This window comes from Entelurus aequoreus, linkage group LG05 (assembly GCF_033978785.1).
Source record: "Entelurus aequoreus isolate RoL-2023_Sb linkage group LG05, RoL_Eaeq_v1.1, whole genome shotgun sequence".
NCBI classification, from domain to species: Eukaryota; Metazoa; Chordata; class Actinopteri; order Syngnathiformes; family Syngnathidae; genus Entelurus; species Entelurus aequoreus.
Genome location: NC_084735.1, coordinates 1,137,967 through 1,209,537, shown reverse-complemented (window position 1 = coordinate 1,209,537; position 71,571 = coordinate 1,137,967). Strand labels below are relative to the sequence as shown.

General features: G+C 38.1%; 1 protein-coding gene across 1 annotated transcript; it reads right to left on the bottom strand.

The window, feature by feature from the left end:
• Nucleotides 1-12,067: 12,067 nt before the first annotated feature.
• On the bottom strand, nt 12,068-38,454 carry ufm1 (ubiquitin-fold modifier 1). The gene is made up of 6 exons (XM_062046730.1): nt 38,348-38,454; nt 38,188-38,244; nt 33,914-33,971; nt 21,558-21,597; nt 18,603-18,635; nt 12,068-12,337 (listed from the first exon to the last, which is right to left on the bottom strand). Coding segments are annotated over exons 1-6 (294 nt in total). The 5' UTR covers nt 38,350-38,454; the 3' UTR covers nt 12,068-12,233.
• Between the last annotated feature and the right edge of the window lie 33,117 nt (nt 38,455-71,571).

The window sequence follows — 71,571 nt, the reverse complement described above, 5'->3', positions numbered from 1 at the left end:
TGCCCACTATAACACACGTCCGTTACCAAAATATAATTGTGAAAATGCGTTCAAAATGCTAGCCTGCTTATGTTAGCATGCCTCAAAAACCAAAATATGAAAGAGGGGTTTGGACGATGTACTATGCCAACATGTACACAATAACATGCTTACAGTCAGCATTAGTGAAACGCTAACATATTAGACACGGATGTATGCCTGATAAATTAGCTAAAATATCTAGCGTGCTAAAATGCTAACTGTAACACACGTCCGGTACCAAAATATAATAGTGAAAATGCGTTCAAAATGCTAGCCTGCTAATGTTAGCATGCCTCAAGAACCAAAATATGAAGGAGGGTTTCGGACTATGTACTATGCTAACAGTACTATGCTAACATGCTTACAGTTAGCATTAGTGAAATTCTAACATATATGACACAGGTGTACGCCTGATAAATTAGCTAAAATATCTAGCGTGCTAAAATGCTAACTGTAACACATGTCCTGTACCAAAATATAATACTGAAAATGTGTTCAAAATGCTAGCCTGCTAATGTTAGCATGCCTCAAGAACCAAAATATGAAAGAAGGGGTTAGGATTTTTACCATTTTGAATGGTGAGCGTCATTGTTAAAAAATAAATAAATATATAAATTAGCATGCCAACGGGTATCCTTTGTAAAGTAACAAAATATTTGGTGCTGAAGTGTCTACCTATAAATATAGCAAAAAAAAGCTAGCAAGCTAATATTAGAATGCTAACTCTGGACACCATGTTCTAAACCAGGGGTGTCAAACGTACGGCCCGAGGGCCGACTCAGGCCTGTGAACAGGTTTTATCCGGCCCGAGTTGAGTTGACTAAGTATAAAAATTTGCTAACATTTTGGAATGAAAGAAACTGCTGTTCTAAATGTGTCCACTAGATGTCACAATAGCAACTATTTGTATCTTTGTAGCTGATGCTACATATGCCACCCCGAACGGGACAAGCGGTAGAAAATGGATGGATGGATGTAAAAAAAACATCAAATAAAGCACATGATGTTAGTGCACCAGTCCAGGAAAACGAGCAAACTACATAAATAACATCCTGTCATTTGATTTTGATATTATTATTTTTATCGTGATAGATTGAAATAAATGAAGATAGAATACTATTAACCGCAACATGTAAGTGTAAAAAACCCAACAACATTACCATTTGTACATATTCAGAATGTGCTTCTTCTATTTTTAAACAAAGAAAACAATCTGAAGTTGTCTTTATTTTGAAGTTATCGACTTGGGAGTAGACTTTTGTATGATGAAAGATTTGTGGATGAGGAACGTTAAAGTGAAGGACTAGAGTGCAGTGCAGGACGTATCTTTTTTCGCTCTGAGCGTAACTTAGGTACAAGCTGGCTCATTGGATTCCACACTCTCTCCTTTTTCTATTGTGGATCACAGATTTGTATTGTAAAGCACCTGGGATACTATATCCTCTTGAAAGCACCTGGGATACTATATCCTCTTGAAAGCACCTGGGATACTATATCCTCTTGAAAGCACCTGGGATACTATATCCTCTTGAAAGCACCTGGGATACTATATCCTCTTGAAAGCACATGGGATACTATATCCTCTTGAAAGCACCTGGGATACTATATCCTCTTGAAAGCACCTGGGATACTATATCCTCTTGAAAGCACCTGGGATACTATATCCTCTTGAAAGCACATGGGATACTATATCCTCTTGAAAGCACATGGGATACTATATCCTCTTGAAAGCACCTGGGATACTATATCCTCTTGAAAGCACATGGGATACTATATCCTCTTGAAAGCACCTGGGATACTATATCCTCTTGAAAAGCACCTGGGATACTATATCCTCTTGAAAGCACCTGGGATACTATATCCTCTTGAAAGCACCTGGGATACTATATCCTCTTGAAAGCACCTGGGATACTATATCCTCTTGAAAGCACCTGGGATACTATATCCTCTTGAAAGCACCTGGGATACTATATCCTCTTGAAAGCACCTGGGATACTATATCCTCTTGAAAGCACCTGGGATACTATATCCTCTTGAAAATGACAGTCCACAACGACAAATGGACATTCACAGTGACTTTTATCTCCACGACAATACATCGGTGAAGCACTTTAGCTACGGAGCTAACATGATAGCATCGTGCTTAACTGCAGATAGAAACAAAATAAATAAACCCCTGACTGGAAGGATAGACAGCAGATCAACAATACTATTAAACCATGGACATGTAACTACACAGTTAATACTTTCCAGCCTGGCGAAGGTTAACAATGCTGTTGCTAACGACGCCATTGAAGCTAACTTAGCTACGGGACCTCACAGAGCTATGCTAAAAACATTAGCTATCCACCTACGCCAGCCAGCCCTCATCTGCTCATCAACACCCGTGCTCACCTGCGTTCCAGCGACCGACGGTCTCGCTTTGCCTGACATTTTTAATTGTAAGAGAGACAAAACTCAAATAGAATTTGAAAATCCAAGACAATATTTGAAAGACTTGGTCTTCACTTGTTTGAATAAATTCATTCATTTTTTTACTTTGCTTCTTATAACTTTCAGAAAGACAATTTTAGAGAAAAAATACAACCTTAAAAATGATTTTAGGATTTTTAAACACATATACCTTTTTACCTTTTAAATTCCTTCCTCTTCTTTCCTGACAACTTAAATCAATGTTCAAGTACATTTATTTATTTTATTGTAAAGAATAATAAATACAATTTAATTCTTCATTTTAGCTTCTGTTTTTTCGACGAAGAATATTTGTGAAATATTTCTTCAAACTTATTATGATTAAAATTCCAAAAAATGATGAATCTAGAAAATCTGTAGAATCAAATTTAAATCTTGTTTTAAAGTCTTTTGAATTTCTTTTAAAATTTTTGTTCTGGAAATATAGCTTGGTCCAATTTGTTATATATTCTAACAAAGTGCAGATGGGATTTTAACCTTTTTAAAACATGTCATCAAAATTCTAAAATTAATCTTAATCAGGAAAAATTACTAATGATGTTCCATAAATTATTTTTTTAATTTTTTCAAAAAGATTCAAATTAGCTAGTTTTACTCTTCCTTTTTTCCGTTGAATTTTGAATTTTAAAGAGTCGAAATTGAAGATAAACTAGTTTCAAAATGTAATTGTCATTTTTTTTTGTGTTTTCTCCTCTTTTATCAAAATGTTAGTGGCTAGCTAGTTAAAATGGGATCTTGTGATTTCACAAGACTGTCTTAGAAGTCATCATTTGAAAATGTTCCATTTGAAAAATGTGCACTTAAAGAAAATATAAAAGTGTTGCATATTGATATTTATCTGTTTCTATATATATTTAGTGTGAGAAATCATTAAGATGATCAGTGTTTCCACAAAGATAAATATCATTCATTATTAATAATAACATAGAGTTAAAGGTAAATTGAGCAAATTGGCTATTTCTGGCAATTTATTGAAGTGTGTATCAAACTGGTAGCCCTTCGCATTAATCACTACCCAAGAAGTAGCTCTTGGTGTCAAAAAGGTTGCTGACCCCTGGTGTAACTGATGAGGAGCCAGTCTGTTATTACAAGTGTGGGACTGCTGCCCTCTAGTGGCGATAAGAGGCAACTGCGCTTTGATATGAGCATGCAATGAGAAGAGTGGCAGACCAACTTGTTGACCCCACTGAGGAGGAGACCCTCTTGTTGACCCCACTGAGGAGGAGACCCTCTTGTTGACCCCACTGAGGAGGAGACCAACTTGTTGACCCCACTGAGGAGGAGACCAACTTGTTGACCCCACTGAGGAGGAGACCAACTTGTCTGCAGGCGTGGGAGCTGCACCTGGGAGGAGGAGAGGGAGGCAGATGTGTAATAATGGTGGGAGTCTCTTAATAACACAGCTGCTTTTCAAGGTTAGCGGCCATACCTTCCAATTAGTGGCTCTTACCTGACAACCACTCCGTGACATTTCTATCAGCGCCTGCAAAACGCTGCGGGCTAAAACCATTTGCCGAGGAACACGTGACCCTCCACGAGGGCGATGATACGGGAAGTTAAGAAAAAGTGGCAGAAACTGGCAGCTTACCCGCCAGAATGTTACTGCAAAAATACAAGTGTTACCGTTTTTCTATTTGTTACCGTAATGCACCGGTTTTTAACCTTGATAATAACACTGCCATCCATTTTCTATCAATCAGTCAATGTTCATTTATATAGCCCTAAATCCTGAGTGTCTCAAAGGGCTGCACAAGCCACAACCACATCCACGGTTCAAATCCCACATAAGGGCAAGGAAAAACTCAACCCAGTGGGACGTCGATGTGAATGACTATGAAAAACCTTGGAGAGGACCGCATATGTGGGTGACCCCCCCACCCCCTCTAGGGGAGACCGGATGCAATGGACGTTGAGTGGGTCTGACATAATATTGTGAGAGTCCAGTCCATAGTGGATCTAACATAATAGTGAGAGTCCAGTCCATAGTGGATCTAACATAATAGTGAGAGTCCAGTCCATAGTGGATCTAACATAATAGTGAGAGTCCAGTCCATAGTGGATCTAACATAATAGTGAGAGTCCAGTCCATAGTGGATCTAACATAATAGTGAGAGTCCAGTCCATAGTGGATCTAACATAAAAGTGAGAGTCCAGTCCATAGTGGATCTAACGTAATAGTGTGAGAGTCCAGTCCATAGTGGATCTAACATAATAGTGTGAGAGTCCAGTCCATAGTGGATCTAACATAATAGTGAGAGTCCAGTCCATAGTGGATCTAACATAATAGTGAGAGTCCAGTCCATAGTGGATCTAACATAATAGTGAGAGTCCAGTCCATAGTGGATCTAACATAATAGTGAGAGTCCAGTCCATAGTGGATCTAACATAATAGTGTGAGAGTCCAGTCCATAGTGGATCTAACATAATAGTGTGAGAGTCCAGTCCATAGTGGATCTAACATAATAGTGAGAGTCCAGTCCATAGTGGATCTAACATAATAGTGTGAGAGTCCAGTCCATAGTGGATCTAACATAATAGTGTGAGAGTCCAGTCCATAGTGGATCTAACATAATAGTGTGAGAGTCCAGTCCATAGTGGATCTAACATAATAGTGTGAGAGTCCAGTCCATAGTGGATCTAACATAATAGTGTGAGAGTCCAGTCCATAGTGGATCTAACATAATAGTGTGAGAGTCCAGTCCATAGTGGATCTAACATAATAGTGTGAGAGTCCAGTCCATAGTGGATCTAACATAATAGTGTGAGAGTCCAGTCCATAGTGGATCTAACATAATAGTGTGAGAGTCCAGTCTATAGTGGATCTAACATAATAGTGAGAGTCCAGTCCATGGTGGATCTAACATAATAGTGAGAGTCCAGTCCATAGTGGATCCAACATAATAGTGAGAGTCCGGTCCATAGTGGATCTAACATAATAGTGTGAGAGTCCAGTCCATAGTGGATCTAACATAATAGTGTGAGAGTCCAGTCCATAGTGGATCTAACATAATAGTGAGAGTCCAGTCCATAGTGGATCTAACATAATAGTGAGAGTCCAGTCCATAGTGGATCTAACATAATAGTGAGAGTCCAGTCCATAGTGGATCTAACATAATAGTGTGAGAGTCCAGTCCATAGTGGATCTAACATAATAGTGTGAGAGTCCAGTCTATAGTGGATCTAACATAATAGTGAGAGTCCAGTCCATAGTGGATCTAACATAGAAGTGTGGAAATTGATGTGTAGGATGGGAAGCGACATTGAAGGTGTTGGTTTCTTTGATCTATTGTAATCCACAGGAAGATTTTGTCTCGACCCGAGATCTACAAAGCGGAGAGGAAGCAGGACTTGACCCCCCCTCCAGGCAACCTTTTCTTTGAACTGTTTTGTAACCAAAGACTACAGCTGTTTACGACCCCTCCTTCCTTTAGAAACAGCTGTTGCCATGCAATCAGGGAAAGTCCAAATAAAAGAGGAGGTGTGCAACCTTTTCGTCTGAGCGTGGTGGAAGACTGTCCAAAGAGTACAGCCCAGACGTTTCTCCTCAATGAACTAAATTGAATTCTGTCTCGGTTTAATTCCTTGCTTCTTGTCTTGTTTAATAGATGTCATCAGTGTTTGAACCTGGCAATATGTTACTGCATAGACTAATTAGGAGTTTTTGTTTGTTTACTTACTGATGACATCTATTAACCAGACAAGAAGCAAGGAATCATGCAGAGACAGAGTTCAATTAGCTCATGTTTCGGGCTGTATTCTAGTTACAGATCCAAACTACGTGCTTCCTCTATTTATTTGGAAGGTCCCTGTTCCATCACTGCAGCTGTCGCTGAGGGAAGGGAGTCATCTCCACAACTCCAGTTAGACACAATATATGATTAGAGAATAAATGAAAATGAGTTGACGCTGGTGATATCGCCTTGTCTCTGCTCTGTCTGTGTCACGGCGGTGTTGGGCCTTGGCAGTCAGCAGGCGGAGTCTGGACACAACACTGATAGAGACGGCTGGCAATCTGTTGGATAACAATCTAACTTGAGCACAATAGCTAATAACTATAGCAACGGACTTTAAGCATACTAAAGTTGTGTGATAACTTTACACATCATTATTCTAACACTTACTACTAAAAGACAAGTTGTCTAGTATGTTCACTATTTTATTTAAGGACTAAATTGTTCTTTGATTGCAATAATAAACATATGTTTCATGTACCTTAAGTTTTTTTGGTTAAAATAAGACCAATAAAGTCATTTTTTGTGGTGCCCCTTTTTTAGAAAAATTACCGAAAAGTATCGAAATAAATTTTGGTACCGGTACTACAAACCCCGTTTCCATACGAGTTGGGAAATGGTGTTAGATGTAAATATAAACAGAATACAATGATTTGCAAATCCTTTTCAAGCCATATTCAGTTGAATATGCTACAAAGACAACATATTTCATGTTCAAACTCATAAACAAATAATAATTAACTTAGAATGTCATGGCTGCAACACGTGCCAAAGTAGTTGTGAAAGGGCATGTTCACCACTGTGTTACATGGCCTTTCCTTTGAACAACACTCAGTTTTGGTTTGGGAAGTGAGGAGACACATTTTTGAAGTGGAATTCTTTCCCATTCTTGCTTGATGTACAGCTTAAGTTGTTCAACAGTCTCCCTTCTCACATTGCAGGTGCCACACATTTTCAATGTCTGGACTACAGGCAGGCCAGTCTAGTACCCGCACTCTTTTACTATGAAGCCACGTTGATGTAACACGTGGCTTGGCATTGTCTTGCTGAAATAAGCAGGGGCGTCCATGATAACGTTGCTTGGATGGCAACATATGTTGCTCCAAAAGCTGTATGTACCTTTCAGCATTAAAGGCCTACTGAAAGCCACTACTACCGACCATGCAGTCTGATAGTTTATATATCAATTATGAAATCTTAACATTATAACACATGCCAATACGGCCGGGTTAACTTATAAAGTGACATTTTAAATTTGCCGCTAAACTTCCGGTTCGAAACGCCTCTGAGGATGACGTATGCGCGTGACGTAGCCCGGGGAACACGGGTATGCCTTCCACATTGAATACAATACGAAAAAGCTCTGTTTTCATTTCATAATTCCACAGTATTCTGGACATCTGTGTTCGTGAATCTGTTGCAATCATGTTTTCATTGCATTATGGAGAAGGAAGCTGAGCAAGCAAAGAAGAAAGTTGTCGGTGCGAAATGGACGTATTTTTCGAACGTAGTCAGCAACAACAGTACACAGCCGGCGCTTCTTTGTTTACATTCCCGAAAGATGCAGTCAAGATGGAAGAACTCGGATAACAGAGACTCTAACCAGGAGGACTTTTGACTTGGATACACAGACGCCTGTAGAGAACTGGGACAACACAGACTCTTACCAGGATTACTTTGATTTGGATGACAAAGACGCAGACGTGCTACTGTGAGTATGCAGCTTTGGCTTCTAAACATTTGATGGCTTGACCGTATGTGCGCAGCTTTTTTTTGCGTATGTACGTAACTTTTTTAAAATATATAAGCTTTATGAACCTTGGGTTAGGTGAACGGTCTTTTGGGTTGAGTGATTGTGTGTGTTGATCAGGTGTTTGAATTGTATTGGCGTGTTCTATGAAGCTAGGAGCTAGCAGAGGAGCTAGGAGCTAGCATAACAAACACGCAGGTGTTTTTATGCAGGATTAATTTGTGGCATATTAAATATAAGCCTGGTTGTGTTGTGGCTAATAGAGTATATATATGTCTTGTGTTTATTTACTGTTTTAGTCATTCCCAGCTGAATATCAGGTCACCCCCGCCTCTCACAGCATCTTCCCTATCTGAATAGCTTCAACTCCCCACTAGTCCTTCACTTGCACTTTCCTCATCCACAAATCTTTCATCCTCGCTCAAATGAATGGGGAAATTGTCGCTTTCTCGGTCCAAATCTCTCTCACTTCATGCGGCCATCATTGTAAACAATAGGGAACTTTGCGTATATGTTCAACTGACTAAGTCACGCTACTTCCGGTAGGGGCAAGCCTTTTTTTTATCAGATACCAAAAGTTGCGATCTTTATCGTTGTTGTTCTATACTAAATCCTTTCAGCAAAAATATGGCAATATCGCGAAATGATCAAGTATGACACATAGAATAGATCTGCTATCCCCGTTTAAATGAAAAAAAATAATTTCAGTAGGCCTTTAATGGTGCCTTCACAGATGTGTAAGTTACCCATGTCTTGGCCACTAATACACCCCCATACCATCACACATGCTGCCTTTTACACTTTCACCCTAGAACAATCCGGATGGTTCTTTTCCTCTTTGGTCCGGAGGACACGACGTCCACAGTTTCCAAAGACAATTTGAAATGGGGACTCGTCGGACCACAGAACACTTTTCCACTTTGTATCAGTCCATCTTAGATGAGCTCAGGCCCAGCCAAGCCGTTGGCGTTTCTGGGTGTTGTTGATAAACGGTTTTCGCCTTGCATAGCAGAGTTTTAACTTGCACTTACAGATGTAGCGACCAACTGTAGTTACTGACAGTGGGTTTCTGAAGTGTTCCATGTGGTGATATCCTTTACACACCGACGTGGCTTGTTGATGCAGTACAGCCTGAGGGATGGAAGGTCACGGGCTTAGCTGCTTACGTGCAGTGATTTCTCCACATTCTCTTTGATGATATTACGGAGCGTAGATGGTGAAATCCCTCAATTCTAAGGTTGTTCTTAAACTGTTCAACAATTTGCTCAGGCATTTGTTGACAAAGTGGTGACCCTCGCCCCATCCTTGTTTGTGAATGACTGAGCATTTCATGGAATCTACTTTTATAGCCAATCATGGCACCCACCTGTTCCCAATGAGCCTGCACACCTGTGGGATGTTCCAAATAAGTGTTTGATGAGCATTCCTCAACTTGATCAGTATTTATTGCCACCTTTCACAACTTCTTTGTCACGTGTTGCTGCCATCAAATTATAAACTTAATGATTATTTGCAAAATCATTTTTTTTAATGAGTTTAAACATGAAATATGTTGTCTTTGTAGCATATTCAACTGAATATGGCTTGAAAAGGATTTGCAAATGATTGTATTCCGTTTATATTTACATCTAACACCATTTACCAACTCATATGGAAACGCGGTTTGTAAAATATTGTTATCGGGACAACCCTACAACACAATATTGCAGCCAAGCAAAGTATCTTCCTAATCTGTCATGTTGATACATCTGCAGGTCTTTTTTTTTTTTTAATGAAGTGTTGACTAATCACTGTTGATTTATTGGCTTTATTATGATGCATGGAGATAATTAGCAGGGACTCCATTGCTGTGCAGCTGTATTCATTTACTGCAGCAGGGGGCAGCACAGTGTCATCAACCTGATTCAATCATGTCAACGTGGAAAATGAATAGTCTTTTTGCCATGTGTGTGTGTGTGTGTGTGTGTGTGTGTGTGTGTGTGTGTGTGTGTGTGTGTGCGACGACTTACATATTCCTTGCTTTTTCTCCTGCTTCCTTCCCGGTGGTCACAATGGAGATTTTTTTTTTTTATCTTCTCCGAGGCTGCTGGAGGGTCACCTGATCTCATTTTAGATTAAAGCACCTCCACAGGCCAGAAGTGCCACTGGGGCGCTTTGCTCAAGGGCGCCAGGATGATTTGGAGGCACGAGGTGGCGGCGTGGGGTGTTTACTCAGCGTGACTTTCGGAAAAGAAGCAGAGTTGAGAAGAATGAGGCAGCGTGAAGATTTACACGTTTTGTTGAAAGACGGCTTACACACTTCCTGGAAGGCAAGGGTGATTTAAAAAAAACAAAAAAGCAGAGTATGCACACTTCAACGGGTATACCTCACGAGCTTCTTGCCGGTTGGTGAAAAATGAAACCTGCAACACCTGCTTTGTTTGAGCGTGCATGTTTCTTTATTTCACAGCCCAGCCGAGCGCAACAGGACCAATGAACCATGAAATGAGTTTTTCCTCACTTTGAATATGAAGAAAAAAAAGAAGAGCTGGTTAATAATTTGTGATATCAGCATGTTAAGACATCAGTGAAAGTGAAAGTGAAAGTGTCAGATGATCATTGGATAAGACCCTCTTGGTCACATCACTGTCAAAAGCACCACAAAAAAACACATTTCAATATTAAATGACAGATGTGTTGTTATTTCAAAAGCGGGGACAAGCATGGAGGAAACAAAAAGCTATTCATGTGTATCCTGACAGGGGGCAGCAGAGAGCCACACAATAATGATACAATATTTACAACTCCAGATACACCTAATTATTTTAGATGTAGTTACATATTATTTGATCATGATTACACTTCTTTGATGATTGACAGGGAAACATCACATGTGCAGCTAAAACATCTCTGTAAAATTAAGTAATTTATTTCATTAAAATGTAACAATACTTTGTCATTTAATATAAAATAAACAATACACATAAACATCGTTTTAATTAAATTGTATTACATTCATACATATTTGTGATTATCAAAGGTACATCTCTTAAAAAAACTGTTTTGTATGTGTGTATACTATACATCCACCCTGTACTATAGTTAGATTTGAAAACACAATCTTAAATATTACTATACAATAAAATAAAATAAGTATTTAATTAATATGGATTAAGTAATATTTTAAGTAATGTAAAAACAACAATTAATAAACATAAGTATTGGTTTTAATTAATTTTTTAAGATAGTATTATATTCATAAAAAAATTAAATTTTCAAAATTACTTATCTTAAAAAAAAAGTATTATTTTCATAAATAATTACTTGTTTCTTTAAAATAAATAACTTTTTTTGTATAATGTGTGTATATTATATGTCCTCCTTGTACTGTAGTTTGATTTGAGAGCACATAATCTTAAACATTACTATACAATAAAATAAACATTTAATTACAATTGAATATTTTTAATTTTATATAAAATAATCAAAATACATATTCTCCTTTAATTACATTTTTTAAATATTATATTCATAAAAAGTTTTAATTTTCAAACTTATTTATCTTTTTAAAAAAACAACACTTTTTTGTATTTGTGTATACTATACATCCACCCTGTACTATAGTTTGATAGAGCACATAATCTTAATAATTACTATACAATAAAATAAACATGTCATTAATTACAACTATATAAATATTTTGTAATTTGATACAAAATAAACAAGATACATATTCTCCTTAAATTACATTTTCAAATAGTTTTTATGTTCATAAAAAGTTGTAATTTTCAAACTCGTTATCTAAAAAAAACAACACTTTTTGGTATAATGTGTGTATACTATACGCCTACCCTGTACTGTAGTTTGATATGAAAGCACATAATCTTAAACACAATAAAATACAATTAAAATGCATTTAATTAAAATTACACATTATGTAATTTAGTATAAAATAAAAAAGATACATATTCTCTTTTAATTATATTTTTTAAATATTATATATGGATAATGTGTGTGTACTATACATCCTCCCTGTACTGTAGTTTGATTTAGGAGCACATCATCTCAAACATTACTATACAATGTGTGTACAAAGTGAGTCGTTTTAAAAGTGTTGCGTGCCATGAGTGTTGTTTTTATTGTCATTTACAAAGATTAAAAAACAAAAAGACATATTTGTTACTTCCACTTACAGACTGAAGCATGCAGCGAGCCATGTTAGCGTACGTCTGCGCGCTCACTGTGCACGGCCGAGTACATAAATAGGACGCGGGGCTGAGTCATTGTCTTCTCGCCGCAGACCGGCGGCGTCCGTCTCCTCGTCCTCCCACTCGGTCTCTGGGAATGAGGCGCAGCTCTGAGCCGTGTTTGAGGAACACGTTCCCTGCAACACGAGACAAAACCTCCATGAGTCAGTGTGTTAAAAAAAAAGCCAATTAGCGTAAAACTACATTAGTGGGAAAAGTCTTACTTGTGTTTATTTAAGGCTGTAACATGTTATGTTACAGCCTTATAATGGAATAAATGCATTGTAGTCCTCACAATTCTACAAACAATTCCCCTTAATGACGATGTGAAAAGGTTTATTTTCAATATTTTTGCAAATGTATTTAAAAAAAAGACAAAAATCAGCATGTACAGAGAAATCTTGATGGAAACCAACACTTCCCATCCAACCTGATTAAGCTAAAAAGGTGCTGCAAAGACGAATGGGCGAAAAATATATGAGGTTGTAACTGCTGCCAAAGGTGCATCAACAAAGTATTGAGCAAAGGCTGTGGATACTTATGTACATGTTAGCTTCTTTTTAGTTTGAATACATTTGCAAATTCTACAACAAAAAAAACATTTTCACATTGTCATTATGGGGTGTTGTGTGTAGAATTTTGAGGGAAAACAATTCCATTATGAAGTAAGGCTGTGACATGAGAGAATGTGGAACAAGTGGAGCGTTGACAATTAGGGATGATACTCGAAACCGGTTTTCCCGGTTGTTTGATAAGAAAAGAACCGAGTCCCCGGACTCAAATCCCTTTTTGAGAACCGGTACCCGTTATCGAGACCACTATAGTAAAGGAAAAGAGTTGATTCTTTATTCGAATCCCGTCCCGACCAGAAATGCTCCGTGGGACATCACAAGAAATGACGTCACGTAGCTCAGTCATTAGGCGCAGATAGCGAAAGCAGGAAAACAATGGACGGGAAAAAGCGCTCCAAGGTGTAATAAAGTTCAAAACAAAAGCTATCGTCCATCGAATAACTTTACTGAGAGATTTGAGCAGACTACAAACACATGACCAACACTTTTACCACCAACCGGAAACATAGCAACCAGGCTAGCAACGCACCTCCTTTACGGCAGCTGTCGCAACCTTCTTAAAACAACCGCAGCACATACATATATATACAACACTGCAGCACATACATATATATACAACATATACAACACCGCAGCACATACATATATATACAACACTGCAGCACATACATATATATACAACATATACAACACCGCAGCACATACATATATATACAACACTGCAGCACATACATATATATACAACATATACAACACCGCAGCACATACATATATATACAACACTGCAGCACATACATTTATATACAACATATACAACAGCGCAGCACATACATATATATACACAACACCGCAGCACATACATATATATACAACATATCTCCCTTTTTGAACTTTTGTTTTTCTTTCCTTGTAAACGTTACAAAATCACACTGTAGATGTGTTGTCTGTCTAATTATAAATAATGCAGACGAGGCGTGTTGGCTGAGTTCTTGACGTTTACTTTCACAGCGTGGCAACATGCAACACTTTTCGGGGCTACCGCGCATGCTCGTCACTCCCGTTGCATGCTGGGTAGTGTAGTTGTTGTATTCTCTAGCTCATAACATTTTTCCCCCATAAAGAAATAATGTTAACTCAATAAAGTGTATTTCTTTTTTTAGCTTTAACTTTTCATTTTTTAGCATTGTAACCACATTTGCAAACAACTTTTCTCTTCATAGAATTTTCTTTCAATAAAGAAATAAAGTGCAAAAATGTCAAAGCATCATAACAAACAGTTATGTTCCAATAGCAGCAGAAGTGCACTTTTTGGAGAGCTGTATTATTTTCACTTTTGTGCCCAAGGGACTGATTTTATTTAACACTATATTATTATTTATACACCTATAGTGATCACAGAGACAGCTTGTTTTTGTGTTACTGTATATATTTGTTTCTCTGAAAAATCCCACTTAATATACTTTGGGTAACAACAGTCAATATTTATTTATTTTATTTTATTTTTTTAGGTGGGTAACAGTCAATATTTATTTATTTATTAGATTTTATTTTTTTCTTATATAATAAAAGTGAGCTTTTGTTAAACCAAATATTGTGTGTTTTTTTCCATATACAACAACCTATCTGGACTCCATAAGAGAATCCATAAGGAATCGGTTCGAAAAGAGGATTCGATAATAGGCTCAAACTCGATCATTTCTTATCAAACATCATCCCTATTGAGAATACTGTACGCAGCAGATCTGGAAGGACTGCCGCTGGCCGTGGTGCTGAAGTAGCACTTTCTGCCTTCCAGAACTAAACCACAAGCTGACACCACGTCTTCTGATAGAAACTCTGATCTCGGATAGTCGAAAGCTTTCAGACTTGCTAGAACAAAGTGCGTCATTGAAAAAGTTTTGGACATTTCAAAAGGCGAAGACAAGAGGCCAGGGTTGACTATGGTAACATATTTGCGTGCGTATTGGTCAGACATTGATTATTTATTTCAAGTTTCATTCATTCAGACATTTTTTTTTATACAAATAGTCTGAAATGGAAGAGGCAGAAGCTGAAGTTTATTACACCTATCACAACTACTCATGTCTTCTGCATGCCGTTGTGCATTTTTTTGTAAAGTTTTCCGTACATCACCAAGAAACTCATGAAAAAGCTCCATCATGTTCATTTGACATCCATTGTGAATATATTTTTTTACAATTGATTTCTTCAAAATTATTTTAAATTGAATTAAAGCTCTTATTCCATAAATCAATCCCAACACAATGCTTGTTCTCGCGTATGTCTTTTTTTTAAACATTTCTTTATTTGGGGAATTATAGTCTGTATTTATCTGATATAAGTGCATGACGTCAGCCTCGTAATAAAACAATCAAAAAGGTATACATGCTTTGTTTATTGTCTTACTCAGGCCTAATAATGCAGGGGCCGTACTTATCAAGCTTCTTAGAATGACTCCTAAGACGTCTGCTAAGAGTTGACTTAAGAGTAAATAAATTCTTGGCTGAAAGCTGCACTTAAAAGTTAGTTATCAAGCGTCTTACTCACACTTTCAGCCAAGTGTAGGACTGAATCTTAAGTGTCACACTCAGAGCTGAATTATGACATTACTATGTGCCGTAAACGCAGTTTTAGGTGACGTCATTTCTGTGTCCATAGAAATGACCAATCACGGAAGGGAATCCCTTGTCTAAGAATAAAGAAATATCTTGGAAATATTGAAGTGGACAATGGGAGTGTATATTTTGACAATAAACTACAAAATAATACAAAACAAACTAGTCCCCGCCGGCACTCACGCTACCGCTCCCTCTCTTCTCTCGCCCACACACTCACTGACGTCACTCACCTCACGGCCACACACATACGCTACTGTCATAACATTTTCTTTCCAATTCATTAATTAGGCAACTAATTTGAAAGTGGTGTGGGTGACTCTATATATACTAGCCCACTGCAGACACATGCAGAAATCAACAAGGAATCGAAAAGTATTAAATCTGTGACAAAAATAATACCCGCTCTGTCTAAACCAGGGGTGGGCAATTAATTTTTACCGGGGGCCGCATGAGCAACCCGAGCACTGCTGGAGGGCCACATCGACAATATTTCAATTAAATTTTGCTCAATATTATTTTTGATATATACCGTAAGATAAATAATAATAATAATAATAATAATTAATAATAATAGTAATACTTCAACATAGTGTGTGTAACAGCATTCCATGACTAATATAAATAAATTAACATTAATAATAAATGACAGTAAAATAAGCACACGTATGACTGAGGAGTCATAGTGTAACTTTGTGTGGTGTTTGAGTTGTCCGACTTTTTGTGTGGCCTTAAACGCAGCAGTGGTTTAGTGCTATGCGTGTTGGTGACAGATGACAAGTTGCTTTTGGCCTGGTTTGTACGGCAGAAAATGACTAGTTTTTCGAGATAGAATTGTTTTACTCATATTTTTGGTGTGGTTATGTCCGAATATAAACAGTTTTGCTCAATAAAGTGATCGGTATAATTCCTGTCCTCGAAGCATCTCGATAGACGTTACAATAATTGAACGGTGTTCAATTGAACGGTGTTGACGAACACCGTTAGGGCCGCTTGTTGTCACTGTCACTCAAAGTTGCATTGCAAAATTACATAGAATAAATATGTTTATTTTGTTTAGAATTCAGATGGGATTTGATTTGGTGCGCGGCATATATTTGCTGTGCGCAGCGGACGCCTGAGCAGTGCGCAATTGCGCAGGCGCGCACCTTAGAGGGAACGTTGCATGGCAGTCCATGTCTTGTTGAAAACACGCTATTCTTCATCAACTTTTCTCTTTTTAGCGTCTCGGGTGTAAAGCGTGCATCACTTGTCGCTGCATGTGCACCTTCACTCGCAGGTTACACACGGACACACGCCCATAAATAATACTTTTCAAAATAAAAGCAGCACAGTTGTATTGCGCGCACGACATAGATGTTTTTTCAACTTTATTTTGTAATTAATGATTGCAGCTGTTCACATTCACTCACAATCACGCACACGCATACGTCCACACGGAAGTAATACAAATAACGATTTTCAAAACAAAAGCAGCACCGTTGTATTGCACACTCGACATAGATACTTTTTTAAATGTATTTTGTAATTTATAATTGGCCTCACGCGGGCCGGACAGGGACGCACAAAGGGCCGGATGCGGCCCGTGGGCCGCAGAATGCCCAGGTCTGGTCTAAACGATACCGTTTGATCAGCTGCTCGTCATCAAACAAATCCAGGACATCGTTCCGCTCCCTGAACGTTGGCGCACGTCTCTCTCGCCTCAGTGCCATCCCCCGCTGGCAACTCCTAACCACTTAAGACACCTCTGAAGGTCTCTTAAATATGGTGGAGAGTAGGAGTGATTCTTAGACTTAAGAACGTTGATAAAAAGCTTTTATTCTTAAGTTTGAGAGTAGGACTAAATTTCGCAAATTCTCAGGACTTAAGTGTAAAATGGCACTCTAAGAAGCTTGATAAGTACGGCCCCTGGTCTTTAATAATGATTAGTAAAATAAAGCACAATTCTGAAAAGTATGTGAATCTTGATCTTGTTGGTCAGAACTGAGATTCTCTGGGAGAACATTTGAGCTCATATGTTCAATAAATTATTATAATATTTTTTTTGGAATGTAGTTGGACTCCTCCCGGCCTCGTTGTGCTTGAAAAGGAACGTCCAATGGTCTTTTTCTGTCCTGGAATGACCTTCATTCTTCTAATAATTATGTCTCACAATCAATGTTATGAATTATTGACCTGTTTAAGGCTCCAATATTTCCCTTTTGAATTTTTTAATTTTTTTTGGGGGGTGGGGGTGGCATATCTTTTCTTGACAAAAAGGGTATAAAATAGAGATGTCCGATAATATCAGACTGCCGATATTATCGGCCGATAAATGCTTTAAAATGTAATATCGGAAAGTAAAATGTATGACTTTTTAAAAGGCCGCTGTACGGAGTGTTACACGGACGTAGAGCAGTTGCTCTCCCAGTCATACTTGCCAACCCTCCCGACTTTCCCGGTACACTCCCCAATTTCAGTGCCCCTCCCGAAAATCTCCCGGGGCAACCATTCTCCTGAACTTCTCCCCATTTCCACACAGACAACAATATTGGGGGCGTGCCTTAAAAGCAAATCACATAAAATGGACGGCTTTTCACACACACAAGTGAATGCCATGCATACTTGGTCAACAGCCATACAGGTCACACTGAGAGTGGGCGTATAAACAAGTTTAACACTGTTACAAATATGTGTGAACCCACACCAAACAAGAATGACAAACACATTTCGGGAGAACATCCGCACCGTAACACAACATAAACACAACACAACAAATACCCAGAACCCCTTGCAGCACTAACTCTTCCGGGACGCTACAATATACACCCCCCGCTAGCCCCTACCCCCCCAACCCCGCCCACCTCAACCTCCTCATGCTCTCTCAGGGAGAGCATGTCCCAAATTCCAAGCTGCTGTTTTGAGGCATGTTCAAAACAATAATGCACTTTGTGACTTCAATAATAAATATGGCAGTGCCATGTTGGCATTTTTTTTCCATAACTTGAGTTGATTCATTTTGTAAAACCTTGTTACGTTGTTTAATGCATCCAGCGCGGCATCACAACAAAATGAGGCACAATAATGTGTTCATTCCACCACTATATATATTGGTATCGCTTGATATCGGAATCGGTAATTAAGAGTTGGACAATATGGGAATATCGGCCATCTCTATAAGTCCCCATGTTGCTTGTGTTGTGTTGTGTAGTGCAGGCTGAAAGCAGAACACTCACCTGCAGTTTGTGCGGGGTTGATTCCTATACCGTCTGCAAGGAAAGAACGCCAGTCAAACGTGCGCACAAACGACAAACATCATTGCTATGTAACGAGAAGCAAACATAAAGGAGACATCGGTGACACAACCACACACCTGCCTTGGATTTACCTTGTGGTGCACACTGGCGGGCCACAGCATTAGGCACACCTTTCAGTCCAATGAGATTAGACTTGGACAAACTTTATGGATCCTCAAGGGACATTGTTCCACACAGTAGCTCAGTTACAAATGACGGAAAGGACAATGCAGATATAAAATGAGATGCCGAAGATCACTCATTTATATTGTATTTGTCTTTTGGTCAAAAGGTTACTCTCTAAATTGTTTTTTTTGTGTGATTGATACTGTATTACTGCCTCACCCAATATTTAACACAAAAAAATAGAAAAAAAACAGGCCACTTCTCACCAACCCCTCTACTCTCTTCTTACATTCCCAAGGCGGATACAAAGATCAGGGGCCGTACTTATCAAGCTTCTTAGAATGACTCCTAAGAAGTCTGCTAAGAGTTGACTTAAGAGTAAATAAATTATTGGCTGAAAGCTGCACTTAAAAGTTAGTTATCAAGCGTCTTACTCACACTTTCAGCGAAGTGTAGGACTGAATCTTAAGTGTCACACTCAGAGCTGAATTACGACATTACTATGTGCCGTAAACGCAATTTTAGGTGACGTCATTTCTGTGTCCATAGAAATGACCAATCACGGAAGGGAATCCGTTGTCTAAGAATAAAGAAATATCTTGGAAATATTGAAGTGGACAATGGGAGTGTATATTTTGACAATAAACTACAAAATAATACAAAACAAACTAGTCCCCGCCGGCACTCACGCTACCGCTCCCTCTCTTCTCTCGCCCACACACTCACTGACGTCACTCACCTCACGGCCACACACATACGCTACTGTCATAACATTTTCTTTCCAATTCATTAATTAGGCAACTAATTTGAAACTGGTGTGGGTGGCTCTATATATACTAGCCCACTGCAGACACATGCAGAAATCAACAAGGAATCGAAAAGTATTAAATCTGTGACAAAAATAATACCTGCTCTGTCTAAACGATACCGTTTGATCAGCTGCTCGTCATCAAAAAAAAAAAAACATTGTTCCGTTCCCTGAACATTTGCGCACGTCTCTCTCGCCTCAGTGCCATCCCCTGCTGGCAACTCCTAACCACTTAAGACACCTCTGAAGGTCTCTTAAATATCGTGGAGAGTAGGAGTGATTCTTAGACTTAAGAACGTTGATAAAAAGCTTTTATTCTTAAGTTTGAGAGTAGGACTAAATTTCGCAAATTCTCAGGACTTAAGTGTAAAATGGCACTCTAAGAAGCTTGATAAGTACGGCCCCTGGAAGTTTCTTTGTCTTGCTCTTTTTTCCCCCCCTTCCTCTAAGCAGCGTAGACTTGTTTCTCTGCAAACTGATGTTATTTTAGATTAGGGCTGCAACCAACCCTTATTTTCAAAGTCGATTAGTCAACGACTATCTTAACGATTAGTCTACTAATCAGATAATAAAGTGTACGTGTATTTAATGGCTCAAATTTTTCCATCCACCTTTAAAACCTCTAAAGGCTTAGTGGCCACATCCGTGGACATCACCTTTTAGCTCTTATTTCCAAAATTGTTTACACTACTGAATTGGGGTCTTATGGCCACTTATGTGGACACTTATACTGCCATCTGGTGGTGTCAGAAGAGTATACCATACAATGGAATTTGGGGGGGGAAAAAGTGTAAAAATAAGATTTAGCATGTCATTAAACATGAAGTACACGTTTGTGTACTTATGGACTAAGTACATTATATCAAAAGATGATTCTTAGTTTTTATTTTAATTAGGGTCTAATAAGCCCAAATAGCAAAGATAAATAAAATAAAAAAGCATGTAGACAAACAGCTTGAGCCTTAAGAGGTTAAATGCAGCTGAAGTTATTTTAGACTTGTGCTTACGAACAACAAAGATGACTAATTCATTCAATTCAATTCAAATATTTATTTATACTGCTCATTCAGCTGTTACAATGATTATTAAATTGTTTCCATTAAAAAGAAAGTGAAGGCAAAGTGCTAAAAAATTATTTTTTTTTACCTTGTTTATTAGACTTCGACTTCCTTTTTATTGTCATTCAAATTTGAACTTTGCAGTACAGATAAGAACAACATTTGGTTGCATTAGCTCATGGTAGTGCGGGATAAAAAATCAATAAGGTGCAGATATAAATAAATAGATTACTGTACAGATAAATATATGGCACTTTTGCATATGCATCCACGTTTATGGATGTATGTTATATTGTCTTTATATGCCAGCCAGTTTATACATTTTTGGGGGGAATTGAGGGGATTATTTATGTATTATGTATTAAAAACTGTTAAAATAGCAGCAATGAAAACAAACAACAAAATCTAACTTCCTCTAAAAGAGAAGCATTGTGTGATGTTTCAAAAGCTGCACACTGATATATTGACTATTGATTAACTATTGGCAATTGACGCTGCTTTGAAACGCACTTAAAATTGATGTAGACAAAGTCTAGCTGGCTGATTTAAGCTAAAAAGAGAGTTATTTTTCACACACCGAGGTTGAGAGGCGTCTTCCCTCCAGATGTCCGACATCCTACTTTTGCATTAAATGCTTGTGTAAAACACATGTACTGCCATAAAAAACAAGGTCTGCTTTGCAAAATGAGCAAGAGATTAATGTTTTTAGCATGAATAGGAAGAAATGTTAATGTTATCACTGGGGTGGACCCACCTCTTGCCTGGAAAAACGAGTGACTATTGTCAAATCAAATTGGGCGGCAAATGTTATTGTCGACTAATCGTTGCACCCCAAATACTTAAAAGGCCATAGCTTCCTCTGGACATGTCTTTATTGAATAGGAAACATTCCAAAACACTCACCATTGGTGATGATGGCGCTGGTGGCTGGGGGCACTTTGAACTGCGGGGAAGTCAAGCAGAGAATGAACGCAAAATACGAATATATTTGAAATTGATCTCGAAATGTTAGCGTTCAAAGTATATGACAAAAAATAATAATAATAATTACTTGAAACACTTTTGAGTGGGACCCTTGAGGGTCGAAGGGATGTTATTAACAATGTGGATTGTTAATAAAAATGGACAATGCTAAAAAATGATTAAGAATGAAAATAAATGTTATGAATTATTGACCTTTTTAAAGCTCAAATAACTTCACATCAAATACTTGACTTTTGAATTTTTTGGGAAGGAATATTGCATATTTTTTTGGACAAAAAGGCCAAAATTGGTATACAACATTTAAAAAAAAAATAATAATAATAAAAATAAATAATTAAATTCAACAAATATATTTTAAATTGATCTAGAAATTTTTTACTTCAATGTATATATATATATATATATATATATATATATATATATATATATATATATATATATATATATATATATATATATATATATAATTTATGAATTAAATACTTTTGAGTGGGACCCTTGAGGGTGGAATGGACCTACAATGTGGATTTTTAATAAAAACAGTCAATGCTCAAAAAATAGTTAAGAATTAAAATCAATGTTATGAACTATTGACCTGTTTAAGGTTCAAATAACTTCACATTAAATATTTGACAAATTAATTTTTGGGGGAGGAATATTGCATATTTTTTTGACAAAAAGGACAAAATTGCTATAAAAATACAAATAAAAAAAAAACCTACTTAAAATCAACAAATATATTTAAAATTGATCTAGAAATTTTTGAGTTCAATGCCATCCATCCATCCATTTTCTACCGCTTATTCCCTAAGGGGTCGCGGGGGGCGCTGGAGCCTATCTCAGGTACAATCGGGCGGAAGGCGGGGTACACCCTGGACAAGTCGCCACCTCATCGCAGGGCCAACACAGATAGACAGACAACATTCACACACTAGGGACCATTTAGTGTTGCCAATCAACCTATCCCCAGGTGCATGTCTTTGGAGGTGGGAGGGGCCTATCCCCAGGTGCATGTCTTTGGAGGTGGGAGGGGCCTATCCCCAGGTGCATGTCTTTGAAGGTGGGAGGAAGCCGGAGTAGAACCCACGCAGTCACGGGGAGGACATGTAAACTCCACACAGAAAGATCCCGAGCCGGGATTGAACTCACGACTACTCAGGACCTTCATATTGTGAGGCAGACGCACTAACCCCTCTGTCACCGTGCTGCCCTTCAATGTATATAAAAGAATATATATATATGAATTAAACACTTTTGAGTGGGACCCTTGAGGGTGGAATGGACCTATAATGTGGATTCTTAATAAAAACAGTTAATGCTCAAAAAATAATTAAGAATTAAAATCAATGTTATGAATTATTGACCTGTCTAAGGCTCAAATAACGTCACATTAAATATTTGACAAATTAATTTTTGGGGGAGGAATATTGCATATTTTTTTGACAAAAAGGACAAAATTGCTATACAACATTCAAAAAACAAAACAAAAAAAAACCTACTTAAAATCAACAAATATATTTAAAAATTATCTAGCAATGTTAGAGTTAAATGTATAAATATATATATATGAATTAAATACTTTTGAGTGGGACCCTTGAGGGTGGAATGGACCTGTAATGGGGATTATTTTATTCTTTTTTAAAACAGTCAATGCTCAAAAAATCATAAAGAATTTAAATCAAACGATTAACTATTGACCTGTTTAGGGTTCAAATAACTTCACATCGAATATTTGACTAATTATTTTTTTGGGGAGGAATATTGCATAATGTTTGACAAAATTGGTATACAACATTGAAAAAAAAAAAAAACAACTTAAAATCAACAAATATATTTACAATTCATTTACAAATGTTAAAAAAAATAGTTATATAAAAATAGTCAATGCTCAAAAATAATTAAGAATTAAAATCAATGTTGTTATGAATTATTGACCTGTTTAAGGCTCAGATAACTTCACATCAAATATTGAATAATTTAACTTTTGGGGAGGAATATTGCATATTTTTTGGACAAAAAGGCCAAAGTTGCTGTACAACATTCACTTTTTTTTTTTTAAATTACTTAAAATCAACAAATATATATATATATATATATGTATGTATGTATGTATGTATGTATGTATGTATGTATGTATACTGTGGATAATGCATATGTTTAAGAGCTATTTCTTTATTCATAATCATGTTTGAATCAGCTCATATTTTTTTCCTTAATTTTACTCTGTATACTAGTTTCTCTTTGTCTTCAGATTGCCTGGTTAGACAGGGTCGTAAACCATCAGGAATGTGAACACAACCCCCAAGTCTCTCTTCTTATCAGTGTTGAGGGGGGGGGGGAAATGGGGGCTTTCTTTGTGTGAAAAGAGTTGCTTTTGGCCTGTGGAATGCCAGATCAACTTGGGCTGCGCATTTGTATGTGTTGTTCGAGGCTGGTCTCATTATTGCCAAAGCTTTGACAATAAAATTACAAAATACCTATTCTGTGCTTGGTGGTACGTTTGAGTTCAGTTGATATGTCATTAAGGAACTTGGGACTGACCAGCGTTTTACATCCCACTTGGAGGAACATCTGGTCAAACGCAACAATTTGGGGGCTTCGTCCGAGATGACACGCTGACAATTGGACCTTCTCTTGCAATCTTCTGGACAGACTCACATGGCCAAAACATAATTCAAGGTAAGCAGAACCTTTCTTTTTAGATAAAATCTGCATTAGGAGTCTGCCCAGAAGTCTGTAAGTTAAACACTGCTTTGTACCCCAGACACAGAATGGTGATTTTGATAGATTGATTGCATTTTTGCCGAGCCTGCCATTGCATTAAAATTGTAAATAAGTGGTCAACTCACGTCATTGTGTCTCGATTACCGTGACGGGCAGTTTCATTGACGAGTGAACTAATAGTTGGGTGTGGCTCACCCTGGGTAGTTGGTCGCCGCCTAAAAGAGTAACGGGTTGGATGCCCATCATATGGTACAGTAAATACTCCCCGGTTGTGAGATCCCTGTTGACATTTTTATGTGCACACAAATTAAGGATGGGTCGGAGGCCATTTGTAAAATACAATAAATACTCCCTGGTTGCGAGTTCCCTACGGCATTAACGTGTGCGTTAAAATTAAGAAACGTACGGGAGGAGGCCCTTCTGTACCATATGATAAATTCCACGGCTGGAGGCCATTTGTAATAAATACAATAAAGATTCCCCGGTTGTGAGGTCCCGGCGACACTTTAGTGTGCGCTAAAATTAAGGAAAAATAGACACAATGGCCAAGGAGTGTGACAGAAAAGAATGTGATGACGGCTGGGGAAAATGTGATGAATCATTACTGTTTAATAATCCATTGAATGCACTGTTGTCGACAATGGAATTAGCAGGTAAAGTTTAAAAAGAAAAAAAAAAAAGAAAAAAAAAAAAAGAAAAGAGAACGTTCCTTGAAAGGGTTAAGAGGGAGTTTACAATACTCGAAAAGTTGTGAACTCAAACGTCTGGTAAAATAAAAAATAAAATAAAAAAGTAACTGGAAGTTTTATGGTAAAGTGAAACGCAGAGAGAGTGCTTACGTGTGCGTGGGTGTGTGTGCGTAGGGCTGTAGGCACTTGCTTGTGTGTGCGTGAGTGCTTACACGTGCATGTGTGTGTGTGCGCGCGCTGGTGAAAATGGTCAAGAGAAAAAAAGAGCAGGGTTGGTGCTCGAGAATTTAAGAGTTTAGCGTATGATAAAAGTAAACGGGGATTACGTGGAAAAACGAAATGCAGCAAAAGAACCGATGATTAATGAGACAAATAGGACAGACTAGACTGATTGGTGTTTTGCCTGCCGCGCATGCGCAAGACAATTCAAACGACCCGCCCAGACTCTGACTAGGCCACCGCCCCCTACTCCAGTGAGAAGGAGAGAGAGAGAAAAAGAGAGCAGGTGAAGGAAGATTGAGGGAGAAGAGGATGGTTTGAGAAAATATGGGAAAAGGATGTTTATAACCTTACGTTATGTGAATGGTTTCTAGGAGAACAGAAAATAGAAACATTGTGTGAAGTGTAAGGAAGAGATGGATACAGGATGTTGTTTGTAAAGGAAAACGAAAGTGAAGAAAAGATGAGAAAGTGACAAATGAAGGTATTCGTAAATGGTATGCTGTTGATTGTGGTTAGCTGCAAGTTTGTTTATTTGTTTGTTTGTTTAGTTGTTTGAGTGAAATGGGAAGAAATCAATAGGAGACTTTAGAAGCATTTTGTATCGTTGTGTTTCCACACAAGATGGCAAAAATACAGAACAACAAGTAGGATTAATGGCTGAATCTTCGACCTCACCGATAACACCATACGTTACAAACATAGCTACTGCTATGCGCAGTCTCTTTCCTCAAGATGAGGATGATAAGGCTAATGACAGAGCAGCAAGGAAGCAACTCCTTAATTTACAGATCGCTGAAAATAAAAGGTTAAAAGAACCAAAAGGTCAAAGATCAGCTAGGATATATTCAGCAGTGGGTGACCTTGCTTTTGAGTTCCAACAGGTGGAGGAAAGAATCCTCAACAGACGTGCGACCAGACGGTTGGACTCGGGTGGTGGACAACACGATGCTTCAAAGCCAGTCCGGGGTGGAAACTGTTTCGGCTGTGACCAGCCTGGTCACTGGAGTCGTGAACATTTTCGAACGGGAAAGGTTCCGTAGTGCCAACAAACGAACACAAAAGCGTGGCAAAGGACGCCCACCGCAGGAGCCCCAGCAGGAGATACAGACTGGCCCCCTGCTGGACATGAGTGTCAACGACAATGTTATCAGTTCGTGATTGACACTGGCGCCACCCATTCGATTCTGAATGCAGAGGTACCAAAGAAACTGTGTGCTTCCTCTTTAAAGGTCGAAGGCTTCGCTGGGGTCACAAGGTTACCTGTCACCAAACCACTTCCGGTTCAGATTGCTGGACCTCCTTTACAGACTGTACCCTGACATTCAAATCGCACAGAAGGAACATTCCTGGTGTTACCTGACGGCTCAACCACCAAGCTGCGACACCACTACCAAGGCTCCTACCACAGCCTGAAACAACAGGAATGGCTGACATCCAACTGCTCTAACAGTGAAAACCCTGACTGGCTGAGATGCTTCCGTGTGTTCTGCCACCCGACTCGCCATATGTTATGATCACCAGTTAGACACTCATACCAGGAGACCTTTGACTCCTTTGTATATTTATATATGTTGGAACTCAAGGTGTGGTTACTCATGTTGACCTATCTTTGAAACAACTAGCATGGTATAAGATGGACACAATTGTGTCCCACATTGTTCACTTGCTGTCTGTCTGGCCTACAAAACCAAAGAACTTAGGTGCAATGATAAGACACGGCGTAGCTGCCAAACATTACACCGACACCCAAATACCACATTTTCAATTGTTTAGGTTTAGCACATAGTTGTGTTAAACACATAACTATGGGCTGCACTTTAGACACCTGTAGGCTACGAGGAGCTAGCAGCTACACAACAGCTGAGCTAAAACGACACATTACACATTTAAGCATATCAAATAATTATAGTTGCTCATTACATACACAAAGTTGCCATGGCAGAAGTCTGATAGAAAGTATTCAGTAACAAACGTGTCTGCATCATTCAACTTTCTACAACATGAGCTTGACTTAATGAATTATTGGGGCCACCAGGTGTGGTAAAATTTCAAAATACTATTGATAAAGCATCCGCCATACGGGTAGTATTTTTCTAGTATTTGTGACAATATAAAATATAAGCATATTTAGTGGAGTTTGAGTTATTTGTGATATTGCTAAGGGGTCCCCTACCCTAACAACACCCCCCAGTGGACCACAGAGGCTAAAGAGACTATCATTGACCTCAAACATGACTTGTCCTCCGCTACTTGGCTATTAGTTGACCTTTTTCTTAGATGTTTCTGAAAGTGATAGTATGACTAACACAGTCCTTTTTCAGAAACAGAAGGGGGTGAGTGAGGGTGGATACAGACTCCTTGGAACAAAATCGACAATCATCCGACTCTGACACATTCCATAGTTTTAACGTTTTTACCGTGGGTAAGAAGTTATAACTAATTTTAATTTGAAAATAACGATTTTACACATCGATAGTACTTTAGTAAATCAAATTTAGAATATGGAGGAGGTCAGGGTGAATCATGTATAGTCTTTGATTTCACTGATATGATCAATACGGTACAAGGGAAAAGGTACGTACTGACTTGTGTTGACAATCACAGTGGTTGGCCGGAAGCAACAACAGCCTCAAAAGAGGATGCAACATCAGTAATTAAATGACTTGTGAATGAACTAGTACCCCGACATGGTTTCCCCAAAAAGATTAGGTCAGACAACGGCAACCATTTAAAAAAAACAAAAAAACAACCTCACTTAGCCTTGGTCGAAAAGGCTTTCGGACTAGAACACAGGTTTGGGGTACCATCCTGAGTCCCAAGGTAAGGTTGAAAGGATGGACCAGAACATTAAAAACTAATTGGCTAAAATCTGTGCACAGACCAAATTTAATTGGATTGACATGTTGCAATTAGCGTTAATGATCATTCGAAGGTCCGTGAATAAAACTGTTTTACCGCCCTTTGAGTTTTTTCACCCTATGAGCTGCATACAGGTCAGCCCAGGACCAGCAGCCGCCATGGAAGGAGGACTCAGCGTAAAACCAAAATGGTATTTTACACAAAAAATGCAGAATTTGTGTGCCAGTTCTTCTGTACAGATACGAGGATGACAGCCCGCCACTCCAGATTCCCTTCCGGCCGCTGAGAGGGTCAAGATCAAGGTCATCAAACGCAAGTGGACGGAGCCCAGGTGGTCCCTTCAAGGTCGTGGAACGGACGTCTCACGCCCTTCGACTAGCTGGAAAAGGGGACACCTGGTACCACCTCTCCCTCTACACTCCTGCTGAAGAACCTGACAGATTACCAGCGGATGTTATTGCTGACATAGCCACTACATCTGCCCCACTCGACCCCCAGCAGCGCCTTTTGAGCCTGAGGCAGCTGAAGAAGAACGGGAGCAGAAAACGACTCATTTTTAGTGTCATAGAAGAGCGAGGCTTTAATTACACACACATAATCCTACAGCCCAGAAGACGACGCTGAGAGAGAGATTTTCTACCTATATTACTCTTTTTAACTTCTATATTGTATATCCTTATTTGAGACCAGCCTTTATACTCGAAGTTATCCAATTTCTCTTGCTTGTTTTCAGCATAACTATCTGTGTCGTTATATTAAGTGAAAAGTTTGATGTTTATCCCCGTTTCGTTACCTGAATTACTCTGATTTTGATAGACGAAAAGCAGGATGTCACACCCGGTAGTGTTCCCTGACGGACTGGTGCTTGGGCGTGTTCTACTGTCTTTGTGTCTCAGTTCTTCCTTCCTGACGACAGTGACTGACAAGTGTCTAAGAACAAACAGCGGACTTTAAATAGACTGGGTCAAAGAGGATAGCAAGACTTATTTTTTGACCTATGCAGTGTGATTAATTACGGGGGACACAATAGCTATTACCGTGGTAATAACCTCTATATTTGTGACGACTCAACCCTGAACCATCGGTGTCGGATGCAGACAACATACTATGGTAAGTGGTGCCCATCGTCCCTTTTATGTTGTTTTGGGGGTTGACCTGACTGATACAGACTCTAAAGGAATTATTAAAATTAATGTCCTTGAGAGGGCGTTAACTACCTCTACACCCTCTGTAGCACCTAAAGTACCACCCCACCTTGGTGGTGTTTCAAAGGCTCTCACATCTGTGCGTGCTAATGACATCACCACCGAAGGCCTGGTAACTTTGACCTTAGGAGCGGGTACAGGTAAACCTGTGGCTCAGGTGGATGCCAAAACCTGGGTGACTGTGTTGCTTGTTCCGCTGGACGTCCTTTTCCCCACACTTACCCCGCTCCTTTTAAGTTGACTGACATAAATGGCTCAAACTGTCTTATTTCCTTGTTCTCTGAACCCACGCCACCAGGGTGCGATTTGTTGGCTAGTGTGTACCCTTCTGTTGACAATTCCACCCGACTTCTTCCATTTGTGGCCCAAAAGCTGAATTACACGTGTTTTCAATTCAAAGGACCCTCTTCGTCCCCCAACAAATTGGGTGACATTAACCCTTCCTGGTGCACCACACTGATAGATGGCTCAAGGATAGGCCCTTGGGCACGAGCTGACGTATTCTGGTATTGTGGGGAGCACAAATTGTACATTAGAATCCCAACGCTATCCGTAGGGCTTTGTGCTATGGTTAGACTGGTGACCCCACTCACCCTAGTGGGTACCAAATTAACTCCCCTTGTAACTCCTGTCTCAGCGGCCTCTCTAACTTCTTGCCGACGCCGCCATGTTTTATCTCGGAGGAGTGTAAAGGGCTCCTTTGATCTGATGAGAAACCCTGATGGTGTTTACTTTGATGCAATTGGACAACCAAGAGGGGTCCCCTCACAACACAAATTGTGGTGTGAATCCTGTGCAGGTTTCGAGAACCTTCCTATCATTGGTGCTATTTTCCCTGTGACTGCTACTAAAAATGTAGAACGCATTAACTATGTTTTTTATAATCTGTTGAGACTGACCAACCTGACTCGTGACGCCGTTGAGGGACTTGCTGAACAACTTGCCCCGACCTCCCTCATGGCCATCCAGAACCGCATAGCCCTTGACCGCATCCTAGCCAAGGAAGAAGGTGTGTGTGTGCAATGTTTGGTGACCAATGCTGTACCTTCCTTCCTAACAATGCTGCCCCTGTTGGCTCGGTCCAGAGCGCCTTAGAAGGCCTCAGAGCCTAAGAACTTACTGAAGTTTCCGGTGTCTCTGACCCCTTTAAAGATTGGCTTCATAACACCTTTGGCAGGTGGTCTGACCTAATTAAGTCGGCCCTGGTCTCCATTGGAGTTTTCTTGGCCGTCATAACCTCATGCGGATGCTTTATTGCCCCTTGTGCTAGGTCTCTATGCACCCGCATCATTGTTAGAGCTATCAAAGGTCAACCCCACCCTGGTTCTGGGCTTGCTATGTCACTGAAGGGGGTCAAGCATAGTGGTGACTTTCAGGGACCGTTAGTTTCCTTCCCTGACAATGACGACATTGACGTTGACTCCCTCCTTCTCTCTCCCATGTAACTATGGTTTGATTGTTTATCGATAGCTTGCTCGAAAACCAAAACAGCACCTACTTTAATGTAGGGCGTGCTTTAGAGGTGTTGCTCTCGTAGGAGAGATCTTTTGGATAAGATCTGAAGGGGGATTGTGGATAATGCATATGTTTAAGAGCTATTTCTTTATTCATAATCATGTTTGAATCAGCTCATAATTTTTTTCCTTAATTTTACTCTGTATACTAGTTTCTCTTTGTCTTCAGATTGCCTGGTTAGACAGGGTCGTAAACCATCAGGAATGTGAACACAACCCCCAAGTCTCTCTTCTTATCAGTGTTGAGGGGGGGGGGGAAATGGGGGCTTTCTTTGTGTGAAAAGAGTTGCTTTTGGCCTGTGGAATGCCAGATCAACTTGGGCTGCGCATTTGTATGTGTTGTTCGAGGCTGGTCTCATTATTGCCAAAGCTTTGACAATAAAATTACAAAATACCTATTCTGTGCTTGGTGGTACGTTTGAGTTCAGTTGATATGTCATTAAGGAACTTGGGACTGACCAGCGTTTTACATCCCACTTGGAGGAACATCTGGTCAAACGCAACAATACACACACACACACACACACACACACACACACACACACACACACACACACACACACACACACACACACACACACACACACACATATATATATATATATATATATATATATATATATATATATATATATATATATATATATATATATATATATATACACATTAGGGTAGCAACAACTAATCGATTAAATCGATTAAAATCGATTATTAAAATAGTTGCCGATTAATTTAGTCATCGATTCGTTGGATCTATGCTATGCGCATGCGCAGAGGTTTTGTTTTTTTTAATAAAAAAAAAAATATATATATATATTTTTTTTTTACTAAACCTTTATTTATAAACTGCAACATTTACAAACAGCTGAGAAACAATAATCAAAATAAGTATGGTGCCAGTATGCTGTTTTTTTTTCAATAAAATACTGGATAGGATAGAAATGTAGTTTGTCTCTTTTATCCGATTATTAATCGATTAATCGAAGTAATAATCGACATATTAATCGATTATCAAATTAATCGTTAGTTGCAGCCCTAATATATATATATATATATATATATATATATATATATATATATATATATATATACACATTTTATTTTATTTTTTATGTAACCTTTCTCTGATTATATGCCCTCAGCTATCAAGGCAGAAAGGAAATGTCAACACAAGCATGGAAAACAAACAATGTAAACAACATTGAAGACTTAACAATACGATCTTAAAATAGGGAATGTGTAAGAAATGCTTCATAAAGTATAAGAAAATAGTGCAAAGTGTCAAAATGTAAACAGAGAAACCTGAGAAGAACTATTTTCTGCTGATTTAGTGGCAGGAAATAACGTCTGTGTAACATGATTTTGCCGTTATTCTTATTTAACTATGAAAAGGAATTTTTGTTATGCAGTAATTATTTAAATTGTATTGTTATTATATCGGTCAATATCAATTATTATTGATATTTCTTATGACCTATGGAAAATAAGAAGGAGGATAAAATATTTTTATTTGAAATGTAACTTGCTCTGATTATAATGCCCTCAGCTATCAAGGCAGAAAGGAAACACAAACATGGAAAACACTCAATGTCAACAAAATAGTAAAATCCCATTGAAGACTTAACAATAAGCTCTTAAAATAAGGAATATGTAAGAAATGCTTCATAAAGTGTAAGAAAATAGTGCAAAGTGTGAACATGTAAAAATAGAGAAACCTGAGAAGAACTATTTTCTGCTGGTTTAGTGGCAGGAAATAACGACTGTGTAACATGATTTTGCCCTGTTATTTTTATTTAACTATTAAAATTATTTTTTGTTATGCAGTAATTATTTAAATTGTATTATTATATCGGTCAATATCAATAATTATTGATATTTTTTATGACCTATGGAAAATAAGAAGAAGGAGAATAAAATATTCTAGATTTGTATTTAAAATGTAACTTTCCTCTGATTGTAATGCCCTCAGCTATCAAGGCAGAAAGGAAACAAACAATGTCAACAAAATAGTAAAATCACATTGAAGACTTAGCAATAAGATCTTAAAATAAGGAATATGTAAGAAAATATTTATAAAGTGTAAGAAAATAGTGCAAAGTGTGAAAATGTAAGCATAGAGACACCTGAGAAGAACTATTTTCTGCAGGTTTAGTGGCAGGAAGCTACAGTTGTGCTCTAAAGCAGTGGTCCCCAACCACCGGCCCGGGGACCGGTACCGGTCCGTGACGCATTTGCTACCGGGCCGCACAGAAACATTATTATTTTAGAAACTACCGCATTTTCTCCGACTTAAATTTCGCCTGTCCCACTAAACACACCAATAAGTTTGTTAATAGATATATATTACAACTCCTTTGTTATAGTACATTGGACAACGCACATTATTTGACATATAAGATGTTAATGTGCCAGATTGTAACCAAAGGCTCATTTTTTTTGCTGTTTTTATCTGCCACACGTAGAAAGCTGGTCCGTGAAAATAATGCATACATTAAACCGCTCCCTGGTGGAAAAAAGGTTGGGGAACCCTGCTCTACAGGGTGAGCGCGGCTAAGGTAGTGTGGTATCAGCAGGTCTTGCCTTGCATCACGTACAGACCACATTGGTCTGACTACGGTCCCTTTAAAAACTATCCAAAAACCTGTCCGGGTGACTTTTCCTCTTTTATCTACATTTTTTTCATTGTGACTTTCTCTTTTCACTCCATGCAAAGAATCAACCAAACAAACGTGATAGTCGATACTGTCACCTGATTGGCTGTCAGCGTGTCACACTTCACTTCCTGAGAGCCTTTTGTTCATGCAACCAACCTTGCTACCGTCAGACGGAAAATAAAACATGTTTTATTGGTATCGAGCACGTGTCCATCAGGATATATTTTGATATTGTTTTATCGCCCAGCCCTATGTTACATTGCTACACAAGTGCAGTGGGGATGAGATCCAGATGAGCAGTTTGTCATCATCAGTGCATTCAGCCACAATGTATTGTAAGAACCAAGGAATAGACACACACTATATTATCTCACAGTATTATTCATTCATAATTCTTATTATTCTTACCTCCTCAGCAGCAAACTTTAGAACTGCTGTGAATGGTGTGCTGTCAGGGACACTCAGTCTGCAACAAAACAACATTTAAAACATAAATACTCCATCTTTGATGCCATGATGTCCATTAATTGCAACTCTATGGCGTTTACTAGTGTTTTCAAAGTGACATTTCATCTGTCTTTTATTTCATTTACACTCCTGGATAGACACATCAAATCAAAACATGCAGGGGCCATTTTGATATTTTTCATTTTCACAACTAATACAATATATAGATTTTTTTTTTAACCTTTCGGGCTCTCCTCAAGTTCGGTCCCAAGGACCTGGAAGGGTCAAAATCAAGGCCCGGGGGCCAGATGCGGCCACTTCATTTTATTTGGCCTTCAAAACCCTGGAAATAACATGCATCAATAAAGTACTGTAACTTTTCTCACTAAATGTATTCTTGCTTTCTATTTTGGGAGGGGAAAAACAATACATGTACTCCATGTAACCGCAAATGATGTTAACTTAAATATTGTCTAATTATGCAAAAATATATTATCAAACCTTCAAACCATTTTTTTTAAAACGGAAATAAATACTAATAATAATGATTTCAAAGCAAGCTATCCATCTAATTGTGCAATGTAAAAGTAGCAATAGATTTCATGGTAAAATTGTGAAATTTACTTTGGTTTTTACTAAGGCTGCAGCTAACGATTATTTTTCTATCGATTAATCTATAGATTATTTTTTCGATTAATCGGTTAATCTATAGATTATTTTTTCGATTCATCTATAGATTATTTTTCCTTTTACCGATTTTTTTTTTTTTTATTATTTAAAATGAAGATGAAAAAATAAAAGTAGGCCAGTTTTTTCAAAAGGCATGGTTTTTATTTACAAAAAAAAAGTATGGCCACTCAGTCAACATTGACAACAACATGACAAAATATTCTGTAACAATGTAAACATTTAAAACTTTTAACATTTAACAAAATTAAAAGTAGCTTATTTGCTTTTTAATGTGCAAATATAAAAGTAAACATCCAGTGCAAATCTTAATATTCTGCAATAGTATAAGCATTTCAAAAGTAAAAGTATTGCTTATTTTGCTTTAAAATGTGCAAAAATAAAGATAAACATCCAATACAAAAAAGTGCAAAACGAAATATTCTGTAACAACAGTGTAAACATTTCAACAAAAGTGAAAGTATTGCTTATTTGCTAAAATGTGGAAAAATAAAGATAAACATCCAATACAAAAAAGTGCCAATCTAAATATTCTGGAGCACTGTAAACATTAAGTATTGATTTTAAAATGTGCAAAATAAACATCCAGTCCAACACAGTACACAATAACCAATTCTACTCATTCCAGTGAGTGACTAACAGTTGTAATGAAGAAAGGTTAGCATGTCTACTTGCTTTGCTTCTTTTCTTGTTTACAATATTCCCAGCAGCTGAAAATAGGCGCTCAGAAGGGGTCGATGTGGCTGGAACTGAGAGGTAATTAGCCTTCACCTAAACCCAGGACTGCGAGCGAGCTGAGCTGCAGTTTAAGTTTCTAGTAGGTCAACGGGCTCATAGTGATGTTACTAGTAGTTGACTGGGAGGTGTTTATTATCATTTGGGGAGAGTCCGCTGCCTGATGCTCACCTGCTAAACACCTATCTGCTCGACGCTGAAGCGCTGACTACATGCGCTATGAATACGCACTGCTGATTGGCTGATAATGCTTCGTGTGTACCAATCAGATGGTTGTGTGGGTGGGACAATGCTTCGTGTGTACCAATCAGATGGTTGTGTGGGTGGGACAATGCTGCGTGTGTACCAATCAGATGGTTGTATGGGTGGGACAATGCTGCGTGCTGAGACAGAGGCAGACAAGCAAAGCAACTTGTTAAGACTTTAGCAGCTAAAGTTAGCTTTAGCTTAGAAACTCGTTCGGTACACCCCCGTACCGAACCGAAAGCCCTGTACCGAAACGGTTCAATACAAAACACATACCGTTACACCCCTAGCAGATACAAATGACACATTCATGTATTTGTGTAATGATGACAACGTATGCTAACGCGGACGATTGACTAGTTGATGGTTGATGGTTTTCTTTTCAAATGTTCGTTCATAGCCGTTGTGCTGCTATGATATGCCATTTCCGCTCGACACAGTGTGCATACAACAACATTATTAGGCTGTGTATTGAAATACTCCCACACTTTTGACGACTTTTGGCGTGCGTTTTTCCCCTCGCTCGCACAGTCTGCTTTGCGCTCCGCCATGACGGTAGTGTGACGTAATTATGCGACGCGTCGACGCACAAAAACGGCGTCGACGTATTTACGTAACCGATGACGTCGACTACGTCGACGCGTCGTTTCAGCCTTAGTTTTTACAGCATTTTTCTAGCAATGAAAAAAAACTGTACTTTTTTTACTGCAATAAACTGTGGTGCCGTTTTGGCATTTACAGTAATACACCCAAAAAGCTACAGTTATTGATTTGCGGTAAAACAAAAAACAACAACTGGCAGCTCAGGTGCCAAAATATTACTTTAAAATTGCATTTTTTTTAATTTACAGTAAAAAAAAACTCATGTACATTTTTCTGGCAACATAGCTGCCTTTTCTTTATTTATCATAAAACGATAGTACTGTTTTTCCATTTACAGTAATACACTAAATTTTGAGGTGAAACTATTGCAACTTACCCTATTTTTTTTTTTACATATTTACTTTTTTTTTTTAAAACTACTAATAAAATGAATAAAAAATTGGTGTAATAATACTACTCACTGTTAGAAGCGGGCCTCTGGGGCCAAACATAACTGCAATGTGGCCCTCAGTGAAAACATCTTTGACACCTCTGGTCTAAGTCATGGTTTTTTTTCTAAATAAGTCATATATTTTTATTCAAAAAAATATAACTTCAGGTCTATCTGTCTATATAAAGTTGTTTTATTCTTATGTTGTATCCCCTTTTTGTCAAAACCCTATTTTTGTGGTAAAAAAACACAAAATATGCAATATTTCCCACGTATGATACAGTAGGTAAGGTTGTGTTTTTGCCTCATCCTGGTGAGAATCCTGCGTGTGCCTAAAGCATTAAGGAGGGGGACTATATATGCATTCTTTACGCTTTCTTCACTCACGCTTTAAGTGAGAGCTGAGGCTTAAGTGCAACCTTACTTACTTATTTGAAGTAATTGGAGCCTTAAATAGGTCAATAATTCATAACATTGGTTTGAATTAATTATTCTTTTTTGAGCAATGAGTTTTTATGAATAAATCCCACTAATATTATTGGGGATCCTAAAGGGTCCAAGTAATAAAAGTGTTAAAAATAAGGCACACATTTTTTAATTATTTTTACTTTCAACACTTAAATCTCTAGATCACCTTCAGGTCTAAGTTTTTATTATTATTTTTTTAATCTTTTTGTTGTATGCCCTAAATTTGTAAAAAAAATAAATAAATAATAACACACAAATTACGCAATATTTTCACCAAAAAATATTTAAAAGTGGAATATTTGATGTGAAGTAAACAGCATTGAATAGGTCAATATTTCCAAACAATATTGACTTTAAAAAACAAAAACCGCCTGCATAGCAGCTTTGTTATTAGGGTCAACATTGCAACTTTTTCTCGTTATACCTTTTTGCTCTTTTATTCCACTTTTTTATGTTTTGTTTTTTAATAGTATGTGTAGAATGTTAATTAAAAAAAACACTTAAATCTCTAGTTAACTTTCAGGTCTAAGTTTTTGTTAATTGTTCATGTTTTTGCTGTATGCTCTTTTTTGTCAAAGAAAACAAACACACATAATACGCAATATTTTCACCAACAAATATTGCAAAAAAGTGGAATATCTGATGTGAAGTAAACAGCATTGAATAGGTCAATATTTCAAAACAATATTGACTTACATTTTTTTTTTTTAAATTTAAACTGCCTGCATGGCAGCTTTGTTATTTGGGTCAACATTGCAACTTTTTCTCGTTACATTTTACCTTTTTGTTCATTTATTCCACTTTTTTTATGTTTTAAAAAAAATATATATATTTTAATAGTATTTGTAGACTGTGCCGCAAATGGCCCCCGGGCCACGCGTTTGACACACTGATTGAAAGTATCGCGAGAGTTCGCATATGCTAGCACAAAATAATACAAATGTATGGACGAGTTGTTTACATCTAAAACCAGGACGTAAAACAACCTTTTCAGCGTATAATAAAGATGCCAGGAGATTATTAATAAAATAAACATATGTTGCTGGGCTGTCAGTGTAATACTCACACTTTGAACGGGAGCCGGGGGTCCGACGTCAGTGTGATTTTAAACGTAACTTTGGACCTGGACAAGCCGACACAAAGAGCAGGTTTCATTGCGTCTGTTTTAACAACACAATTCTCACATTTCAGAGGAAAAAGTGAACGATTAGAGAGAAGAAACTTACATATTTCAGGCGAGGCGACGCTGGTTTGTGAGCTGTTTACACACACCCGGAAGTCCGAAGGACCCCTTCATACACGTCATCAATTTATTTGTGTTTTTTTATTAATTTTTTTTACACATAATTACACTCATTTGATGTTTTATAAAAACACGAATTTTTGGTGTGATTAAATATATATTCTTTTACAGGAGAAAACACTGAAAGTGCGGTAACGTTTTAAAACAGGCAGTCTTGCCGGTCTACTAACATTACCGTAAATGACAACAGTGAGGCGCACTGACATAATGACGGTGGAAAGTGTTGGACTGGCCTCACATTTGTTTTTATTTTTTCCTTTTTTTTAAAAAAATATTAATGCATTCTGACAGTGAATGTTGAACAATTGTAAACCTAAACACATACATAATTATAACTTTATGAACAGATGTGGCATTACTCTTTTCGAAAAACAGCGCAGATGCAAAATTGCAATAGAAAAATGGGAGCATTAACAAAAAAATTAAAATAAATAAAAATAACAAATAAATTAGATTATATCTAAATAACCAAGAGACAAGAGGAGAACATACTAGAATATAGGTGTATTGCTAAGTACAGGACTGTACAGGTACATTGGAATTTGTGTGAGTTTCTAGCTGAGTCAGCTTCTACCAAAAAACAAAAAAATTAAAAAAAAAATATTAATAAAAAAAAAAGAGATGAATGGCATTGTAAGAGAAAGGGAAATAAAAAGGGGTACAAAAAGTTTAAAGTAAAAAATATAAGTTGCATTAACAACTAAGCAAATAAACTGTAAATGTTTTTATCAATCAATCAATCAATGTTTATTTATATAGCCCTAAATCACAAGTGTCTCAAAGGGCTGTACAAGCCACAACGACATCCTCGGTACAGAGCCCACATACGGGCAAGGAAAAACTCACCCCAGTGGGACGTCGGTGAATGACTATGAGAAACCTTGGAGAGGACCGCATATGTGGGTAACCCCCCCCCCCCCTCTAGGGGGGGGGGGTTTACTGTAATAAACTGTGGTGCCGTTTTTGGCATTTACAGTAATACACCGAAAAATCTACAGTTGTTGATTTGCGGTAAAAAACAAACAAACTGGCAGCTCAGGTGCCAAAATGTTACTGTAAAATTGCAAAAAATTTTATTTACAGTAAAAAAACTAATGAAAATTTTCTGGCAACATAGCTGCCTTTTTTAAATTTATCATAAAAACGATTGTACTATCTTTCCATTTACAGTAATGCAGTACATTTTGAGGTGAAATTATTGCAACTTACCCTATTTTTTATTTTATTTTATTTAAAAAAAAATCGACTATAAAATGCATTAAAAAATGGTGTAATATTAGTATTCACTGTTAGAAGCGGCCCTCTGGGGCCAAACATAACTGCGATGTGGCCCTCAGTGAAAACCTCTTTGACACCTCTGGTCTAAGTTATGTAGAAGTCATATATTTTTATTCCAAAAATCTGTCTATATAAAGTTGTTTTATTCTTATGTTGTATCCCCTTTTTGTCAAAACCCTATTTTGGTGGTAAAAAAAACACAAAATATGCAATATTTCCCACGTATGATACAGTAGGTAAGTTTGTGTTTTTTTTAAATAACCAAGAGACAAGAAGAGAACATACTAGAATATAGATGTATTGCTAAGTACAGGACTGTACAGGTACAATGGAATTTGTGTGCGTTTCTACCTGAGTCAGCTTCTACAAAAACAAAAAAAAAAAAAAAAAAATAGAAGGCATTGTAAGAGAGAGGGGAAAAAAAGGGGTACAAAAAGTTTAAAGTAAAAAAATATAAGTTGCATTAACAACTAAGCAAATAAACTGTACTTTTTTTACTGTAATAAACTGTGGTGCCGTTTTGGCATTTACAGTAATACACCGAAAAATATACAGTTGTTGATTTGCGGTAAAAAGCAAACTGCAACATAGGTGCCAAAATGTTACTATAAAATTGCAATTTTTTTTTGTTTACAGTAAAAAAACTAATGTAAATTTTCTGGCAACATAGCTGCCTTTTTTAATTGATCATAAAAACGATAGTACTATTTTTCCATTTACAATAATGCACTAAATTTTGAGGTGAAATTATTGCAACTTACCCTATTTTTTTTTTTTTTACATTTTAATTTAAAAAAAATCTACTAATAAAATGCATTAAAAAATGGTGTAATAATAGTATTCACTGTTAGAAGTGGCCCTCTGGGCCCAAACATAACTGCGATGTGGCCCTCAGTGAAAACCTCTTTAACACCTCTGGTCTAAGTTATGTAGAAGTCATATATTTTTATTCCAAAAAATATAACTTCATGTCTATCTGTCTATATAAAGTTGTTTTATTCTTATGTTGTATCCCCTTTTTGTCAAAACCCTATTTTGGTGGTAAAAAAAACACAAAATATGCAATATTTCCCACGTATGATACAATAGGTAAGTTTGTGTTTTTTTTAAATAACCAAGAGACAAGAAGAGAACATACTAGAATATAGGTGTATTGCTAAGTACAGAACTGTACAGGTACATTGGAATTTGTGTGAGTTTCTACCTGAGTCCGCTTCTACAAAAACAAATAAAAAATAAAAATAGAATGCATTGTAAGAGAGAGGGGAAAAAAAGGGGTACAAAAAGTTTAAAGTAAAAAATATAAGTTGCATTAAGAACTAAGCAAATAAACTGTACTTTTTTTACTGTAATAAACTGTGGTGCCGTTTTGGCATTTACAGTAATACACCGAAAAATATACAGTTGTTGATTTGCGGTAAAAAAACAAACTGCAACATAGGTGCCAAAATGTTACTGTAAAATTGCCATTTTTTTTAAATTTACAGTAAAAAAAAACTAATGTAAATTTTCTGGCAACATTGCTACCTTTTTTAATTTATCATAAAAACGATAGTAATATTTTTCCATTTACAGTAATACACTAAATTTTGAGGTGAAATTATTACAACTTACCCATGTTTTGTTTTTTTGTCTAAATAAGTCATATATTTTTATTCCAAAAAATATAACTTCATGTCTATCTGTCTATATAAAGTTGTTTTATTCTTATGTTGTATCCCCTTTTTGTCAAAACCCCATTTTGGTGGTAAAAAAACACAAACTATGCAATATTTCCCACGTATGATACAGTAGGTAAGTTTGTGTTTTTTTTAAATAACCAAGAGACAAGAGGAGAACATACTAGAATATAGGTGTATTGCTAAGTACAGGACTGTACAGGTACATTGGAATTTGTGTGAGTTTCTACCTGAGTCAGCTTCTACCAAAAAAAAAAATAAAAATAAAAATAATAATAATAATAAAAAAAAAAATAGAATGGCATTGTAAGAGAAAGGGAAATAAAAAGCGATACAAAAAGTTTAAAGTAAAAAATATAAGTTGCATTAAGAACTAAGCAAATAAACTGTACTTTTTTTACAGTAATAAACTGTGGTGCCGTTTTGGCATTTACAGTAATACACCGAAAAATCTACAGTTGTTGATTTGCGGTAAAAAACAAACTGCAACATAGGTGGCAAAATGTTACTATAAAATTGCAAAATTTTTTTGTTTACAGTAAAAAAACTAATGTAAATTTTCTGGCAACATAGCTACCTTTTTAAATTTATCATAAAAACGATAGTACTATTTTTCCATTTACAATAATGCACTAAATTTTGAGGTGAAATTATTACAACTTACCCATGTTTTGTTTTTTTCTCTAAATAAGTCATATATTTTTATTCCAAAAAATATAACTTAAAGCCTATCTGTCTATATAAAGTTGTTTTATTCTTATGTTGTATCCCCTTTTTGTCAAAACCCTATTTTGGTGGTAAAAAAACTCAAAATATGCAATATTTCCCACGTATGATACAGTAGGTAAGTTTGTGGGTTTTTTTAAATAACCAAGAGACAAGAAGAGAACATACTAGAATATAGATGTATTGCTAAGTACAGGACTGTACAGGTACATTGGAATTTGTGTGAGTTTCTACCTGAGTCAGCTTCTACCAAAAATAAAATAAAATAAAAATAGAATGGCATTGTAAGAGAGAGGGGGAAAAAAAGGTACAAAAAGTTTAAAGTCAAAAATATAAGTTGCATTAACAACTAAGCAAATAAACTGTAATTGTTTTTACTGTAATAAACTGTGGTGCCGTTTTGGCATTTACAGTAATACACCGAAAAATCTACAGTTGTTGATTTGCGGTAAAAAAACAAACTGCAACATAGGTGCCAAAATGTTACTATAAAATTGCAATTTTTTTTTGTTTACAGTAAAAAAACTAATGTAAATTTACTGGCAACATAGCTACCTTTTTAAATTTATCATAAAAACGATAGTACTATTTTTCCACTTACAGCAGGGGTGTCAAACGTACGGCCCGAGGGCCGGATCAGGCCCGCGAACAGGATTTATCCGGCCCGCGGGATGAGTTTGCAAAGTATAAAAATGTACCTGAAATGTTTGAATGAAAGAAACTGCTGTTCTAAATGTGTCCACTAGATGTCACAATAGCAATTATTTGTATCTTTGTAGATGATGCTACATATGTACAAAATAAACCACATTAGTACATCAGTCGAGGAAAGTGATCAAACTACATAAATAACATCCTGTAATTTGGCTTATTAGTGATTCCCAGAGCCAAAAAAAAGTCTGCGGGCTATAGAGCGTTTTCTATTGGGGCTCCAGTACTCTGGAATGCCCTCCCGGTAACAGTTAGAGATGCTACCTCAGTAGAAGCATTTAAGTCCCATCTTAAAACTCGTTTGTATAATCTAGCCTTTAAATAGACCCCCCCTTTTTTAGACCAGTTGATCTGCCGTTTCTTTTCTTCTCTCCTCTTCTCCCCTGTCCCTTGCGAGGGGGAGTTGCATAGGTCCGGTGGCCATGGATGAAGTGCTGGCTGTCCAGAGCCGGGACCCCGGGTGGACCACTAGCCTGTGCATCGGTTGGGGACATCTCTGCGCTGCTGACCCGTCTCCGCTCGGGATGGTTTCCTGTTGGCCCCGCTGTGGACTGGACTCCCGCTGATGTGTTGGATCCACTGTGGACTGGACTTTCACAATGTTATGTCAGACCCACTCGACATCCGTTGCTTTCGGTCTCCCCTAGAGGGGGGGGGGTTACCCACATATGCGGTCCTCTCCAAGGTTTCTCATAGTCATTCACCGACGTCCCACTGGGGTGAGTTTTTCCTTGCCCGTATGTGGGCTCTGTACCGAGGATGTCGTTGTGGCTTGTACAGCCCTTTGAGACACTTGTGATTTAGGGCTATATAAATAAACATTGATTGATTGATTGATTGATTGATTGATTTTGATATACTTATTTTTATCTTGATAGATTGAACATTAACACCAATGATGAACATTATCACATCATTTATTCAGAAAATATAGATAATGACAAATAAATTATTAACCGCAACATGTATGTGTAAAATAAAAACCTAACAACATTATGATTTGTACATTTGTGCTTGTTCTATTTTTAAACAAAGAAAACAACCTGAAGTTGTCTTTATTTTTAAGTTATCGTGCCGTGATTTTACCAGTCCGGCCCACTTGGGAGTAGATTTTTCTCCGTGTGGCCCCCCATCTAAAATGACTTTGACACCCCTGATTTACAGTAATGCACTAAATTTTGAGGTGAAATTATTACAACTTACCCATGTTTTGTTTTTTTCTCTAAATAAGTCATATATTTTTATTCCAAAAAATATAACTTCATGTCTATCTGTCTATATAAAGTTGTTTTATTCTTATGTTGTATCGCCTTTTTGTCAAAACCCTATTTTTGGTGAAATTATTGCAACTTAAGTCTAGTACCCGCACTCTTTTACTATGAAGCCACGTTGATGTAACACCTGGCTTGGCATTGTCTTGCTGAAATAAGCAGGGGCGTCCATGGTAACGTTGCTCGGATGGCAACATATGTTGCTCCAAAAGCTGTATGTACCTTTCAGCATTAATGGTGCCTTCACAGATGTGTAAGTTACCCATGTCTTGGCCACTAATACACCCCCATACCATCACACATGCTGCCTTTTACACTTTCACCCTAGAACAATCCGGATGGTTCTTTTCCTCTTTGGTCCGGAGGACACAACGTCCACAGTTTCCAAAAACAATTTGAAATGTGGACTCGTCGGACCACAGAACACTTTTCCACTTTGCATCAGTCCATCTTAGATGAGCTCAGGCCCAGCCAAGCCGACGGCGTTTCTGGGTTTGTTGATAAATGGTTTTCGCTTTTCATAGTAGAGTTTTAACTTGCACTTACAGATGTAGCGACCAACTGTAGTTACTGACAGTGGCTTTCTGAGGTGTTCCTGAGCCCATGTGGTGATATCCTTTACACACTGATGTGGCTTTTTGATGCAGTACAGCCTGAGGGATGGAAGGTCACGGGCTTAGCTGCTTACCTGCAGTGATTTCTCCACATTCTCTTTGATGATATTACGGAGCGTAGATGGTGAAATCCCTCAATTCCTTGCAATAGCTGCTTGAGAAAGGTTGTTCTTAAACTGTTCAACAATTTGCTCAGGCATTTGTTGACAAAGTGGTGACCCTCGCCCCATCCTTGTTTGTGAATGACTGAGCATTTCATGGAATCTACTTTTATACCCAATCATGGCACCCACCTGTTCCCAATTAGCCTGCACACCTGTGGGATGTTCCAAATAAGTGTTTGATGAGCATTCCTCAACTTTATCACTATTTATTGCCACCTTTCCCAACTTCTTTGTCACGTGTTGCTGCCATCAAATTATAAAGTTCATGATTATTTGCAAAAATAAAAATGTTTATGAGTTTGAACATGAAATATGTTGTCTTTGTAGCATATTCAACTGAATATGGCTTGAAAAGGATTTGCAAATCATTGTATTCCGTTTATATTTACATCTAACACCATTTCCCAACTCATATGGAAACGGGGTTTGTAGCGTTTACACAACGTGACAACTTCACTGCTTTTGGGTTTTGTATGATCAAAGACCAAAATGGTGTTAGGGCCACACAAAATGTTAGGTAACATAGATGGAAGTCTGCTCTTGGCACTGCACTATAAATAGAGATATATGACTCAAGAAGCACTATAAATAGAGATATATGACTCAAGAAGCACTATAAATAGAGATTGGTGACTCAAGAAGTACATTTCTGCAGGGCTTCTGGCCCACAAAAAGCATCCGTGTGAAAGTTGAAGGAACAGGTTTTAAAAAAACAACAACAATAAGGCGTGCATCAATGAAATGCAAGTAAGAAAAGATGAAGCTTCCCTTGTGAGGGTCCAATCAGGGTGCAGAATATGGCGGCCGCACACAATGGATGAAAAGAGCTCATTAACATAGAAAAAGGGTGAAAATCCCCGTCTGTAATCACCAGTAATGCTGCAGCACAAAGCATGAAGTGCATTAGATCTACAACTCATGTGGACATCATTGCTTAGTCACGCCCAGCTGCCAAATAATAACAAACTCATGTGGACATCATTGCTTAGTCACGTCCTTCCCCGAAAGGGCGCAGCTGCCAAATAATAACAAACGAGCGCACTTTGTGTACAACAAGCAGCCGTGCGTCTATATTTACCCCCGCAGTCCTCCTTTTCCATCCCTACGCTCACTTTTCAGTCAGAGGATTTGGGGTTTGTTTTTTTGTGTGTCTCTCCAGGCGACAACTGCATGGGCGCCAATCCGTGGCATCACAGTGAAATATATCCCAGTGCTTCAAACGTCGGCCCTCACGGCCGGGTAATTCATGCTAAACCAGGGAGCTCGTTACCTCGCTGCTGTAGAAGCAGGGGTTGCAGTTCATGCTGGAGTCCAAAGTCCCTGACAGATAAAAGCCGCATCAGCACATAAAAGTGGAAGTCGTTTGACTTGGAAAACAGAGAAATACGAGTAGAAACGTTGTTGTTGTTGTTGTTGTTGTTGTTGTTGTTGTTGTTGTTGCGACGTTATGATAAGAATAGATGACCATGTAATGGTAGTGATGGGTGCCGTTCATGTGATGCACTGAGAGCTGTCACATAATCCTGTTGCGCAATGTCCTACTCGGTCTTTCGTGCTCCCCCTTACAGTTTTTCCTGCTCCTACTATATTGCAAAAAAGTGTCTTCCTGTTGTACTCATGTGATTTCTCTTAACGCAGTGGTGCCCAACCACCGGGCTGCAATTGGTAAGAAATACAAAAATAAAAAAAATTTTAAAAATTATTTTTTATTTTTTTGATTAAATCCACATAGTTAACCCACTTACAATTAGTGCACCAACCCACAAAACCTCCCTCCCCCATTCACACTCATTCGCACAAAAGGGTTGTGCAAATGAGTGTTTGTTAAAGTCAATTTGTTTTTCTCAATAAATTGTTACTTTTTCCTGTAAAATGACAACTTTTTTCCTTGTAAAACTACAACATTTTTCCTGTAAAATTACAACTTTTTTTCTGTAAAATTACTTTTTTTTTCTAAAATTATGATTTATTTTCTTGTAAAATATTAACAGTATTCTGTAAAATAAACATTTTCTCCGAAATATTCCGGTGCTTTTGTATAAAATTGAAACATTTTGTCCTCCAAATTTTTATTTTTTTTCGTCAAAGTGCAACTACTTTTTTTGGAAATTCTCCACTTAACTTATGTCTCATACACTAAGTTCCAACTTTTCTCTCTACTAAAGGATTTTAAAGATCTTTTTTTTTTTTCCTCTTTCATTTTTTTTTTTACCTTTTTCCTCATAATTCAATCCTCGTAAAATGGCAATATTTTGTCATTAAATAATTACTTTTAATTGTAAAATTTAAAAAAAATTATTGTAAAATTACAACTTTTTTCCTGTGAAATTACAACTTTTTTTGTAAAATTACAATTTATTTTCTTTTAAAATATTAATATTATACTGTAAAAGTAAATTTGCCCGAAATATTCCGGTGCTTTTGTATAAAATTTAAACATTTTGTCCTCCAAATTTTTACTTTTCTTTGTCAAAGTGCAACTACTTTTCTTGGAAATTCTCCACTTTCATCTTCTAACTTATGTCCCGTACACTAAGTTCCGACTTCTTTTTCCGCCTTCATTTTTTTTACCTTTTTGTCATAATCTCAATCCTCGTAGAATGGCAATATTTTGTCATTAAATGATTACTTTTTATTGTAAAATTAAAAATTTTTTCTTTTAAAATTACAACTTTTTTCCTGAAAAATTACAACTTTTTTTTGTAAAATTACAATTTATTTTCTTGTAAAATATCAATAGTATACTGTAAAAGTAAATTTTTTCCCGAAATATTCCGGTGCTTTTGTATAAAATTGAAACATTTTGTCCTCCAAAATTTTACTTTTCTTTGTCAAAGTGCAACTACTTTTTTGGGAAATTCTCCACTTTCATCTTCTAACTTATTTCTCTTACACTAAGTTCCAACTTTTCTCTCTACTAAAGGATTTTAAAGATCTTTTTTTTTTTTTCCTCTTTCATTTTTTTTTTTACCTTTTTCCTCATAATTTCAATTCTCGTAGAATGGCAATATTTTGTCATTAAATGATTACTTTTTATTGTAAAATTTAAAAAAAATTCTTGTAAAATTACAACTTTTTTCCTGTAAAATTACAACTTTTTTGTAAAATTAAAATGTATTTTCTTGTAAAATATCAATAGTATACTGTAAAAGTAAATTTGCCCGAACTATTCCGGTGCTTTTTTTGTGTGTCTCCAGGCGACAACTGCATGGGCGCCGATCCGTGGCATCACAGTGAAATATATCCCAGTGCTTCAAACGTCGGCCCTCACGGGTAATTCATGCTAAACCAGGGAGCTCGTTACCTCGCTGCTGTAGAAGCAGGGGTTGCAGTTCATGCTGGAGTCCAAAGTCCCTGACAGATAAAAGCCGCATCAGCACATAAAAGTGGAAGTCGTTTGACTTGGAAAACAGAGAAATACGAGTAGAAACGTTGTTGTTGTTGTTGTTGTTGTTGTTGTTGTTGTTGTTGTTGTTGCGACGTTATGATAAGAATAGATGACCATGTAATGGTAGTGATGGGTGCCGTTCATGTGATGCACTGAGAGCTGTCACATAATTCTGTTGCGCAATGTCCTACTCGGTCTTTCGTGCTCCCCCTTACAGTTTTTCCCGCTCCTACTATATTGCAAAAAAGTGTCTTCCTGTTGTACTCATGTGATTTCTCTTAACGAAGTGGTGCCCAACCACCGGGCTGCGGCCCGGTACCGGTCCGTGGATCGATTGGTAATAAATAAAAAAATACATTTTTTGTAAAAAAGTATTTTTTATTTTTTTGATTAAATCCACATAGTTAACCCACTTACAATTAGTGCACCAACCCACAAAACCTCCCTCCCCATTCACACTCATTCACACAAAAGGGTTGTGCAAATGAGTGTTTGTTAAAGTCAATTTGTTTTCTCAATAAATTGTTACTTTTTCCTGTAAAATGACAACTTTTTTCCTTGTAAAACTACAACATTTTCCCTGTAAAATTACAACCTTTTTTTCTGTAAAATTACTTTTTTTTTCTAAAATTATGATTTATTTTCTTGTAAAATATTAACAGTATTCTGTAAAATAAACATTTTCCCGAAATATTCCGGTGCTTTTGTATAAAACTGAAACATTTTGTCCTCCAAATTTTTCCTCGTAAAATGGCAATATTTTGTCATTAAATTATTACTTTTTATTGTAAAATTACAATTTTTTTCTTGTAAAATTAAAAAAAAATTCCTGTAAAATTACAACTGTTTTTTGTCAAATTAAAATGTATTTTCTATTAAAATATCAATAGTATCCTGTAAAATTAAAATTTTCCCGAAATATTCCGGTGCTTTTGTATGAAATTGAAACATTTTTTCCCCCAAATTTTCACTTTTCTTCGTCAAAGTGCAACTACTTTTCTTGGAAATTCTCCACTTTCATCTTCTAATTTATTTCTCTTACACTAAGTTCCAACTTTTCTCTCTACTAAAGGATTTTAAAGATCTTTTTTCACTTTCATTTTTTTTTTTACCTTTTTCTCATATTCGCAATTCTCGTAGAATGTCAATATTTTGTTAAGTTAAGTAAAGATTTGTATTACTTTACTGTAGATAATCATGTACAAACAGTATACAAAAAGACTAACGCTAGAGCAGACAGAGGCAAAAATCATTCATTAAAGGAAATCACATGAGTACAACAGGAAGAGTTTTTATGCAATATAGTAGGAGCGGGAAGAACTGTAAGGGGGAGCATAAAAGACTGAATAAGGTTGTAAACTGTATGTAGGTTAGATATCATTCTTCAATACCATTAAAAACCAGAGTAAGACTATAAAATATACCGGTACTGAGTATACATCCCTAATCGCTAGCCATGATTCCTGCGACCCAAAGTCTGCATTTGTTCACCACATGAACACTTCCTGTCCATGTAGTACATCAAAGCCCTAGACACAACTTTGTCCAGACTGTTTAGTGCGCGGTTTGTGTAGCGTGAGGCTAAGGACTAAATAAGAACAGTCCGGAGAATTTATGATTAGTTGGCGAGGCGTCGCACATTTAGTTACACCCTCCTCCATCACCCCGCGGCTTCTCTTCAGCATCCCCCGCGCGCACCATTCCTCATCCGGCGTGGCCCTGTCATCCTCTGCCTCCCTCGGAAATGACAATCAAATGCGGCGCGGTGGAGTGCCGCCACTTGCTCCTCTTCTTAGTCATTAAAGGTCAAGAGGCGCAACACTACACACACATTTCAAGTGTGTGTGTGTTCTTGTATTCCTAGCCTTCTGCAGACATGAAGAAGGAAAAGTATCTTCCATATGAGGAGGTGTGAACAAGTGATGACATAAACAATAACATTGCATCTAATAGACAATGTCTCATTTGTGGTGACATCCATCAAAACGAGGGTGCTCCCAAAAAGGAGGGATTTTTCAAATGGACTGTGTGTCGCTTTTAAAAGTGCTCCCCCTCTGGTCAACATATGAAATAACAAGTGTAAGACATTGAAATGCGCCCCCTTTGGTCAAAATGTTTTTTTTTAAAATAAATAATAATGTATAAAGAGACATACTGTAATATCTTGAAGTCAATAATGAAAATTAAAAACCAATTACGAACAAAAGATTCCAAAAAAAAAAGAAAGAACTAAAAGCAGTCTTTTTCTCACAATATGTCGACTTTTTTCTTATAAAATTGGGAACAATTTCTCATATTCTTTCTGTTTCTGTAATGTCGCAATATTTTCTCGTAAAATTTTTCCTTTTTTTGAGGAAAAATTATTCCTTTTTTTTTTAGGAAAAAATATCACTTTTTTTAGGAAAAAATATTTCCTTTTTTTTAGGAAAAATTATTACTTTTTTTAGGAAAAATTATTACTTTTTTAAAGGAAAAATTATTACTTTTTTTTAGGAAAAATTATTAATTTTTTTAGGTAAAATTATTACTTTTTTTAAGGAAAAATTATTACTTTTTTTTAGGAAAAAATATTACTTTTTTTTAGGAAAAAATATTAACATTTTTTAGGAAAAATTATTACTTTTTTAAGGAAAAATTATTACTTTTTTTTAGGAAAAAATATTACTTTTTTTTAGGAAAAATTATTACTTTTTATCAATCAATCAATCAATCAATGTTTATTTATATAGCCCTAAATCACAAGTGTCTCATTTTTTTAATGCAAAATGGCGACATTTGTCATATAAAACTCGGACTTTTATCACAATATTGCCAATTTTTTTGTTGCTCTTGTAAGACGGTGACATTTTTTGAGTAAAATGATGACTTTTGTCATAATTTTGCCAAGTAAAATTCAGATAATTGTTATAACATTGCCAAACATTTGAAAGTTCTCTTGTGAAATTGTGACTTTTGTGGAGTAAAATCACGACTCTTTTCATGAAATCGCAGAAATTTTAAGCTTTTCTTGTAGAATTGCAACTGTTATTGAGTAAAATTCCAATTTGTGTCATAATATTGCACAAATATTCCGTTTTTCTTGTAAAATTTTGACTTGCGTTGAGAAAAATTACAACTTTCATTATAATACTGACAAAATTCAAAGTTTTTCTTGTGAAATTCCGACTAATTTTTCACAACAAGCTTTTTTATATTTGCACAGTATGTATATATTATTAATGTTGTAAATACACTTCTTTATATATCTAGAAAGGCTGGTCCTAAAGAGGGAGGCATTTTTCTCAGCTCTCAAGAAGGTAACAAATACATAAATGTGTGTGTGTTTGTGTGTGTGTGTGTTTTTCTTTTTCTAGCCTTCTTGAGACATGAAGAAGGAAAAGTATCTTCCATATGAGGAGGTGTGAACAAGTGATGACATAAACAATAACATTGCATCTAATAGACAATGTCTCATTTGTGGTGACATCCATCAAAATGAGGGTGCTCCCAAAAAGGAGGGATTTTGTGTGGGTTTTAAAAGTGCTCCCCCTCTGGTCAACATATGAAATAACAAGTGAGTCTAAAAAATTTGAAGTGCTCTCCCTCTGGTCAACATATGAAATGACAAGTGTGTGTGAGAAATTGAAATGCGCCCCCTTTGGTCAAAATATATATATTTTAAATAAATAATAATGTATAAAGAGACATACTGTAATAACTTGAAGTAAATAATGAAAATTAAAAACCAATTACGAACAAAGGATTCCAAAAAAATAAATGAACTAAAAGCAGTCTTTTTTCTCACAATGTGTCGACTTTTTTCTTATAAAATTGGGAACAATTTCTCATATTCTTTCTGTTTCTGTAATGTCGCAATATTTTCTCGTAAAATTATTACTTTTTTTGAGGAAAAATTATTCCTTTTTTTTTAGGAAAAACTATTCCTTTTTTTTTAGGAAAAAATAATACTTTTTTAAAGAAAAATTATTACTTTTTTTAGGAAAAATTACTACGTTTTTTTTCGGAAAAATTATTCCTTTTTTTTTAGGAAAAAATATAACTTTTTTTAGGAAAAAATATTACTTTTTTTTAGGAAAAATTATTACTTTTTTAAAGGAAAAATTATTACTTTTTTTTTAGGAAAAATTATTAATTTTTTTAGATACAATTATTACTTTTTTTAGGAAAAAATATTAATTTTTTTTAGGAAAAATTATTACTTTTTTTTAGGAAAAAATATTACTTTTTTTAGGAAAAATTATTACTTTTTTTAGGAAAAATTATTCCTTTTTTTAAGGAAAAATTATTACTTTTTTTTTAGGAAAAAAATATTTTATTTTTTTAGATACAATTATTACTTTTTTTTAGGAAAAAATATTCCTTTTTTTTTTAGGAAAAATGATTACTTTTTTTTAGGAAAAAATATTACTTTTTTTTAGGAAAAATTATTACTTTTTTTTAGGAAAAACTATTACTTTTTTTAGGAAAAATTATTCCTTTTTTTAGGAAAAAATATTAATTTTTAATGCAAAATGGCGACATTTGTCATATAAAATTCGGACTTTTATCACAATATTGCCAATTTTTTTGTTGTTCTTGTAAAATGGTGAAATGTTTTCAGTAAAATTATGACTTTTTTCATAATTTTGCCAAGGAAAATTCAGATTATTATTACAACGTTGCCAAAATTTGAAAGTTCTCTTATGAAATGGTGACTTTTGTGGAGTAAAATCATGACTCTTTTCATGAAATAGCCAACGTTTTAAGCTTTTCTTGTCAAATTGCGACTGTTATTGAGTAAAACTCCAACTTTTATCATAATATTGCACAAATGTTCCGTTTTTCTTGTAAAATTTTTGACTTGCGTTGACAAAAAATACAACTTTTATTATAATACTGCCAAAATTTGAAGTTTTTCTAGTGAAATTCCGACTAATTTTTACAAGAAGCTTTTTTATATTAGCATAGTATGTATATATTATTAATGTTGTAAATACACTTCTTTATATATCTAGAAAGGCTGGTCCTAAAGAGGGAGGCATTAGTCTCAGCTCTCAAGAAGGTAACAAATATATAAATGTGTGTGTGTGTGTGTTTTTGTATTTCCTGCCTTCCTGAGACATGAAGAAGGAAAAGTATCTTCCATATGAGGAGGTGTGAACCAGTGATGACATAAACAATAACATTGCATCTAATAGAAAATGTCTCATTTGTGGTGACATCCATCAAAATGAGGGTGCTCCCAAAAAGGAGGGATTTTGTGTGGGTTTTAAAAGTGCTCCCCCTCTGGTCAACATATGAAATAACAAGTGTGTCTAAAAAATTTGAAGTACTCCCCCTCTGGTCAACATATGAAATGACAAGTGTGTGTGAGAAATTGAAATGCGCCCCCTTTGGTCAAAATATATATATTTTAAATAAATAATAATGTATAAAGAGACATACTGTAATAACTTGAAGTAAATAATGAAAATTAAAAACCATTTACAAACAAAAGGAACCAAAAAAAAAGAAAAGAACGAAAAGCAGTCTTTTTCTCACAATGTGTCGACTTTTTTCTTATAAAATTGGGAACAATTTCTCATATTCTTTCTGTTTCTGTAATGTCGCAATATTTTCTCGTAAAATTATTACTTTTTTTGAGGAAAAATTATTCCTTTTTTTTTAGGAAAAACTATTACTTTTTTTTTAGGAAAAAATAATATTTTTTAAAGAAAAATTATTACTTTTTTTTAGAAAAAATTACTACGTTTTTTTTAGGAAAAATTATTCCTTTTTTTTTTAGAAAAAAATATCACTTTTTTTAGGAAAAAATATTACTTTTTTTTAGGAAAAATTATTACTTTTTTTAAGGAAAAATTATTACTTTTTTTTTTAGGAAAAATTATTAATTTTTTTAGATACAATTATTATTTTTTTTTAGGAAAAAATATTACTTTTTTTAGGAAAAATTATCACTTTTTTTTAGGAAAAAATATTACTTTTTTTAGGAAAAATTATTACTTTTTTTAGGAAAAATTATTACTTTTTTAAAGGAAAAATTATTACTTTTTTTTTTAGGAAAAATTATTACTTTTTTTTAGGAAAAATTATTACTGTTTTTAGGAAAAATTATTACTTTTTTTAGAAAAATTATTACTTTTTTTAGGAAAAAATATTAATTTTTAATGCAAAATGGCGACATTTGTCACATAAAATTTGGACTTTGATCACAATATTGCCAATTTTTTTGTTGTTCTTGTAAAATGGTGAAAAATTTTTCAGTAAAATTATGACTTTTGTCATAATATTGCACAAATGTTCCGTTTTTCTTGTAAAATTTTTGACTTGCGTTGAGAAAAAATACAACTTTTATTATAATACTGCCAAAATTTGAAGTTTTTCTAGTGAAATTCCAACTAATTTTTCACAACAAGCTTTTTTATATTTGCATAGTATGTATATATTATTAATGTTGTAAATACACTTCTTTATATATCTAGAAAGGCTGGTCCTAAAGAGGGAGGCTTTTTTCTCACGTCTCAAGAAGGTAACAAATACACGAATGTGTGTGTGTGTGTGTGTGTGTGTGTGTGTGTGTGTGTGTGTGTGTGTGTGTGTGTATGTATGTAAGCCGCACAGCAGAGCAGACGAGGCCCACAACAGCAATCAGCTGGCCTGTGACTCCGCTGTCGAGCAGCCGCGTGTTTGCCACATCTGCACGCTCCTGTCTGACGCTCATCTTGACCGCCAACGCCGTCTTCCCCGGCCAGGTGGCGTCCTCAAGAAGGTTCTTGACACCAATGAAAGACGCAGGCTTTTTTCCAAACACCGTCGTCGCGATGCTGGTGTTTTTAGACGGCTGATAATGTTTGATGTGTTGAAGCACGATGGTTTTTTCCCCGCTGCCCGTGAAATGTTTGGGATGGAACGGAACTTTAACGTCGTTGCTGTTAGGAATGCTCTTCTTAGTGGAGGTCGTGACCTCAAAAGGCACACGACATTGATAGAACGTTGATTATACGTACATTCATGCAAGGTTGAAGAAATAGTTGTATTTGTAAATTGACACAACGTTGATGTCCGACGTTGGATCCACGTTGTTGGTTGGGAAGTGACCCAATTTCAAAGGTCAAATCAACGTCAGAACCCAACATTGATTAAACGTTGTCAAAAAGCATGTTGTTTCAACGTTGTATTTGTGTTGTAGAACAGTGGTCCCCAACCACCGGTCCGCACAAGAAATTATTATTATTATTATTTTATTTTTTTAATGAAATCAACATAAAAAACACAATATATACATTATATATCAATATAGATCAATACAGTCTGCAGGGATACAGTCCGTAAGCACACATGATTGTATTTATTAATATTTAAAAAAAAAATAAAAAAAAAATAAAAAAAATTAAATACACCACCCCACAAATTTTCAAGCGTTGATCGGTCCGCAGCTACAAAAAGGTTGGGGACCACTGTTGTAGAATACTGGTCTGGAAATGACCCAATTTCAAAGGTCAAATCAACATCAGAACCCAACATTGATTATAGGTTGTCAAAAAGCATGTTGTTTCAATTTTATGTTTGAGTTGCTCAACATCAGGACATAATTCAACAAGTTTTCAACGTTGTTTCAATGTCTTGTGCCTGCTAGGGGAGAGTTTAATGTCCAAAAATGTAAAACCAAAGGTACACTGTAAAGAAAAATCAAATTTTTATGGTACTACTGTAATTTCTCTATTTTTTTAAAATAGTTTATAAAATTGTAGAATTGAAGACATTATCTGTAAATAAACAATCCGCCTGTTATTTGAAGTAATATGCCAGTAATGACAAACTATGTATATTTCTATTTTTTTTTACAGAAAAATACCAAATTAATTATACATAGCATTTTCTGTTTTCTTAAATTACTTTCAAATTGAAGTGAAGTGAAGTGAATTATATTTATATAGCGCTTTTCTCTAGTGACTCAAAGCGCTTTACATAGTGAAACCCAATATCTAAGTTACATTTAATAATAACTGGGATTTATATAGCGCTTTTCTAAGTACCCAAAGTCGCTTTACATGTTAAAAACCCATCATTCATTCACACCTGGTGGTGGTAAGCTACTTTCGTAGCCACAGCTGCCCTGGGGTAGACTGACGGAAGCGTGGCTGCCAATTTGCGCCTACGGCCCCTCCGACCACCACCTGTCATTCATTCAACATTCATTCACCGGTGTGAGCGGCACCGGGGGCAAGGGTGAAGTGTCCTGCCCAAGGACACAACGGCATGGTAAGAGGCGGGGAGCGAACCTGCAACCCTCAGGTTTCTGACACGGGCGCTCTACCCACTACGCCATGACGCCCCAGTGAATTAAATTCATGTAAAATGACAGTAATTATCTTTCATCAAATATGTAGCTTGTTATATAAAAGTCTATGTCCATACTAACAATCTAGAATAAAGGTATTTTTCTGCAGAACTGTTTGCATCGTCACTTTTTTAAAGATCTTAATAATTTAGTAAAAATCTGTAAAATTACGATATTTTTCCGCAAAATTCATGAACATTTCTGTAAATATAATGTTTTTGATCATTATTTGGTTTACAATGTTTTACTTTAATTTTATGGTTTTTTCGTTTGGCAGCCGCAGCTGCCAGTAGATGACCGTTTTTTTACAGATTTTTTTTTTTACAGTGTAGCGTGCAACAGGGATGAGCACAAAACAATCACAGGGAAACTGTGCATGGGAAAAAAAATTGTAAAAAACAAAGAAATGCAAAAGAAAAAGTCAAAAATGCTAGGAACCGTGAAAGTTCCTCCGACAAATAAAACACTCAACTTTTGCATTTCTTTGTTGTTTGCTATTTTTTCATGCACAGTTTCCTTGTGTTCGTTTTGTGCATATTCATAATAATAATAATAATAGATTGTATTTTTAAAAAGCACTTTGCATTGAGTAAACAACCTCAAAGTGCTACAGTGTATTAAAAAAATAAAAAATAAAATAAAAAAATAAATAAAATAAAATAAAATAAAATAAAATAAAAAATTTAAAGATAATAAAAAATTAATTAAAATAAAAACGAACAGCCAAATAGCTAAAACTAGTATGCATATATCTTAAAAAAGGCTTTTTTTTAATTTTTAAAAGAAGGGTTTTTAAGCCTTTTTTTTTAAAAGCATGCACAGTCTGTGGTGCCCTCAGGTGGTCAGGGAGAGCGTTCCACAGACTGGGAGCGGCGGAGCAGAAAGCCCGGTCTCCCATTGTTCGTAGCTTTGTCCTCCGAGGTTGGAGGAGGTTAGCCTGTCCGGAGTGGAGGTGTCGTGTGGGGGATTGATTGATTGATTGATTGATTGATTGATTGATTGATTAAACTGCAAGCTTCCTGCTGTCTTCTGCCTTTCGAGGTCGCGACCTCCACTGAGAAGAGCATTACTAACAGAATGAGCACGAGTCTGCGCTGTCCAAAGGGAAAGACAAATAAAGCGAGAGAAAAACAAAATAGAACATTCCAGATCTTTACATCAGCCTTGGGAATGTGAGGTGAGAAAGGAGGAAATGGGGCAAAGTGGCTCCTTTTTCGGGATGGGTGGGGCAAGATGAGCAGAAACAGACTCTTATTGTTAACAGGAATGTTTTGGTTAAACGTTGGGGGGGGAAGGCAGTAATACAGCATCAATCACAAAAGAACCCCATTTGGAGGGTAACCTTTCGAAAAAAGAGAAATAAAATATAAATAGGAGATCTTGGGATGTGTGGGAGATCATGTAGCAACAAAACTAGCGAAGTTATCTCCGCACGGCCCATGGAATTTAGCGGGGTTGGCTACAAAAGAGTTGTGTCGTTAAAACACAGCACAAGCAATTGCAGTGAAGAGAAGCAACACAACATAAATCCCATGAGGACTTTTACAATGTTGTTGGACAAGCAATGTTTCATTGTGCCACAACACCCATTAAACGTAGTGGCAAAGACTACTTCCTGAAACTTGCAAATGATACTCACAAGTGTGATAAAACAAGATAACAACAACAACTGGTCAGCAAAGTTCCGTATCATCAGCTCGAAGTGTTACATAACACAATGAGATTGTACCGTACCACGTAAACACACACCAAAGTACCACATGAACACACACCAAAGTACCACGTGAACACACACCAAAGTACCACATGAACACACACCAAAGTACCACGTGAACACACACCAAAGTACCACGTGAACACACACCAAAGTACCACATGAACACACACCAAAGTACCACGTGAACACACACCAAAGTACCACATGAACACACACCAAAGTACCACATGAACACACACCAAAGTACCACGTGAACACACACCAAAGTACCACATGAACACACACCAAAGTACCACATGAACACACACCAAAGTACCACGTGAACACACACCAAAGTACCACATGAACACACACCAAAGTACCACATGAACACACACCAAAGTACCACATGAACACACACCAAAGTACCACATGAACACACACCAAAGTACCACGTGAACACACACCAAAGTACCACATGAACACACACCAAAGTACCACATGAACACACACCAAAGTACCACGTGAACACACACCAAAGTACCACATGAACACACACCAAAGTACCACGTGAACACACACCAAAGTACCACATGAACACACACCAAAGTACCACGTGAACACACACCAAAGTACCACGTGAACACACACCAAAGTACCACATGAACACACACCAAAGTACCACGTGAACACACACCAAAGTACCACATGAACACACACCAAAGTACCACATGAACACACACCAAAGTACCACGTGAACACACACCAAAGTACCACATGAACACACACCAAAGTACCACATGAACACACACCAAAGTACCACGTGAACACACACCAAAGTACCACATGAACACACACCAAAGTACCACATGAACACACACCAAAGTACCACATGAACACACACCAAAGTACCACATGAACACACACCAAAGTACCACGTGAACACACACCAAAGTACCACATGAACACACACCAAAGTACCACATGAACACACACCAAAGTACCACGTGAACACACACCAAAGTACCACATGAACACACACCAAAGTACCACGTGAACACACACCAAAGTACCACATGAACACACACCAAAGTACCACGTGAACACACACCAAAGTACCACGTGAACACACACCAAAGTACCACATGAACACACACCAAAGTACCACATGAACACACACCAAAGTACCACATGAACACACACCAAAGTACCACATGAACACACACCAAAGTACCACATGGACACACACCAAAGTACCACATGAACATACACCAAAGTACCACATGAACACACACCAAAGTACCACATGAACACACACCAACGTACCACATGAACACACACCAAAGTACCACATGAACACACACCAAAGTAGCACATGAACACACACCAAAGTACCACATGAACACACACCAAAGTAGCACATGAACACACACCAAAGTACCACATGAACACACACCAACGTACCACATCAACACACACCAAAGTACCACATGGACACACACCAAAGTACCACATGAACACACACCAAAGTACCACGTGAACACACACCAAAGTACCACATGAACACACACCAAAGTACCACGTGAACACACACCAAAGTACCACATGAACACACACCAACGTACCACATGAACACACACCAAAGTAGCACATGAACACACACCAAAGTACCACATGGACACACACCAAAGTACCACATGAACACACACCAAAGTGACAGACGGTACCGTTGAGTCCCACGGGTACCGGGAATTGGTACCGTATCGGTTCCAATGTCATCAATCAATCAATGTTTATTTATATAGCCCTAAGTCACGAGTGTCTCAAAGGGCTGCACAAGCCACAACGACATCCTCGGTTCAGATCCCACATCAGGGCAAGGAAAAACTCAACCCAGTGGGATGACAATGAGAAACCTTGGAGAGTCCAGTCCATAGTGGATCTAACATAATAGTGAGAGTCCAGTCCATAGTGGATCTAACATAATAGTGTGAGAGTCCAGTCCATAGTGGATCTAACATAATAGTGTGAGAGTCCAGTCCATAGTGGATCTAACATAATAGTGAGAGTCCAGTCCATAGTGGATCTAACATAATAGTGTGAGAGTCCAGTCCATAGTGGATCTAACATAATAGTGAGAGTCCAGTCCATAGTGGATCTAACATAATAGTGAGAGTCCAGTCCATAGTGGATCTAACATAATAGTGAGAGTCCAGTCCATAGTGGATCTAACATAATAGTGAGAGTCCAGTCCATAGTGGATCTAACATAATAGTGAGAGTCCAGTCCATAGTGGATCTAACATAATAGTGAGAGTCCAGTCCATAGTGGATCTAACATAATATTGTGAGAGTCCAGTCCATAGTGGATCTAACATAATAGTGTGAGAGTCCAGTCCATAGTGGATCTAACATATTAGTGTGAGAGTCCAGTCCATAGTGGATCTAACATAATAGTGTGAGAGTCCAGTCCATAGTGGATCTAACATAATAGTGTGAGAGTCCAGTCCATAGTGGATCTAACATAATAGTGTGAGAGTCCAGTCCATAGTGGATCTAACATAATAGTGAGAGTCCAGTCCATAGTGGATCTAACATAATATTGTGAGAGTCCAGTCCATAGTGGATCTAACATAATAGTGAGAGTCCAGTCCATAGTGGATCTAACATAATAGTGAGAGTCCAGTCCATAGTGGATCTAACATAATAGTGTGAGAGTCCAGTCCATAGTGGATCTAACATAATATTGTGAGAGTCCAGTCCATAGTGGATCTAACATAATAGTGAGAGTCCAGTCCATAGTGGATCTAACATAATAGTGAGAGTCCAGTCCATAGTGGATCTAACATAATAGTGTGAGAGTCCAGTCCATAGTGGATCTAACATAATAGTGAGAGTCCAGTCCATAGTGGATCTAACATAATAGTGAGAGTCCAGTCCATAGTGGATCTAACATAATAGTGTGAGAGTCCAGTCCATAGTGGATCTAACATAATAGTGAGAGTCCAGTCCATAGTGGATCTAACATAATAGTGTGAGAGTCCAGTCCATAGTGGATCTAACATAATAGTGAGAGTCCAGTCCATAGTGGATCTAACATAATAGTGTGAGAGTCCAGTCCATAGTGGATCTAACATAATAGTGGGAGAGTCCAGTCCATAGTGGATCTAACATAATAGTGTGAGAGTCCAGTCCATAGTGGATCTAACATAATAGTGTGAGAGTCCAGTCCATAGTGGATCTAACATAATAGTGAGAGTCCAGTCCATAGTGGATCTAACATAATAGTGTGAGAGTCCAGTCCATAGTGGATCTAACATAATAGTGAGAGTCCAGTCCATAGTGGGGCCAGCAGGAGACCATCCCGAGCGGAGACGGGTCAGCAGCACAGAGATGTCCCCAACCGATGCACAGGCAAGCGGTCCACTCTGGGTCCCGACTCTTGACAGCTAGCACTTAATCCTGGACCACCAAATGTGGAACGTTAGGGGGTTTGAAGCACTGAGCGGATCTGATTGGATGACTACTTTGAGCTCACAGGAGCCTCTTAGTTCCAGGGACCATAGTTACCAGGAACTCAATGTTCCGGGACTTTTGGTGTAAAAGGAGCTTCATTTGTGCGCGGGTCTGTGGTCTTTGGAGGGATCAAGTACTCCCTCAATCCAATCAGCAGGAACCAAATACTTCTTCTGCTCCGGACGTTGGAGATCTGAGCATCGCCACGGCCCGCTGGCGTGGTGCTTTCAGGAAGCTCTGATAAAGTTAGTCCGGGCTAGACCAGCTGCAGTCCAAAGACTGAGGGCTGCACCTCCGAGATCCTCCTGCACTTTTCAAAGCAATCCAGGACATCGATAGTGCAGCAAAGTTAGTTTTTTGGCTGGCACTGAAGCGGATGAACGTGATGTGGAATCAATAAGAGCTGTGGGCGTTTTGTTGGCCGCCCCTCACAGACCTCAGCTTCTCACACACAGCTGCGCTCCGCTCGCTCACGGCTGCCCCGAGAGAAGCCTGATTAATAAGTTTCAAGTCAGGAAAGACTCTTCAAGCGTGTTCCATTAAAAAAACGATGATTCATTCATTTTCCCGCTAGCATGGGAGTTTACACTCCATCATGGACACCTTGGTGGTTTGCTGGTAGCTTTTCTTTGTCCCAGCCAGACCCTCTCAGACCTTAAACTTTGTGAGACAACCCCAGTTCAGCCAGACCCTCTCAGACCTTAAACTTTGTGAGACAACCCCAGTTCAGCCAGACCCTCTCAGACCTTAAACTTTGTGAGACAACCCCAGTTCAGCCAGACCCTCTCAGACCTCAAACTTTGTGAGACAACCCCAGTTCAGCCAGACCCTCTCAGACCTTAAACTTTGTGAGACAACCCCAGTTCAGCCAGACCCTCTCAGACCTTAAACTTTGTGAGACAACCCCAGTTCAGCCAGACCCTCTCAGACCTCAAACTTTGTGAGACAACTCCAGTTCAGCCAGACCCTCTCAGACCTTAAACTTTGTGAGACAACGCCAGTTCAGCCAGAAACTCTCAGACCTTAAACTTTGTGAGACAACCCCAGTTCTACCCTGATCACTGTGGACCTCATCAAACCTTCCTGTAAGACATATGATATGTTTTGCAGATATCCTTAGTCCTCCTGAGTCTTATTCAGACCTCCTCTGCTGCCCTTCAGACCCCCTATTAGAAATCTACGCATGTCGCATATTTCACTAAATTCCGGATTTTCATGAATTTACGAAATTACCAGGAAATTCCTTTTGGAAATGAATGGTGGTTTTCCAAGTTCAACAAACCCCCACATTTCTTACTCCATTTGAACCGTTCTACCATCCAAACAATCCACTCACCCTGGACTTTTGAGCCAGCTTGTTTCCCGGATCCGGAAATTCCCGCATTACCCGGCATTACCAGGAATTTTCCCCCTTTAAAAATGAATGGGCAATATACAAACTTCTACACACACCACATTTCTCCATGGATTTGAACGGTTCCAAAGACGAAATGTTCCTTGCGCTTGTTACTCAACTGCTAGAATGCTACCATTAGCATGCTAACTTTTTCCAGCTAAGATTACACATTTTTTGCTTATTTCGCAGCCATACACCTTAGACTCATATACCTCGGTATGTGACACATGCTAACTATTAGCATGCTAACTTTGGCATGATAGCATGCCAACATTAGCATGTTAACATTTCTGAAGCGTTTACCCCAGAATCATACAACTTCATAGTTGACACGTTAACTGTTAACGTGCTAACATTAGCAAGTTATCATGTTGAAGTTAGTATGCAATCATACGAGTTCCTTCTTGACATATGCTAACTGTTAGCATGCTAACATTAGCAAGTTATCATGTTGAAGTTAGTATGCAATCATACGAGTTCCTTCTTGACATATGCTAACTGTTAGCATGCTAACTTTTTTTTTTGCCATTTTCGCAGAAGTACACCTTCGACTCATTTATTTTGGTACCTGACACATGCTAACTGTTTGTATGCTATAGTGAGCATGCTAACATTAGCATGCTCACTTTTTTTTTAGCTAATTTTGCAACCTTTTACCCCAGAGTCATACAATTTCCTTCTTGACATTTGCTAACGTGCTACTTTATTTGCCATTTTGACTCATTAAACTTTGAGCCCGACACATGCTAACTGTTAGCCTGCTAACGTAAGCATTTCAGTTCGACTCGCGCGTATCGGCGGCTCGCGTGTTTCCAGGGTGGCATAAACAGTTTCCGTTAATTTGCCGCCATCGGTGAATTTTGTGTCCTTGCCGCAATCTTTTTACGTTGTTAAAATCTATCCATCCATCCATCCATCCATCCATCTTCTTCCGCTTATCCGAGGTTGGGTCGCGGGGGCAGCAGCCTAAGCAGGGAAACCCAGACTTCTCTCTCCCCAGCCACATCGTCCAACTCTTCCCGGGGGATCCCGAGGCCTTCCCAGGCCAGCCGCGAGACATAGTCTTCCCAACGTGTCCTGGGTCTTCCCTGTGGCCTCCTACCGGTTGTTAAAATCCAATGTTGGCAATGTCTTGGGTCTCCAGCCACCTGGAAAAAGACTTAGGGACACCTTGCAGGGCCTTTTTTTTAAATTAGCGTCAAAGGAGTTTTATACTATCCACAAAGGTTGACTGGAGGCAACTGGACTTTTCTTGTTTACGATGGTTCAGTTTCTTCCATTCGACATTTGTGGAGTAAATGCAGCTGTGATAGGCTCCAGCGCCCCCTGTGACCCTGAAGGGAATAAGCGGTAGGAAATGGATGGAAGGATGGACTCCAACCAGAATTTAATTAAATGTGCAGATCTTGGATTCATATGAATACATGGGAAGACAATTGTCCAATTTTTTTTGTGTGTGCAAAATTACTAAAATAATAATAAAATGCTCAGTCATTCACAAACAAGGACGGGGCGAGGGTCACCACTTTGTCAACAAATGCCTGAGCAAATTGTTGAACAGTTTAAGAACAACCTTTCTCAAGCAGCTATTGCAAGGAATTGAGGGATTTCACCATCTACGCTCCGTAATATCATCAAAGAGAATGTGGAGAAATCACTGCAGGTAAGCAGCTAAGCCCGTGACCTTCCACAAGCCACATCAGTGTGTAAAGGATATCACCACATGGAACACTTCAGAAACCCACTGTCAGTAACTACAGTTGGTCGCTACATCTGTAAGTGCAAGTTAAAACTCTCCTATGCAAGGCGAAACCCGTTTATCAACAACACCCAGAAACGCCGCCGGCTTCGCTGGGCCTGAGCTCATCTAAGATGGACTGATACAAAGTGGAAAAGTGTTCTGTGGTCTGACAAGTCCACATTTCTAATTGTTTTTGGAAACTGTGGACGTGGTGTCCTCCGGACCAAAGAGGAAAAGAACCATCCGGATTGTTCTAGGTGCAAAGTGTAAAAGGCAGCATGTGTGATGGTATGGGGGTGTATTAGTGGCCAAGACATGGGTAACCTACACATCTGTGAAGGCACCATTAATGCTGAAAGGTACATACAGCTTTTGGAGCAACATATGTTGCCATCATGGACGCCCCTGCTTATTTCAGCAAGACGATGCCAAGCCACGTGTTACATCAACGTGGCTTCATAGTAAAAGAGTGCGGGTACTAGACTGGCCTGCCTGTAGTCCAGACATTGAAAATGTGTGGTGCATTATGAAGCCTAAAATAGCAGAAGGGAGACCCCCGGACTGTTGAACAACTTAAGCTGTACATCAAGCAAGAATGGGAAAGAATTCCACTTCAAAAATGTGTCTCCTCACTTCCCAAACCAAAACTGAGTGTTGTTCAAAGGAAAGGCCATGTAACACAGTGGTGAACATGCCCTTTCACAACTACTTTGGCACGTGTTGCAGCCATGACATTCTAAGTTAATTATTATTTGCAACAAAAAGATAAAGTTTATGAGTTTGAAGATGAAATATGTTGTCTTTGTAGCATATTCAACTGAATATGGCTTGAAAAGGATTTGCAAATCATTGTATTCTGTTTATATTTACATCTAACTCATATGGAAACGGGGTTTTTATAACCCATTTACCATTACCATTTACTGCCAATCACTGGTACATGAAGCATAAAGTTTTTGGTGAAAAAGTGCGCACGGCAGGTTTTTCAACCTCCAGAATGGATGTCCTCTCTCATTGGCCGCGTTATTGTTTGCAACCTCTGCACATTAGTTCTCTGCACCATGATGGATCTGGAAGTGTTGCAGTGAAATGTCGGCCCCGCGAGACTCTCGCCGAAAAAGTCCGGTGACGGGTAACGAGGAAAAAGACGGCAAAAGGTCATCCCAGCGAGGCTACACGCCAAAGTGCTCTCCGCTCCCGCGATAGAATGAACAAAAGAATCCTATTTGACGCTTCATTTAACCGGAGGCGAGAGAGGGGCGTTCCACGCGTGGACATCAGGACTCACTCGGCCCGAGTGCGTAAATAAAAGTCCTAATCATCTAGCAGGCGCTGCAAGGAAAACACCCCGGCAGTTGAAATGTCTTCTGGCTCGGCCACACGGGAGTCACGTCACCACGCAACCTGAGAGCGTGTCTCACCATCCTGTCCTCATTTCCTGTCGCTTACAGTTCAAAGGCGCCGTGCTGGGATGGACAACTAATCTAATTGCCGGACTCTGGGACACCAACGGGTTGTCAGTCGGGGGGGGGGGGGGGGGGGGGGGGGGTTAATGGTGGTAGCGAACACTCCCGATCACATGTGTCCTTCCCAGCGTAAATAACAAACAACAACAACAAGGGGCCACACGTGTAAACACAGTCGACAACAATGAAGGACGTCGTATCCTGCCAGGACCAAATAAGGACTTCCTACATAGTGAAAAAGTCAGTGATCCGGATCAGCCCCGAAATGTAATCACTTGCTTTTCCATGTCGGATTGTAAGACTGAAAATGTGAACATAAAAGTAAACATTGCAAAAGCATAGCGTCCATTGTGTATTTTACATGCATTAAAAGGGACAAGCGGTAAAAAAAAAACCATTACATCAAACATTGCACACAATGACTGTGACTCATCACAATTAAACCTAAGTTGCAGCATTATCGCCCTCTACAAAAAATACAAAAGGCATCACAAAGTCAGCCATTTCAACACAAAACAAACAATTCTATTTTCTACTTACAAAGAGTGTCGTGATGAGTGTCACTTAAAAGGTTCCCCCAGGAAACAATGACTTTCTTACTTTGCTGTCCAGTCATTGTTAAAAGTTCCATTTTTGCAATTTATTTAGATTTTTTTCCCCCAGGTTTGAATACATCATCTTCTTCTACTCCTGTGACACATATGCCTCGCTGTTGCCCCCGCAGGGTAGCGGGAGTACTGCATGCATGATCAACCCTAGTTTAAATGGTTTCATCAAGCCTATTTGGGTGATGTTTGGCCAGTTGGATAGACTGCCAAAATGACATGAAAAACATTCACATAAAGCCCTCATCGGAGCATCCTTACTTCCTTGTCTTCTTCCCATCCTGGAAGCGGCCATTCTCTGTCCACCAATCGAGACGCTGCTTCGTTCTAGCCCCGCCCCCTTGAGTTTCCCTTCAATTGCGCAGAAAGATGGCAAAAAGTGTTCCAGAGTTATTTGGTGCTGTTGTGCAACGTTGAACAATGAACGCCCTCGTACTTCCTTCCACTTGTCCTACAATTATCTGGCGGGGGGGCGGAGAAGTTACTAATGAGGGAAAATGATAGCCCAACTGTCATTAGAGCCGTTGCCACGGTGACGTGACTTTCAAGGGCTCGGGTTTTTTGAGCGTCGGGTTTGAGCACATTTTATTTGGGCTCCTAACAGCTTCAAAAGTGCAAGGCGGCGTGACGGAAAAGCTCTTGCATAATTATGACTTTATTCAATTATTGACAAAAGTCATTCTCTCGGCCTGGTTTTAATCACAACATTGGAGGGAAGTGGACACGGTGGATTCTTTCACCCACGCCAAGACTTTCATCTTTTCTGGGGAAATATGAAACCTGACAATAATTCAATGTGGATTTCTAGCGCCTTATGAAGAAGGACTGAAACAGCGTGTTGATTCAGATCCAGCGTGGCCGCAGCAGCGGACCACGAGCCAGCAAAAACATCCATACATCCATCTTCTTCTGCTTATCCGAGGTCGGGTCGCGGGGGCAGCAGCCTAAGCAGAGAAGCCCAGACTCCCCTCTCCCCAGCCACTTCGCCCAGCTCCTCCCGGGGGATCCCGAGGCGTTCCCAGGCCACATTGGGGAGACATAGTCTCTACAACGTGGCCTGGGTCTTGTTGCGTTTGACCAGTATTCCCTCTCAGGGAATTAAAGTCACTGGTCGATCTCAAGTTCTCTCAGATGACATATATGCAGAGTAAGAAGGACCATCAAGACAGAATAGGAATATTATCAAGTTTTACTAAAGCTTCAGGAGACCAGCCCACACTAATACATTCATACCGGCTTCTCGGATTGGTCTAACATTCAAACAGGAAGAGACAACTTCTTGAATACGCAAACAGCCACCACAAGTTCTCAAACATTTTCCGAGTTCAAAATAAATTCCAGGATTTCCCAGTTTTTCAAAGCCCTATTTTCACCTCTTCCTGGAAAGTTTTCAAAGTCCACATTTTTTGAACCGATCCAACCATTCCACCTTCAAAACATAGATGGGACAACTATTTTTTTGTGTGTACAAATTCACGGTTTTCCCGAAATTCCAGGAATTCTGTAAATGCCAATTATGTCAAAATTTTTCCAATCGATTTGCAAAAATTCCAACACCAACCCATTCATATCTTCTAGGACATGTTTTCAAAAATTCCTGGTTTTTCCAAAAAGTCCTACATTTCCAGGAAATTCCCATTGAATAAATGGACATAGTCAAAGTTATACAGTGCCCAAAATTCTAAAAATGTTGGGCCACTTTTTACCCGATTCCGACCTTTCAACCATCCACACACTCTTCCGAGATCTCAAAGGCAAAACGTGTTTTCTCTTTCCCAAAATTCCCGTTTTTTCCAGGAATTGATCCCCATTGACAATAAATGGGCAATTAAACCTCTACATATCCCGCATTTCTCACCCGATTTGAACCGTTCCACCATCCCCACACTCCACTCATCTTGGACATTCAAACCGACATTTTCCGAGTTCAAAATAAATCCCAGGAATTCCCAGTTTTTCAAAGCCCTATTTCCACCTATTCCTGGAAAGTTCTCAAAGTCCACATTTTTTGAACCAATCCAACCATTCCACCTTCAAAACATAGATGGGACAGCCATTTTGTGTGTGTACAAATTCACGGTTTTCCCGAAATTCCAGGAATTCTGTAAATGCCAATTATGTCAAAATTTTTCAATCGATTTGCAAAAATTCCAACACCAACCCATTCATATCTTCTAGGACATGTTTTAAAAAATTCCTGGTTTTTCCAAAAAGTCCTACATTTCCAGGAAATTCCCATTGAATAAATGGACATAGTCAAAGTTATACAGTGCCCAAAATTCTACAAATGTTGGGCCACTTTTTACTAACAACCAGGGACCGGTGTCTCCTGATCAGCAACCAGGGATATGTGTCTCCTGATTGGCAACAAGGGTCACATCTTTTTCCTGATTTGCAACCGGGGAAAAGTGTGTCTCTTGATTGACAACCAGGGACCGGTGTGCCTCCTGATTGACAACCAGGCACAGGAGTCTCCCCAATGTGACCAAGGACATGTGGGTACCCTGATTGACAACCAGGGATAGGTGTTTCTCCTGATTGGCAACCAGGGACACATGCTTCTCCTGATTGTCAACCAGAGACAGGTGTGTCCCCTGACTGACAACCAGGGACAGGTGTCTCCTGATCAGCAACCAGGGATATGTGTCTCCTGATTGGCAACAAGGGACACATCTTTTTCCTGATTTGCAACCGGGGAAAAAGCGTGTCTCCTGATTTGACAACCAGGGACCGGTGTGCCTCCTGATTGACACCCAGGCGCAGGAGTCTCCTGAATGTGACCAAGGACATGTGGGTATCCTGATTGACAACCAGGGATAGGGTGTTTCTCCTGATTGTCAACCAGGGACACGTGCTTCTCCTGATTGGCAACAAGGTACCTGTGTCCGCTGACTGTCAACCAGAGACAGCAACCAGGGATATGTGTCTTCTGATTTGACAACCAGGGACCGGTGTGCCTCCTGATTGACACCCAGGCGCAGGAGTCTCCTGAATGTGACCAAGGACATGTGGGTATCCTGATTGACAACCAGGGATAGGGTGTTTCTCCTGATTGTCAACCAGGGACACGTGCTTCTCCTGATTGGCAACAAGGTACCTGTGTCCGCTGACTGTCAACCAGAGACAGCAACCAGGGATATGTGTCTCCTGATTTGACAACCAGGGACCGGTGTGCCTCCTGATTGACAACCAGGCACAGGAGTCTCCCCAATGTGACCAAGGACATGTGGGTATCCTGATTGACAACCAGGTATAGGTGTTTCTCCTGATTGGCAACCAGGGACACGTGCTTTTCCTGATTGGCAACAAGGCACGTGTGTCCGCTGACTGTCAACCGGAGACAGGTGTGTCCCCTGACTGACAACCAGGGACAGGTGTCTCCTGATCGACAACCAGAGATATGTGTCTCCTGATTGGCAACAAGGTACGTGTGTCCGCTTACTGTCAACCAGAGACAGGTGAGTCTCCTGACTGACAGCCAGGGACAGGTGTCCCCTGATTGGCAACCAGGGATATGTGTCTCTTGATTGACAACCAGGTACATGTGTCTCTTGATTGACAACCAGGTAGATGTGTCTCTTGATTGACAACCAGGGATGTGTCTCTTGATTGACAACCAGGGATGTGTCTCTTGATTGACAACCAGGTAGATGTGTCTCTTGATTGACAACCAGGTAGATGTGTCTCTTGATTGACAACCAGGGATGTGTCTCTTGATTGACAACCAGGTAGATGTGTCTCTTGCTTGATAACCAGGTAGATGTGTCTCTTGATTGACAACCAGGTAGACGTGTCTCTTGATTGACAACCAGGGATGTGTCTCTTGATTGACAACCAGGTAGATGTGTCTCTTGATTGGCAACCAGGTAGATGTGTCTCTTGATTGACAACCAGGTAGATGTGTCTCTTGATTGACAACCAGGTAGATGTGTCTCTTGATTGACAACCAGGGATGTGTCTCTTGATCGACAACCAGGTAGATGTGTCTCTTGATTGACAACCAGGTAGATGTGTCTCTTGATTGACAACCAGGTAGATGTGTCTCTTGATTGACAACCAGGGATATGTCTCTCTTGATTGACAACCAGTTACAAGTGTGTCTCTTGATTGACAACCAGGTAGATGTGTCTCTTGATTGGCAACCAGGGACACGTGCTTCTCCTGATTGGCAACAAGGTACGTGTGTCCGCTGACTGTCAACCAGAGACAGGTGTCTCCTGACTGACAACTAGGGACCGGTGTCTCCTGATCGGCAACCAGGGATATGTGTCTCCTGAGTGGCAACATGGTACGTGTGTCCACTGACTGTCAACCAGAGACAGGTGTCTCCTGACTGACAACCAGGTACATGTGTCTCTTGATTGACAACCAGGTAGATGTGTCTCCTGACTGACAACCAGGTGCATGTGTCTCTTGATTGACAACCAGGTAGATGTGTCTCTTGATTGGCAACCAGGGACACGTGCTTCTCCTGATTGGCAACAAGGTACGTGTGTCCACTGACTGTCAACCAGAGACAGGTGTCTCCTGACTGACAACTAGGGACTGGTGTCTCCTGATCGGCAACCAGGGATATG

What these genes read in the sequence shown, in the direction of transcription:
- ufm1 (XM_062046730.1), bottom strand. An exon ending in TAAAGTTTGCTGCTGAGGAG is followed by an intron (nt 21,598 to 33,913) that starts GTAAGAATAATA and finishes ACTTCCCCGCAG; the next exon opens with TTCAAAGTGCCCCCAGCCAC. An exon ending in CAACCCCGCACAAACTGCAG is followed by an intron (nt 12,338 to 18,602) that starts GTGAGTGTTCTG and finishes CTCGTGTTGCAG; the next exon opens with GGAACGTGTTCCTCAAACAC.